The sequence below is a fragment of the Parus major genome, chromosome 2 (assembly GCF_001522545.3).
Source record: "Parus major isolate Abel chromosome 2, Parus_major1.1, whole genome shotgun sequence".
NCBI classification, from domain to species: Eukaryota; Metazoa; Chordata; class Aves; order Passeriformes; family Paridae; genus Parus; species Parus major.
Window position 1 is genome coordinate 120,264,062 of NC_031769.1, and position 72,089 is coordinate 120,336,150.

Consider the following 72,089-nt stretch of genomic DNA (forward strand, 5'->3'; position numbering starts at 1 on the left):
ACACGGATCAGTTTTCACAATCTTCTAAAAAAACTTTCAATTTCTGAGAATTTTCTGTGAAGTATTTACCCCAGGCATAAGGACCTTTTAAGAAAACCTCCTTAATATGCACCTTGACAACTCTGCACATAAGTGGCAGTATTTTACTGTTTTACTATTTTTCAAAGTTCTATTATGAGACTTAAAAACAGCACAAGCCCAAAACCAAACTGCTGTACACCTCTTGCAGATTATAAACCCAAGAGTACTAAAACGTCACTTTCCTAATAACAGACCTGAGACCAGAAATTTTGTGCTATTCTATTACAAGACTGACAAGCAATAACAAAGGACTCAAACACAGCAGTATTTTGATTTGCTAACTGCTATCAACAATATGTGAGGGATAACTCCTTTTTTTCTTCCATTACTGAGTCAATATGATTTGCACGGAGGAAATGAAGAAATCAAACTTTGCCCTTTTTAGCCATGTACTCACGTGTGGGCAAGTTGCAGATCTGGTGGTAACATCTGTGACACTGCCAGCTACACACCTCCATAGCACGGCCATGCTGTGACAGACACAGTCACTTTGGCATCCTATTTGATGTGTGCCAAAAGGATGGTGTGAGGAAGCCTTCCAAATCCCTGCCTCCTGCAAGACCCAGACCATGAGTCCTACCACAGTTTGAACATTTCACACCTCCTCCCTCAAATAGTACAAACTAATGAAAATAAAGCCACATCAAATTTCTTTCCCAAAGGAAACAGGCTTTGAGTAAATGTTGTTATGTTGATTCCACTTGGCTGCACTGAATTTTATAGCATCCTTTGGAGGATCATTTGCAAAAGACCATATGGCTCACAAAGTTTTTCCTCAGATAGGTCAGGTACTACTGCAAAGATGCCAAGATCCCAAAGCTCTCCTCATCAGGAAAGACCTGTCCCTTTTTCCCTTTTTTCAGGGCAAGAAGGAACTGTGGTGTGTAAATATTGCAGTCCATACCCTCTGTAACTGTCTTGTTTGCACATATGAATACTGCTTCTTTAAGAAAAACAGACACTGGCACCAGTGTAAGAATGTATGTTTTAATATTTGCACACACAGATATCGGTCTGTTCAGAGCGAAAAGGCTGAAGAACAGGCACACACAACTGGCACAAAAGGGGAGCTGACCTTTCAGTATTTACCCTGGTGGTGTTTGCAGTGGCACCTACCTGGCTGACGTTGGCGACGCCGTTTTGGAAAGCGCCAATAAGACTTTGCAAACCTGAAAGCTTCTTTGCAAAGCTTACTCTTACTGCTTGCTTGAACTTCCTCTGCTGGGGCCCCACATTCTGTAAGCAACTAATTATGTTTTATAACATAAACAGGTCAGTATTTTGATGTGTATATCCTGCACTCCCTTAAAGGTGCTATTCCTTCAAAGCAGCAACTCAAATCCTCACATACCCTCTTGCTGCTGTAGCTGTAGCAGTAGCTGTGTGGATTTGCCTTCCACTGCAGCAGCTGTGGATGCAGAATTTTCCCCAGTCCTTGGCTGTGGTGCTCTGTTTTAACAGTGGATTCAAGGAAAGAGGAAGTTTGCATTATGGGATGCAGAACATCAGAACATGGAAGACTGATGAAATGGGAGCTCCCTAGGAAAAAGCAGTTCTCTAATAAATATCCCTTTATATTTTTCAGCCACCTGTATACCCAGGCCCATACTGCTGCTGAATGTAGGATTTTTTTAATGCACAGACTTGTTATACAGGCAAAAAAGGTAGTAAATAAATGACATATTTATTTAGAAATGTGTACAGTTATTCTGAGTGGCGAGGGAGGAAGTTAAGGAGTTGTAAAGACATTGCTCCTGAGGAGTATTCATATTTCCCAATATGAGGCAGGTAAGCAAACTCAGTAACAAAGCCTAAGATAAAATAAAGGGCTGGGTCTTGCTCTGAGATATTAGAGAGTCTGGTTGCTTGTGGGTGGAAGGACACAGCAGACATGTGGAAGGAAGGGGAAGCGTGGGACTGGGATAGAAGAAAATAGAGAGGAGAACTGGCTGATTTCCTTCAATTAACATTTGGCACTGTTTAGTTTAAAGAAGAAATGAGGGAAAAATGCACCTGCACCACCTGCATTGGAGGCACAGAACTGAAAGCTGCTGCTGCTGCTGCTGCTGAGGGTGACAGCCCATCCACATCATGGTATCCTTGCACTGGTTTTAGTCTTCCATGTTAATATCTGCATCTCCTTGATATTACCAAATGTGCCACATGAATCAATTCCCAAAGCCATCATTGCCTTAAAAAAGACACTGCAGAAGAGCCCTCTTCCTGATGCTGGAAAATAATTTACCCAGCATGAGGAATGAGTATTTAGAGGTGCTAACAGTCAAGGTTACACACTGAATTGTAAATGACTGGCAAATAAGCTATTAATTAAAATAGAAATTGATTCCATCTTGTGGGATTTAAGGAGAAATAAGATTCTCACAAGGTCTCTTTTGAGTGCTCTTTTAGTACAGCTAAAGGCGGTATTTTAATTTTCAAATAATCCAACCCCATAATTAAAGTTACATTTTTGCCACAAATTTTAAAATATTAATGAAACTTGAATAAGTCTGGCTGAAGTGCTCCCGGGCAAAATATAGAAATATGCTAATAACCACCTTCTTCAAAGTTCTATTTATGAAAGAGCCATATTCCTACTGACAAAGTTCATTGCTTTCATTGTCCTTCATAATTCTAATTAAAACTTCCTTTATGAATCAATTTTTAAAACATTCCTTCCTTTCATGAGCTTGTGGAAACTTATATTTAATTACATTTATCTGGAAATTTACAGGGAATAGAATAATAACAAAAATTAATAATATTAAAATCTTTGTTTTAAATATTATGTTGATTTTTGTCATTTGCAATGAGTTGGTATTGAAAACTGAGGCCATATGTAGGATGACATAAATTAATTCTTAATAAGTTGACCATAACTGCCCATACTGGTATAATCTATAAAGACCTTGTTTTACACAACAGGGTATGAGTGCTTTATATAGAAGGAAAAAAAAAGGATTACTAACAACCCATAATAGCTTATTCATGCCAACATAAAAACAGAATTAGATATTCTTACTGATTTTTCCCACATCAAAAAGACGTGATTAACACCAAACAAGATCTGAGACTTGTAAATTATACTGTGTTTTACTGCCTGATCTGATAATGAATATTGGTACCTCCACCATGACAAACAGATTTTAAGAACCAGGATGATGTGGGAAAAAGAAGATGAATCCAAGACAGCGGCACAGACATGGCAGTGTCTCTCCCAGGGTAAAAATGTGTTCTTTAGAGATTATTCCTGACCAGTCAAAATCCTCTGATTATGTTGCAGGAAGCTGTGAGTAAAGAGTAGCAGCCTATGTAGAAGCAGTTCCATAGGTCCTTTTCAATATGTGTCTGATTTCAAACCAAACAAATGACACTTGGGGACGTGTTCCAGCGGTGGACTTGGCAGTGCAATGTTAACAGTTGGCTCGATGATCTGAAGGGTCTTCTCCAACCAGTGACTCTGTGATTCTGTAAGTAGGGACATTACGGGGACAAAACAGACCCAAGCATTTCTGTCAGCAGGAAGCATTTATGCCTTGCACCATTTCTAGCTCTGGGGCAGGGCAGTGCTATTTCCTATACTTCTCATCACCTCACCCATGCATATCTCCCAGCTTACTTACAAGAGCTCGGAACCTGCAGGGTTTGGAGCGCTGATATTTGTTCAAGGTACCTCACAGTGCTTCATTCCAGTGCTGTTTAACTGCTGCTTTTGCCAGAGACAGGGTGATAGCGCTGCTGAAATCTGGCAATTTCACGTGAAGTTACAGTTTGTAACCATCTGCCTTACTGCTACCATGAGGGACAAAGCACACAAACAATAATAGGATGCCATGTCTAACACCAATGCATCTTCACCTTCCTTACAGATAGCAAAATGCACAATTCACATGCAGTCACGCAGTAAAGGTCAACCTGGAATTTGCTGGCATGATAATATTTGGAATCCTAAGATGGTGGCTTCTAGACAGACACAGCATCTTCTTCACTGTCAGTGGGACACTCTAGTTTGCTCAGTAGTTGAAGTAGCTCAGCACAGATTGATTGTCTGTATCATTTTTCCCACATAGTAAAGATCACCAGTCATTTCTTCTCCAAGATTCCCGACCACTTTCAACACGGAGTAGAGATGAGGCCCTGCAGACATCACCATGGGTAACGTGTGAGGCTGATACTTGCAGACTGTGTGTGCCATAGCTGGGCACAGTTTGAGCTGTACAGGCCATGCTGGAATTCTCCCCAAAGAGGTCACACCTCTTCCTGTCAGCCTGCTCTTGCACAATTGTTCACTGGGTTGAGCGATATTTCTCTTCACATTTCATATAAAATATAAGAAAAATAATAAAATTTGATACTAGGTTTTGTTCCAAACTTATCCTGAAAAAACTCCTCTCTTGAAGTACAAGTTAGTTTTTGGCAAAATGCTCCAGCCCTGTCTCTGCAGCAACACTGAACAAGAACAACACTTAATTCAGTTAATTTTTTCACAGGACAAATAACTGGAGACAATAACCTCCAACAAAGTTCTCAGCTGTATTTCAAATCAATCAGTGGCAAAGGGATTTAGAGCAAAGTGTTTTGGTGCTTAAGGCTTGAATTTATTGGAGCTATCTGGGTATATCTGTCTAGGCAGAAAAAACAACATGCTCATAAGTCCCCTAATCCCCCAAAACAAAAAGCATATGTCTGTGAGCTTGAGAGTATGCACAAAGTGAGACTACATCAATAATAATATATATGGTACCATAAACCTGCCCCAATTAGTACTTTATTTCAAATACATTAAATGTAAATATTGTTTTTCAATGTGACTTCATTTTTACCAAAAGTACACTCATCACTGGGTTACAGAGGTGTTACTACACATCCTTCTGGCTCAAAGTATACTTGATTATTTTGTGAAATAGAAGTGACAGAGAGAATGTTGTTCTGACCCACTGTAATGTACAGGTTGGGGAAATTAATCATGGGCAATCTGGCCCAAATTCTTTTAGAGAGGGGTGGAAATGGAAGCCTACTCCTTCAGATGCTGGCTGATTATCTCTTGTGATACTGTATAAAGCAAAAGACAAAATGCATTTGTCTTTTGCTTTATTTTATGAATGGCCATATAGAAATCATGATTCTATGTGCTAAAATCTAATGTCAGAGACTATGTCAAAAGAGTCCCATTGTTCTTTATTTCAAGAGTTTTTGTTTGGTAAACAAAATACTTTTTATCTTGATGCACTTAAGAGGCAAGTGGAAAAAATTAACCAGTTTTCTAACAAACTGCAGTTCAGAAATCAGAACAATTTCCTGTATCTTTCTTATAAAATGTATCTTCAGAGTAATTTAAATCATGACATTTTTCTTTTTAATGATATCCTGCCTCCCATACACCCCAGCTCCCCAGTGGCCTGCTGTTCTGACATCTCCATTGGTTAAACCCTTTATTGGATTTCATACCAGTTGAAGAATGTTAATTGATGATAACTTTTGTTCATTGTTGATCTTAGACAAAATCAAACTAAAAAAATAAACTGTTCTTAGTCTCAATTAGAAGCAGAGTAGAAGCTCCCCTTAGTAGAAATAATTGTTTCCAATCCCTGTAAATACACTAGAATGCCTTTTTCAAAGTAATACAATTATATAAAATAATAGTTCTGTCCTCATGCAATCACTGTATTAACATTTTAAAATGTTAATACAGTGTTAATTAAATGTTAATTAAATAATAATAATTAAATTAAATTAATTAAATAATAATAAATGTTAATTAAATGTTTTAAAAAAACATTTAATGTTTTTGAGCTAGTAAAAAAATAGTAAAATTCCATCCATTCATAACAAGTATAAAAATCTTATGTTCAACTACTTGTTCTAGGAATCATTGCATGACTTTTACTTCATAGATTTCATGTATCTTTTTTTAGCAATTTATATTTGACTTTTACAGAACTTTATGCTTACTTTTTCTGTTACTTTTGTGAAATAGCTGGTGAGGATGGTGCAGAAAAACATTTCTGCCAATCTTGTTCTTTATCTTAGCAATGGATAGTACATGATAATAGATATGGTTAGTGAAGGCCAGGAACTGTGATGACCTACAAGAATCTGTTAAATGCTGTTCTTTTAAATATTTTCCTGAGAGACCAATGGGATAACACAATGTTTGTGAACTCTGCTGGTACAATACCAAAAGCAATGGATACAAAGTTTTCTCCATGATGCTCCAATGTCTAAAGATGATCTACACTTGAATGAACATCATGTAACACAAAATACTAGGGAATGTACAGTAACACAGAAAGGAAAAGGTATGGAAGATAAAGGAAAATGCATGGAAATGCTACCTGGTAAATGCAATATGTCCAGGCACTTGTACAACTGCTGATAGATGGTATGGGATATTAATGAATATTTTTATTCTGGTAAATCTAGCCAGAGGAAAGCTATTCCCCATTATTTTATTGTGGGTTTTTTGGAGTTTTTTTTGGTGTGTGTGTTTTTGTGTTTGTGTTTTTTTCCCCCTGAGTTCTGTCTCTGAATTACCAATATAGCTGTGCTTCTCAAGAAGAAGACAGTTCACAAAGTCCTTAACAATGGATGTGGCCAAGGTGTTTTTGGCTGAAATAATGTATCAAAAGATTTTGAAGCATCAGAATAATCTTGCATATTATTGTAAACACACCCAGAACAGCAGGGATACTGACCCCCATTATCTTTTTGCTTCATTTTTTATCCTCCCCAGAAGTTTTTGTTTGTTTGTTTGTTTGTTTTGTTTTGTTTTGTTTTTTAATCATAAAAAACCAAAAACACAGTTTGGGACAGTTTGGGTAAAAGCTTAAAGCAGTGCTTTGAGCAGAGTTCATCCATTTTATTCACCAGCCTTCACATGAATATGTTTACCTTCTCTAGTTCAATGTATATTTAATTTTGGAAAAAAAAAACCAAAAAAAACCCCAAAAAAACCACCAAAAAAACCAAAACAGATTAAACAAAAGTCACTAAAATGAAATTCAATTCAGACCATTCAGCACCATGGCAGGCATACTAGATCTCAGAAAAGGAGCATTCAAGGACCTGCTCCACATTAGGAAGAGATTAAATCTGAAAACTGGTCTCTCACCATACACACATCTCTCTTGAAATGTCTCCTTGGCCATTTTTGTGTGAGTCTGAAACAACTGCCACATTGTTAGTACAGACAGGCAGATGGGGGTCCTGATTTGTGAGTCACTGCAGTTTGTGTGTCTGACAGCAGTTTTGTGATATATGCAGTAATGTACACCTCCAGGCCTTAAACTTCAGGTGTACAGGAGGTCTTTCTGGCAAAAACACTTTTTTATTATTGATTATTAGTTGCATTTTTAGTCATCATCAGGACCAGGTAACAACTAAACACTGTTTTTGTGGGTCTAGGTTTTGGGTAAAAAATAAGATGTTCCCAAATTGCTGTAATGGATCAGACTTTTTAATGGGTATTTTAGTCAATACAGTGCTGTGATGTTATCAAGCAAAAAAATCACAAGGTGGATTAACTAAAGACACTTAAAATCAACAGAAAAATGGCCTGGATTTGGATTCTTCCTTCTGTTTTCAATTAAAAGCTCAGCTTTTAATATTCCTAGAATTCCTTCTGAATTTAGCAGATTTGTTAAAGATTCTTTATATGTATTGCAAGTCTTTCTTTGTCTTCTTTAATTGGCAGTGTAACTCTTTCTTAGCCCAATTATCAATGCATTTTTTCTATTAGGAAAACAAATTGATGATGAAGTAAAATATCTTTTTTTCATGCCCTTGTTTATTTACAATGATTGCTGGAACTTGCTCTCATCAAATGCAGGAAGATTCAGACAGCAGAAGATATCTTTTTCCCTCACACTTTAAATCTCTTTTACCCAAAGTTCAGACTAAAATCTTCCTTTCCAGGATTTTCTTAGTGGCATATTCTCTGTGTTTGTGCAGCATGTACCTGGTGACTTCTTACTAATTTATTTCAAGTGGGTTTTTGGTTGCAATTTTTGTTGTTGCTGTCACAACTATTCGGAAAACAGTTACTCAGTCTATCTGTTTGCATATGCACTGTGCCTTTGGTAAGGGAGGATATTTAGTTTTAGTTTCAGGAGATGCAATGTTGCTTAACTGTTTATTATAATAATTTTAAATTATGCATCACAGTTATATATCCAGTGGCAGAGGTTTAAACCAATCCAGAAAAACAAAAACAAATACAAAAAAAGCAGAGCTTCCCTTATTCTAATTAAGAAAAGAGATCCAGCAATGTTTAATTATATTAATACACAAAAATTAGTAGATGTGTCAAAATATTGTGAAAATCATAACACTTGTATGTGGCCACAAACCATACAGCCATAAACCAGACTTGAAGGGCACAGTCATTGGGTACACAGGGTTTATTTATTTGCTGAAAAATTATGAGAACAAAAAAAAACCCAACAATTTCAATGAGGCCTTACCTGGTTTTTTATTAGTATTTATTTTAATGAATCTAAAACTTGCATCTTAAAACAATGTCTTCAATTTGACAAAGACCAAATATAATCAAGTTCTTTCTAGAAGTATGATGAATAGTCAAAATCAAAGACAGTAAGGGATTTTTGACCTATATTCTGTTTGAAGCACAGCAACTATCCAGTGCTGATGGAAAGTTGATGTGAACCCCATAAATATCCTCACTCTTTTAACATTTTTTTAAGTTTCTTTTGTGCATTCATTACTGGGTCTATTAATCAAGCTGTTTTACAATGAAATAACACTTGTGCCAGTACACAGAATAAATGTCACATACTCTTTACTAGGTGATAATGCTAAGCTATGCCTCGATGGCACAGAATCTGCATCTTGACCTCCAGAGGCCTAAAGAGGATGGAAACGAGATATAGCAATACAAAACAATGTGAGTATTAAAAAAAAATCCAGATCTGACATATAGACCCCATCAAGTACTTTGCATTTTTTGTTTCCTTCCTATTTCATTAAACTCTTCAGCATGGCCAGTCTGCAAGTATGGCTCATTCTTCTGTATCCAAAATGACAAGTGGTAAGTTATCCTGGTGTATAAACTGAGAAAAAACTTGCATCTAGTCCGTGTATCCAGCTGCACAGTGGCATTTTATCTCACAGTTTTGTTATAAAAAAAGTTTAGTGCCCAACAGTTGAGCACAGAAATCCAGTTCCAAGATTGCAAGAAAAAAGTGATAAAGATCAACCAATACGGAGCATAAGAGTTTTTGCGTATCACGGTGTGTGAGTAAAAGAGTACCTATAGCATCCTGCACTTGATTCTAGAGTCTTTAGGGCAATTATAACTAAAACTGAAAAAGAGAGAGCTCAAGAAGCAGCAGTGTGTTACTTGCATGGCATTGTTTCTCTTGGGCCCATGAAATTTGGAAGCATTTATAGGGCTGGTCTGAAGCCAGCTGGATTCTGATGAATTTTAACCTCAGCGCCTCAGTTTCTGAAAATGAAAATACAGAAAACTTTTGGAAGCTGATACAGCAGTCCTGTGAAGACTGGAAGTTGGTCAATCCTGCCGTTAGCTCAATGTAACAAATTATACTAAGTAAATGAAACGTCAACCCCATCAGCTCGCGAAAAATTTCAGTCCAGAAGACTTCGATACAACAGAAAGTATGTATCCGATGCCTATTCTTGCTTGGCACAGAAATGAGCGGTTACAAACTTTTGAATTCTACTTTGTAAAGGGAAGTCTCATGTGGCTGGGTTTGAATCCACAATAAAATTCCTGTCCTGATACCTCCAGCCATATTCATATGTTCTGGTCTTTGGCGGAGCTCACAGCCTTTTCTCTTTGCTGCGTCTCAGCGGGAGCAGGCCGGTTTAGCATCCTCTTGCCTGCTGCCAAGGATGGAGGCTGTTGGGGACGGGGCCCCCCATGACTTTTCTGGGCGATAGCTTTTGCAGGACCGCGGCCAGCTTCTGGCTGAGGCTGCGCTCCCGGCCAGCCCTCGCTGCCCGCCGGACTGCAGGTATCGCCCCTGGAGCTGGTGCGAGTTCCGCCGCCCCCGGGTGCCGCTGCCGGGGCCGGGGCCGGGCGCGGTGCCCGGAGCGCGGCCGTCCCGCCCCGCGGGGTGCCGGGGAGGGGTGGCCGCCGCACGTCACCGCCGCCTGCCATAAATGCCCGGCGGGGCGGGAGCCGTGGGGAGAAGCGTGGAGCGACTCGGGGCGGTGGTGGCGACCCGGAGGCGGGCGGGGGAGGCGGCGGCGGCGGCGGCTGAGCTCGGCGGCAGCCCCGCTCCGCTGCTCCGCTGCTGGACACGTCCGCGCCCGCCGCGCCGCTCCCAGCGCTGCTCCACCGCAGCCGGCGGGGCGAGGCCGTGCCCGCGCCCCCCGGCCCGAGGCGGGCGTGGCGAGGAGGCGGGCGGCGGGGCGAAGCTGGCTGCGGGGAGAGCAGGCAGCCGCCGCCGGAGGGGTAAGGGCAGTGGCGGGGGGAGCATCCTCCCCGCAGCCCCCTCCCCGCGGCGGCGGGAGGACGGGCGGCCGGGCGGGCCCCACGGAGAGCGGGGCCGGGTGCGGGAGGCGGAGGCGCGCTGGGGAGCGCTCGGCGGTGCCCGAGCGCCTCTTTGTGTTTCCCTCCCAGAGGCTGGTCCGGTGTGGCGGGATTCGCGCCTGCTCACCCGGGGTGAAGGGGTGACCTCGGCTTTCCTTCCTAGAGCGCTCAGTCGTTGTTAGAGTATCGCATTCTTGGAAACGGTACTACTTTTTCTGAGTTTTCGGTGCTTGGAAAAGCCCGTCTCCCCCGCTTTCGTGTTCGAGCTCGATACGTTTAGTTTCATTAGGGTTTTGGAAATCGTCAAACAAAAGCTTTAATCAAAGTCATATTTTGAAATGCACTAAGAGGGGATACTTTGCATCAAGTTAATTGTGGATTTCAGTTCACTTTTTGGCAATGACTGTGAGCCTTTAACCTGCTTTTGTTAAGTTCCAATACTGGAAGACCTTATCTACAGTCTAATCTTCATTGATGTCTGGCTCTTTTTAAGTAGCTATGAAAAGCGTGCTTTTTGCATGCAGGCACTGAAATGTGCATGCCAATGTAATATGTAAAACCACTTGAACAAACTGAAGTTAGTAAGGCTGAAGATAAGCTCACTTCCCAAATCAACAGTGTGCACTTTTAGAGTAAAAAATGCAGCATCCTGCTTTCTCTCCCTAGAACAACAGTTACAAAATCTGTATGAACTAGAGATTCTGTTGCTTCATAAGGACAGGCCAGTCCTTCAGTCTACAAATTACATTACTCTCTCTTATGCATTTGCAGCCAGCAAACCTGGAAGAAAGACTTTGTCTTGGAGCTAACTCCTGAACATTTTGAGATCATTCATCATGAAGTATGTAGTACAGGAATGGCTCAGAGTAACTACCTTGCTATTCATAGCTCAAGCAGTTTCTGCAATGGTTCTTCCCAATGCCACGCTCTTAGAGGAACTTTTGGAAAAGTACATGGATGAAGATGGTGAGTGGTGGATCGCCAAGCAGAGAGGGAAAAGGGCTATCACAGACAGTGATATGCAAAGTATCTTGGATCTTCATAATAAATTACGGGGTCAGGTGTATCCACCAGCTTCCAATATGGAATATATGGTAAGGAAAAACGGATAGTGACATGCAGAAAAAATGTTTTTAGAATAGTTGCTATCACTTTATAAAACAGCATACTTTCAGTCTTAGTTTGCTTGTTTCCTCATTTAAAGAACTTGTCACTGTTTGTTGTTTGTTTTTTTTTGTACAGGTATGAACTGTGAGATAAAGATGCTTGTTTGTGGATCAAGTGTCATACTCTACCTATATTAATGTGCTTAATCTCTCATAGGTCTCCTAAATTTAAGTGACAGTTCCTCAGTATTAAGGGCCAATTTCCAAAATTGCAGTACTCAATAAAGTTGATTATAATTGTGACCTAAAAAGTTACCATCTGAGAAGAGTACTGAGCTATGAAGTTTCACAATAGCATGCATGTGTATTTTTCCCATCCTTCTAGGTTGGATGGAATTTATGAGCAAAATGAGAGTTTTACAACAAGAAAGTCTTCTATTTAAGTTGGCATGTGTTACTGGAGGGCTGCATATTTCTGTGTTCAGATTAATAATGTAATGCATAATATCTGTTTATTTTTTTTTCCTTAAGAAGCATCTGTGTTTGGACTATTATTAATGGCATTAAGTTCTATGTTTCTGAACTTTGTTTTTATGCCATAGTTCAAGGCTATTTCTATCTCTCCTTGCTAAGTAGATCAAATCAGATCATTAGAGCTTTTAAGAAGTCCAGAGGTTTGACAAAAATGGGCAACTTCTATTTTTCAGCACCTTTTTCCTGTATCCACATGGTATATTGTTGACTTATCTATCCATGCACCAGAGAAATAGCATTGTATAGGTTGCATAGGTATAGGTTGAGTTGTTCATATCAAATATTATACAGGTTTTTTTGACGCTTTCCATGACAGAAGTTTATATTAACACATTTCCAGATCAAAATATCTTTCCTAGACTGGAATGGTTTCAACTCTTTCAGGTTGGATATTTGGTTGAACTGAGCATGTATATGTCCTGGAAAAATCATGCTTGCTTAAAACATCAGTAGAATCATAAGATGGTTTAGGTTGGAGGGGACCTTTACAGGTACTCTATTCCACCCCCATTACAGGCAGTTTAACTTAAGTTTACTTATATGAGTGTCACTGTATTATACTTATATAATTACAATATATATTATAGACTAAGAGCCATCAGAAAATTAGTTCATGGAATCACAGGATATGTTGCCACACATCATCTCCAAATAAAGGCATAATAATACCTGAAACCCCTTTAACCCATTCAGTTACAATTGTCTGCAGTATTTGTAAACTTTGTTTTCTCTTGTGACTTTTTCAGACCTTGTTATAATAGAGGTTAACATTTTGTTCCCAGTCACTCAGGTTGATTTTTTTTCTGGAAAGCTCAAGAAAAAGCTATTAAGTCTTTTTGTAAAAGAAGAATTAGGAAAACTGTTGCTTTCCTGTGTTAAAATACTGCAAGCCTTTTTCTTGAGATTCTGTGAAAGCGTAGCTGATTTGTAGTTATGTGCCTTTTTCCATTCCTAATGCCATACTACATTTGCCTGTCTTATATATCTTGGAAAGGAGAATTTGGATATATTCACAGAAGTAAGGTTTTTAACAGCTATATTCAAAGATTCCTCCAGCACTGCACACACTTGGGCTTAGTCTCTGTGTTAGGTCTACATCTGGAACAAGTTTTTTGGTTTTGTTGTTTTTTCTGTGCTCTCCAATGATGCCTGAGCCAGAGAGTACAAGTAGCATGGAAAAACAATTACCCAATTTTAACAGCAAGGATGTTACTCAGAACGGGGCAGCAGCTTTCAAGGGGGTGGGATTCAATTTTGGCATAATACCCAAGGGAACGAGGGATTATGATAGGCAAGGATTTGAGACCTGTGAAGGCAAAGGTAAAGTGTGTGGGAAGAGAGATAGATACCTGTGGAGGGACAGGGACCCATGAGAAGGGTCTGGAGAGAGCCTGAGTGGTCAAGAAGGTGTTGAGAAATCGTTGTGATGGAGAGAAAGAACATTTGAATAATAAATATGGTTAAGCTAAGACCAGTGACTGTGATTTGGATCAGAAGTTTATGGTAGGAGGTTAAGAGCACAGAAATTTGCTGAGTGGCTATTTGAAAAGTCTAAACCTGTTAGTAAGTGGGGAGGAAGATTGTATCTGGAGGAAGCAGGTGGGAGTCAATACTGGGAATGGAGACAGGAGAGTTTAGAAGCCAATGGGAACTGCATGCTGCTTGAACAGAGCAAGGAAAGGACAGGATTTCTGAGTGTATGCACATATATTTTTATGGTACTCTTAGAGATTTTCCTTTCAGTGTCTTACCAAAGATAATTATTAGTGCTCCAGAAGAGGGAAACCATCCCTCTAAATGCTTGCCTGATATTTAGTGAGATAGATGAGTGCAGCTGAAATGCTTTTGTCTACTTTTGATGTGGTTTATTAATATACTCATGCTGGCAAACAGGTCTCCTGCTACTGGCGCAGTCATGACCCTGTATTCATGATGAGACTGATCCAAGTACTTAAAGAATCAGATTTTGTTTTAAAAAATATAATTTCAGTGGTTTTTTTCATTCTGAGTCATAACACTGTCTCCCTGCATGGCAGAATCAGATAAGTACCAGTGCTGATAAAAGAACATTGGAATGCATAACTAAGGAATGGGGTGGGATGGAGAACCATGCTGGGTAGGACCTATTGGCTTGATTAATTACTCACTTACAAAGTCCAGACTTACCTTTGAGATAAGGCCTGCAGCCTAAGATCTTGGTTCTATTAAAGACAAACAAAAACCAACCAAACAACAACAACAAAAAAAAACAACCCAAGGAAAGCTAAAAATTTGCATGACTGAGCTGCACACTCTTGCCATATGCTTTGGAAAAGCAAGCATTACTTGGCTGTCATAGTTCAGAGACCTAAAGTTACAGTGCAGTAAGGTTCACAGTCGCTAGGTCTAATGAACAAAGCGTTCTCATGGTTGTCTGGCTGAACTTACTGGATGAAAAGTTCATCTTCCCAAGTACTGTGACTCTGGTGGTGAGCAGTAATGGATTCCTAAGATAAGAGGATAAGAATACAGCATGTGAAAAGAGAAACTTCTGCAATGAAGCACTCCAGCTTCCAGCAAACAGCAGCTTAGGGACTTCCTTAATCTGCTGTTGTTCTTTTTGCATCAGATGGAATACTCTCACATGGAATTTTCTTTATGAGTTTGAAAGTTTCTGCATCCATTTGTATTTTTTAAATCCATGGCATCAATTTGCAGAGCTCTATAAATTTAATTATGCAATGGGTGAAAAAATACATTTGTTTTCCTTTAAACTTGCTCTTCTATTTGATGCCTTATTTTTATGGTGAGAAATAGTAATTTCCTCAGTGATGACAAGGTTTTCAGCTGAAGAATCCCATTTCCTTTACTTGAAAACTGTTCTATCTGAAAAGCTGTTCCATTTTGCTATGATTCTCCTGTTTTCCTTTTAATGCAAAGAGAACAAACTAAACTGTGGATAGTCATGGCATACTGTAAATTGTTATCTCTGTATTTATTTGCTTCACTTCCTAATAGTTTCTAACATTCTTTTACTTTTTGATTTAGTGTCCTACAGCTGACATGTTTTATAGAGCTATTCACAATGACTTCAAGATCTTTCTAATGTGCTAGAGGTCATTTACAACACTACTGTGTATGTAGAGTTGGCTGTTATCTCCAGCAATGTTCTTATTACTTTGTATTCATTCACATTGAATGCTATAAATAATCTTGTCTTCCAATCACTTAGCATTAATGAGTCTCCTGTCTTTATATTTTATTTTTCCTATCCAGTTTTCACCTATCTTAAACAGTGAATACTATACTATATTATCTTTTCTTGGGCTGTTGTGGAGAAGGTATGCTGCAGAGACCATGAACACATCTTGCAGGGAATCTGAAAAATTATTTTGTATCCTTAGATCCCTTTAAAGTCATTTATCACTTCTTTCTTTACCTTATGATAGCCTGATTTTGTTTTTTTGTTTGTTAATTTTTAAGTAACTTGGGAATTCTGTGGAAAAATTAACTGCACTTAACACTCTTCCACATGTTGACACTTTCAAGGTGTAATATATATAGGACTAATTATCTGTATATTTCATTTTTTTTTGGCTTACCCTATAAAGTCATCCCAATGGAAGTCGGTTTTAAGTCTGTGGTTTCTCAGGATCTTTTGAAGCTTTTAAAAATATTTTTGACCGTGTGCTGGTTTTTGTTAATGCAATAACAAGAGAGATAGTGTACTGCACAGTAATTAGAAGTTCATTTAGCAAGTTCTTCTGTGTTCTTGAAGGATATTGTTTGGTCCTGGCAATTTGCTACTGTCAGTATTTTCAGTTTTGACTACTGTTTCTTAAGGCTGATTTGGATCCTCCACCTGGTCTTCTGTCTCTTTTCCTGTATGGAAGGATTCTGGTGTGAGAACGTGCATAAGCTCCTCTGTAGGAAACAGTATTAGAAAAATTCATTAAACTCCTTTGCAGTGGCCTTACACAACCTTATGACTTCATGTTAGATCATTCTTTCCTAGACCTCCTCGTTCAAAACTGAGAGAGTTTTTGGGCTGTTGACTTAAATAGAAAAAGAAAAATCTTTTTCTGAGGTTATGATGAACAGTGTGTTATGAAAATGCATGACAAATGTATGTTGTGTATTTTTTTTATCTGGATTGCTTCCTTTTAAAGAAAGATGCAAGGAGCATTTCCTTTTTGCTGCGCACATGAATTTAACAGCACTGGAAAGAGAGGAGAGAGGAATGAGCTTTCCCTGCTCCCCTTCTAAAGCACCTGAACAGAGCTTAGAGCAACTCCTAATTTTTTTTAAAATTTTTTTTTTTTGGAATGAACAGAAATTGCAAACTTTTTTCCTAATAATTTCATTAGTAACATTGCACCTTAGTAAATCTCAATATATTAATGAAAACTGATTTTCTTCATGATTATTGCAGTCAAGACTTTAAAAATCTTCATTATTATCTGGATAGTGGGAGTTGTTAATTCCTCTATATTTCAAAGAGTTGTAGTTTGCAAAATAGAACGGTTCACCAAGAAGAAGATTCACAGAAGTAATTTTGTTTAATGAATTTATAATGCACTCTACCTTGAACTTTTCTTTTAGTATTTGTTCCTTGATTTCATACATATTTTCCCAAACAAATAAGTCAAATGATTCATGTGAGATCCTCATTCCATGCATGTGCCTTTGCTGTACTAAAGAGTATTCAGGTTTCAGCTTGATAGATTGCAGAGCATTTTAACCTGGTATTTCTTGGCCCCAAGCCATGCACTGCATTTTATAATTACTGAAATTGGAGACACCGGTGTCTTCTAGGGCAAGGAAGTCTTTGCTTATTTCGTTATCTCTAGTCTTTTGGCCAGACCCTGCCAATAAATACCAGGGATGTCAATGCAAACCCATAACTTTCTTCTATAAAGTATTACATTGGAAAACTTGTGAGGAAAACACAGAGTTCTAGAGGTGCTTTTAAAACAGTTCAGATTTGAACATTTCTTTGGTATAGTTGTGTAGTTCTTCAGGAAAATTCTGGATGCGTATCTGGCAGCAGTATTGGACTCATATTTTATTCACAGAAAGGGGAAAACCATTTTTTTTCCTTAGTTTGTTATAATTTTGGTATAATACCTCTGAAGGCCTTAGTTTGAAAACCTTGATAGTGATGTGTTGGAAGTGCTGACACCATATAATTCCTTTCAAAACCACAACTAATTCAAAAATTCTGTGAAGGCCCTTATATTTTGGGAGGCTTGAAGATTTGCCTCTCCATTTCAGTAGCTTCAGGAAGACTTCAAAAGAAAAAATTAAGAAATATAGCTTATTTAGATTTTTTTTAAATTTTCCTGTAGGCAGTCTTCTGTTATAGTTATATAGAAACCATTGGACTTTGGATTGTATGAACCCAGTAGTAGATAGAGCTCTTGCATGATAATAAAAGGTTATTCATGGCATCATAGGGACTGAATAGGGATCAAAATAAATTTTATTGCTGTCTTGTGTTGCATTTGGTTTCCATGGTCAGTTCAAGTCAGGGAGCAGCAGCTCCTCTGTATATGTATCTGTAAGTTCCCAGCTGAGATTTTTTTTTATTTTTGTAGTATTCCTAGGAGAATTGAAACAGCATTAGGAAAGATAAAGGAAGACCTTGTAGTGGACATACATGTTTTGGTGAATTCTTCTGTTCTGACATGCCCTGTTAAATATCCTAGACCTTTCTGACAAAATATTTTGATGTCTCTTTTTAGTGTGTCTTACCCATCTTGCCAAAACTCTTTAGGGATGCTTGATTAAAAACAATTCTTATTCCTTTTGAGCAGAGGGCTTTGGTTTGTGGAATTCCCTAAGTGGCTGAAGAGCACTTTTGGGTGCCAAGAACAGAGCAGCTCTATTCAGAGTGGACCTGCCTGCTTTCCCTCTGGTTTTCCACTTTTCTGCTTCACTTCAAAGATTGGTAGAAGTTCTTCAGCTTCTTTGCCTGTGCTCAAAGGCTACTGACTCTGCATCAAAGAGCACAGTGACGTTGACTTATCCTCTTATTCTCCCTGGCAGTTTTAGCAAAGGATTGTGCAATGTGAAGTGGCCAAGAAAAAAAGTGGCATGACTTCTATTGATGTAATGCCAACAACAACTAAGCAACTCCAAGTAAAGAAACTGAAAGTGGAAAGCAGCAAAAAGGCTCACTGTCTCAAAGTTTAAGGGAGCCTTCTCAAAATAAAATAATTAGCAACACAGGACAGGCACTGTTCATCTTTTATTTTTTCTGTCAGAGAACTCCTTTGTCCCGAAATTAAAGAAGATCATTATTTTTTATAATATATATTATATATTAAAAATTTTAATATTAATCAGTCATATCAGAATCTAAGCTTAAGTACAAAATATGAACAGAACACATAAAACAATCAATGAGATTTATAAATGTAGCTCCCTGTTGCCTGTCATCTTCATAATATTTGTCTCGGAATCTTCCTTAACTAATTTTTTTCTTTTTAAGTGAGAAAAAAACCTCAACTTATTTCTTAACATTATTTCAATGAAATGCTAGATATGAAGTTATCCTGTTCTATGTCAATATAATCGGCCTTAAATTTGGCATCAGTGACCATGATAGAAAAAGGATGATTCATTCAAAAAATATCCTCTGATAATACAAAGATGGACAAATTTCACCTTATTATGGAAGAAGATCAGAGATTCTTAAAATGAGGCTGTTAAATCCAGAATTTGGCTGCCTGATACATATCACAGTAGATTTTTCCTGAATTTCCTGTTGGTCAGGGATTCCTTTAATACATTTTCCAATGTTTTTTTTAAGATTTTATATGAAAATATTTCTTGTCAGTAGTGCCAGGTCACATCATATGATAAATGGATGCTTTTTGGCAGTAAGTTATATTCACTTATGTCAAAACACAGTGGTCATCTTTTAAAAGCATTTACTTTGACACGTATTTGAGATACCACGGCTAATTCAGGTTCAAAGTCCAGGAAATTCTGTAACATCTCTAAAACTGTTGTATGAAAGCAATCAGTTACAGTGAGTTTAACCTGGTAATCACTCCTAGGATTTGAGGTGAGGACCTGTGCTCTGGTCAGTTTGTGATTAGCTATAAATATTCATGAATACTATTTGCAATGAATGCGTGCAATTCATAATTTGACAATGGACAAACTAGAGAAGTCAAGATCACCTTTCATGCTGTTGCTTCTCTTCCATTCCTGTTAGAATATAGAAGTAAATAGATGATTTTTAGTCATGTTTAATAGGCAGTCTTAATGCACTGCTTTTAAAAAGTAGCAAAGTAAATGCAGTGTTTCAGAACACCTTGGAAAGCTGAATATTCCAGCAAGGTTTTTTAACATGCTTAAAGTACACAGAGAATTAAACGTGATTACTCATGTCTGCTGGTTCCTATTCCTGGTTTTACTTCTTCAACACAAAAAGCTCAAACACATGAAGCTGTAATAAAGAGATACTTCTAAATATTGGTGCAATTTTTTCAGTGTTTGGGAACAATATTTTTGGCGTTATACCACTTTCCTGTTTCCAGGCAAAAGCCACAGTTTTCCTGCTTTTTGCTCTTTTCCAAGAGAGTCGCTGAAACCTCAAGGTCTATTCAGGGATCTCTGCCCAGTTTAAAGCTCTATAAACTCCAGTCTGCCACATGGTAACATGTAAGTTCCTTACCATTTCACTTCTAGCCAGGTAGTAGTTTTCCAGCAGAAAATGCCTGTTTTAACTTTCTTGGCAGAGGAAAGTTTTAGCTATTCTTTCTTTGTGCTTAAAGAATGTGTGGGTACTAGTTAGTATTGTTGGGTGTTTTATTTTCAAGGGAATTTTGCCTGGTGTTGTAGTACTCCTGAGTTTTTGTGGTCACTGCTGCATAAGGGATCTCAGGCTGTGGGGAGGCCACATTTTTTCTGACTTAAATGACTGGAGGTAAGCATCTCAGCTGAGTGCAAGTTATTTACTTTTCAGATGTGCTAATTATCATTAGTTTTCATGGACTTCCTTCAGCTTCTTTGATGAAATTGCCTCACTGAAGCATGACTGAAAGACAAGCTAATGAAAACTGCCAATGCCTGTAAATCAAGGAGAGATCATGTCAAATCAATCCATTTTATTTTTTAATGACCCCGCAATTTAAGGAAGTATTAGGTGCCATATTTTGACTGGAAAGTTCTTGATTCTCTCTACCCTAGTGTTTTTGTGAGAGAAAATTGTCAGAACCTCCTTTTAAATAGGTGGAAGATTGCAGGTGTTGGAGCCTTATTGGTTTTGGTTTCTGACTTGTGTCAGCAAAGAGTACACCTGAAAACTTCAGTATGTGTATATATATATATATATATATATACACACACACACACACACACACACACATATATATAAAATGTGGGCACAGGATAGGGTTGTTTTAAAGAACATGATCAAAATTAGAACTTGAGAAGTAGAAGTAATGGCCAGGGATCAACATGATGAAACTTAACTGCAACGCATGGAATGATGAAGAAATTAAAGAGGTGAAATACAAGAGATAAAGTGTAGAGGTAAAACTGCAATATAAAGATGCAGGAGTTGCACTGACTTAGAAAATAATATGTGGCACCAATCTGTAAAAGTAGTTGTGTGTGAAACTGATGAGAATTTACCTGAAATGCAAATGTCCATTTTTGGTAATTTTAAAGGAATGGTCTACCCATTCTAGAAAGTTTGAAAGTAATAAGATTGAGTATCAAGACAGAATATGTGATTTATGAGATGATTCAAGGAATGAAATAGCTTATTTGGTTAATCTGGGAAATAAATAAAGGCAGTTTCAGGAAAGAGAGAGATTTATTTTTATAAATAAACAATAAAACATCAGCTATTATTGCAGGGCAGGAGGTTTAGGTTGCATACCAAGGGGACCCTCTTTATTCTTATAATCATTAAATCGAGACGAAAATGAAAGTAAATAGGTTTTCTGAAAATAATGTTACTATTTTAAATTATAAAAATGTGGATAATAGACATATATTTGCCTCAGTGGAAAAGGCTACACTACAGTCAGGATCAGCGTCTGGAAGTAATTTTTAACTGTACCTTTCTGTTTCTCTGTGTTGATACCATGCTGGTGATTTCTAGTTTTCAGCTGTATTTCTGTCAAATTTGCTCATGGCATTTCTCATTCTATGTTTCATCTTTCCTTTTTTTTCCTTCTCAGTGTCATTAGTCTTAATACAGTGGATTCTTTTAAAAAGTAAATAAATACCCATACTGTACCGTGGTATTTACTTTACCACTCTTTCCCTATATTTAGAATGTATACAGCAATGAGGTATTTATACTATGCCATGGTAAATGTTTGCTTTCAGTGGTGCCCACTGTACTTACTTTTCCATCTTTGCTGAGCTTAAATTTTAGCTCTTCTTTAATTTTCATATAGTCCCAGTCCATATGATTTTTTCTCCCTTCCAACATATGTGAAAATATCTCTCTCCAATTAAAATGTTACCTCTGTTGAGGGTTTTTTTTTTTTTTAAATTGCTTTTACTGGAAAATGTTTTTTGAGCTAGTGTCCTTTGCAGCTCTGTTGCAATACCTTTTGGTGTAATAGATGGACTCATGCTGGTGTGGATTGTATGAGAATGCACATTTTTGATTTAACACTTGCTCAACACAAATGGTGGGATTTATCTCACAAAACTTTTGTTGTCTGTGGTGTAGATGTCTGAATTTAGCCAACCTCCTTTAATTAATACAGAAAAATGAGAATCTCCAACACACAGTTTTTCTCAGTTAAAGGTGGGTGGCTAAAATTATCTCCCTCTATAGATGCCTATTTGTCTATGTAACTGCAAAAGTTATTTAGATAATTCGCTCAGATATAGTTATCTGCTTTGAAGCTGTTTAAATTCAGGTGAAGTTAATTCCACCCCATTGATGTTGATGGCTGTTGATGAATTTTAATTTAAGATGTTGTAGCCTCACTGAAACAGCAGCTCCTCCAATAAGCAGAACATTGGTTTAGGTCTACATTCTACCTGAACCCTGTGTTGACAGAGGTTAAATTCCAAAATTTGTCTGTAATGCTAAACTGGCATTAGTTTTGGTTTTAGTGTGATAATTTGTAAACCTGAATCAGGCAGAGGATCTGTATTGTCTGCAATATCCCTGCTGCAGAATGCAGTGAAATCTTTTGGGGTAGAGGAAGAGTCAGCAGCTGGAGGCAGTAACTGCTGCTACCATTCAGTCTAACCTGCTCAGCTGGGTTTTGGCTTCAGCCAGGGTAGTGTTTGAGAACATTGGTGAACACTGAGTGTCCCATATCTGTGTGTTTTTGATGGTGCACTAGTTTTAACGGGATGCTGATGAAAGAAGTGTCTGTGTTGACAAGTGCTGTGGTGCCATTCAGATTTGTAGAGCAAAATAATTGATGCTGAGAACCTGACATTCATACTAATTCCATTTGAGGGTTTGTTTTTTTTTTATGCTGTGTCTTTCTGTGTGGAATGAATACCCATGAACAACTTCAAAGTGCACTCTAGCAGTGTTCTGCAAAACAAAAGGAATAGTTTCAAGGAGGATCATACCACTGAGCAGTTTGTGATATTTTCGATGTGTGCCTTGTCTCAGTGTAGAAAGCCAACTCTGATGATACCCTTTCCAAAAGATAGATTTCATGTCGTTTTCAGACAATGGGAGCTATACTTATTCTTGATAAACAAGTTGAATTACCTTGTATGTAGTACCAAATGATTCCCAGTCAAATGCTTGTCAGACCTGGGAATCAGCTGCCTTGTTGCACTTTCATCTTGTGCTCACTTCAATACCCTGTATTTACCAAGGAAATCTGATAGGGCAAAGTCATTGAAACCTGGTCACATCAGAGCATGGATGAGGAAACTAATGGATGAGAAATCAGGAGCTATGCACACCTATATTTCAAAACACTATAGTCTCCCTTTTTATGAAATTTCCAATATTTTTAAGTAAAGGTGTTTGAAGATTTAATTCATCCTTTGGCAAACAAAAAGAACGTTGCCTACAGCTATGCAGAGATTTCTTTTCAACTTTACCATTTCTTTCAAAGAGTTGTTTTAAAAGTGTCCTTAGTTTAAATCTGTAAAATACCAACTTTTTCTGAGTAGTGTGGAAGAACTTCTTGAATTAAGCTTAAAGCTTAATTCAGGCCAGCTCAATATATATTTCAACAGTCAGATTTAATTATCACTGATGACTTTGTGGTTAAAATTTGAGAAATGCTTAGTTCTGGTAGGATGTAAAATAAATAGTTTGCTGTGACTCTTCATATTCTTCCGTTTTTATTCTGGCTTCCTTTAAAATGCCAAGCTTTTTGGCATTTTAAAGATCACTAATTAATTTTGTATTTCTTTGAAGTTCTTCATTGTTATTTGATCTGAATGAACATGAAAACTTAGGTGTTTATCTTTCTTTGTATATGGAGATGCTTTCATTGTTTGAAGCACAAAAATTGCTATCAGTGAAACAAGGGAATGCTATTAAAAGCACAAGAATAAAATTCCTGTTGCAGTAAAGAGGTATGTTTTAAATACTTAGGCAGATTATTGTACATGTTTGTTTCATTTAGCCTGCTTTGTGAGTGAAATGCATTATATTTAGAACTAATCTGACACCATTAGTATGAAAAAGCTTTAAAATAAATAGTCTTTTATCCTGTGTAGTAAGATACACAGTTTTTCTTCATATAACTTCAATTAGAATAATTTAGGAGAGAAATTTGGATCTCCTGTTTTAATTGCTGAAAGAGAAGAACAAAATTCAAGATGCTATCAAAAATGTAAAGCAACTTCTTTCTGTTCTTATTCTCATCTCTGATGCAATGATTAGGCGTGTTGATAATCTAGTAGAAAATCTTCTGAATTCTTCAAATTCCACCTACGTGTAGACTTGGCCTTTAAAAATACCTTTAAGTCAATTTTCTTGGAGTAAGCTGTGATATAGCATTGCAATCTTACAGATTTCTTGTACAAGTTTTTAATTTATATTTAGAAATTTCACACATATTCATGTTACTAACACCTGTGTATAATTTTTTGCATTATTGGAGTAGTCAGATACAAATTGAAGATCGTTTTCCTGGTGGTTGCACCAGGGATTGTGATACCATTTACAGAATCACAGTGTGGGTCAGGTTGGAAAGGACCACAGTGGGTCATCTGGTCCAACCTCCCTGCTCAGGCAGGGTCATCCTAGAGCACATGGTATAAAATAGCATCCAGATGATTGTTGAATATCTCCAATGAAGGGGACTGTGCAACTTCTCTGGGCTATCTGTTCCAATGTTCAGTCACCCACACAGGAAAGTTCTTCCTCATGTTCAGGTGCAACTTCCAGTGCATCAGTTTCTGCTCATTGCCTTTTGTCCTGAGACTACCCAGAAGAGCTTGGCTCCAGTCTCTTGGCACCCTTGAACCTGGGGTCATTATTCCCAGGTAATCTGCATTTGCCTTTCCTGCATTTCAGTGGTTCTTCTCTCCACCCTGTCTAAGCCCTTCTGAAGGGCTGCACAGCTCTCTGGGGTATTGCCCACTGCTCCCAGCTTTGTGTCTTCAATGAACCTCCTGAGAAGACATCTGCCCCTTCATCCAAGTCATTGATAAAAAAAAAACAAAACAGTATTGGGTCCACTATTAAATCCTGGGGGACACTATGTGTGACAAGCCTCTATCTAGAACCTGTGGCACTGATTACAGCCCTCTGGGATCTGCTGTTCAGCCAGGTCTCAGCCCACCTCACTGTTCACTCATCCAATCCACAGTTTCTGAGTTGGCCTATGGGATTGTTGTGCAAGACAGTGCAAAGAACCTTGCTGAAGTCAAGGTAGATGATATCCACTGCTCTCCCCTCATGCCTGATAGTTGGCTTATCATAGTTGGAAATCAGGTTGGTCAAGCATGATTTACATTTAAAGAATCTGTGCTTACTATGCCTGGTCACCTCGTCCCTCACATTGGTAGAGATGGCCTCCAGAATGGGGTGCTCCATTGCCTTTCAAGGGATTGAGGTGAGGCTGACTGGTAAGTTCCTGGGTCCTCACTTGTGTTTTTTGAAGACTGGGGTGACATGTGATTTTTTGCAGTCCTCAAGCACCACTCTGACATCCACAAGCTTTCAGTCATGATTGTGAGCAGCCCCACTGTTGTGTCTGCCAGGTTTCTCAGCACTTGTCAATGCATCCTGGTAGGGCCATAGACTTGTTGATGTCAAGTTTGGCTAGATGTTCTCCAGCCCAGTCCTCCTTGACAGAGGGAAAGTCTTGATTCCGTTACTCTGGTCTCCTAGATCAGAGATCCCTGGTCTTGTCAGTGAAGCCCAATGCAGAGGTGTTCAGTACTGTCTTCTCTGGGTCCTGCTACCAGGGCCCCCTCCATCTAGTAACAGTTATTGATATATTTGAATAAGTCCTTCATTTTGTCCTTGTTGTCCTTGACCACATTCTTGAAGGGCCTTGGCATTCTTTCTCTCATTTTTGTTTACTCTGGCAACCTCTCTATATTCTTTCCAAGTGGCCTGGCCCTGTTTCCATCTCCTGTGTATTTCCTGGCTATGGCTGAGTAGTAACAGGAGCTCTTTATTCATCCACACAGGTCTCTTTCCCCTTTTGCCTGGTTTCTTGCTCATCAGGATGCCTCATCCTTGAGCCTGGAAAATCATCCTTGGTCCTCGGATATCTTTTTCCGCTTTTTATTGAATGTCTTTATAGACATCCTGGAGATTGGGAGGCCTTTTCATTTCTACATGAGTTTGATTTGTGATTTATGGCTTCTGTCTTGGTAGGTCTTGGAGACACAAGTAACTGGGTCTTCTAGCACTTTTATCTCTTTTTAGTCTGTTGGATGTAGGAGATTAGTGATGCTTTATTCACATTTTTTTCTTTGAAGCCTCTGATAATTAAGAAAGTGACTAATCTCTAGAAAATTCTTTGTAACTGGGACATTTGGACATTATTCCAGAATGTTTTATAAAATTTTCATTCCTTAGTAGAGTTTGTTGTTTGTTTTTTTTAAAAAAATATAACTTCTATTTAAGACATTTCAAGAAGTGGAGGTTTTGATGAGAAAATAAGCCCACTTAAGCACTGCACTTAAGGAGTTTTTTTTCTCTATAGTGCAGTTTACACTTGACTGATTTTTTTACACCTGAATACATAACACTTTTGATATTTATTCCAAGTGATTAAAATGAGAAAGAAATTAAGTTGTGTCTCGGTAATCAGAAATAAAGCTGCTTCAAGGAAAGTGCATTATGATGAGGTCTAGAAAGAGGGAAGTGTACTTATCTGGCTAGGTAAGGTAAAGGGAGTAAAGACAATATTTTATACTGTGGATGAAGGCAGGGAAACAGTTAAAGAAGATGCAATTTTTTTTGAAGACCATATCCAATTTCAACAGTACTTAGAGTGTGTTCATCTGTTGGGAGGATTAATGATGAATTTAAGTTTTTCATCAAAAAGCTGTTCTTTCAGAGTTCTGGATGGCTCTGTCATGCACAGCTTTCATCACTCTTTAAGGAAAATTTTGTTAAAGGTAACTATTTCACAAGATTGAAGAGTTGATTCAAGGAGCTACTGATTGCCTAGCTCTAAACATTCAAAAAAAACCCAGTATTCTTATTTCAGTTAAAATTGCTCCATAAAATATTTTTTAAAGTGGTGAGGTGAGAAAAATAGAACAATAGTACAATTCCTTTAACCATGACTTCTGTTTTAAGAGTGGAAAATGTAGGGGGATGCCTTACAAGAGATTATCTTCTGGCTTTCTGAAGGTCATAAGAGCAATAAGAAATTGTAGCTAGCCTTGGAGGTAGGAAGCTCTAAAACTGAGCAAGTGCCAAAATTTTGTTCTATTTTTAAGTCTAAATTATTTTAAATTTTTGTTTTGGAGTCCAGTTGGCAAAATCATTCTTAATGGCAGTTATTTGGGAAATATATTAACTTTATGGCTGGCTCATCCTAAGAGCTAAATTTTCACATTATAAGATTTTTAGGTGACTTAATATCATACAATATATGCCACAAAGACAAATTTTAGTGGCTTTTATATTAAAATATTGTGGTCTTTTGATTTTATGGTAGAAGATGAAGCAACTCTACTACATCCTATATGAACAAAGTATACATGTGGAGGAACTGTGTTAATCTTCCTGTGTTTTTACAATGGGTACAATAGGGAGAAGAACATTTTATGGTGGTGTGACAACTAATGGGAAGAGGAAAAGAATTATACAAATTATCATATAAAAAAACTTCATGATTTAAAATTAGAATATTTTCTTCTGGAGACTACAAAAAAAAAAGTAAATATGGTTTATGACACAGAATTAATGGCGCAGGAGAGTGAATGGAAAATTCATGCAGTTTTCTAAAGTCAGTGGTCTTTATATCCATAGGTGGGTTAAAAGATTTATTCTGTCATTATTATATGTTAGAGTATTTCTTTCAAAATTAAGGTTGTATTTTGAGAGTCAAAATATACCCTGTAAATTGTTTACTTGCTGATAATATTAATAATAATAGACAAAATGCTTTCCAATACTTTAGAGACTTCTGAAGAAGAGAAGCAAGAACAGATATTCTAGGATTAAACTGAATGATAATAAAGTCTTTACATAATTAATGGTCTTGCATAACCAAGGACATACTTGTTTTTAATGAGTTATCCGATTAATAATTTGAAAACTGCATGTCAAAATCCATAGAAAAATAAATTTTACCGCATGGAATTTGTCTGTTATATTTGTGTAATCTTTGGCTGTGTTGAGGAGTTTTCTACCTTTCATCTGTGCCAAAAATTAGTAGACATGATCTCCAGTGTCTGCATGGGAATTTGGATCTGGAAATATTGAATTACTGTTATTTAAACAGCATAGTCTCACTTTTTGACATTTGGTCTGAATGTATGACGAAATACTCCAAGTTGCATCAAGATGTGTTTGTTTCCTGGAAATATTCTAGTTTCCTAACCTGAGTGTTGGTATTAGAGAGTCAGGAATCTGGAAACTGTTTCTGCAGCTATCAGGAAATTGCAAAAGCCAAGAAAAAAGAAGGATATTTTGGACTAGAGTGATGGACCGCTTTGAGCAAACCCCAGTTTAATGCAGTAAAAACTATGCATTCACAGTATGGTATGACTTTTTTCAAAAGAAGTATGTCTTAGTATGCTTTTGAAAAAAAGAATCTTGGATTTGCCTTTCAGCTGCAAGCCTATTCTTCCATCTCCCTTAAAAAATAAGAATTAAGGATAAACAACAATTCATAAGCTTTTTTTGAACTTCTAAGCATGCCTATTTGCTATCATGGATGCCAACCTATCCATAAAATCAATGAACCTTAATCTAGTTCTCATATTTTGTGTTTTAATTGTGTATTATTCCAACAAAAGGTGGTTATAGAAAAGGAAGAGGAAGTCTCATTCATTCCACATAAACTATTAGTTTAGACGAAATAAAGCCTTGTTTGAAAGCAGGTTGGATAATACCCTTTTGGTTAAGAAAAATGCCCATTACTGAAACAATCTCACAAGACAGAAAATGCACTCAATTTAGCTTGGAAAGTTGAACTAAGCCTTTCAGTTTCATATTTGTGCTTTATTCACTGCAGTGTGGCTGCACGTGGTTTCTAAAGGGAATGCTGTGAAGGGATTAAAACTTTTTTTCTCCTGGTGAAAACATTTTTCTTTTTTATGTAACACAAATGCAGCACACATTTTTCAATTCTTACTTTTCAGTCTTCTTCCTCAGTAAAAAAAAAACTTCAAAAATTAAAAAAATTGATTTTTTTTTTATTTTTAAAAGAATAAGATACACACCAAATATCTCTAAGAGTATTTCCCTTTCTTTTCTTTTAAATTTCAGACATGGGACACAGAACTGGAGAGATCTGCAGAGTCATGGGCTGAAGCCTGTCTGTGGGAGCATGGACCAGCAAGCCTTCTTCCATCAATTGGACAGAATCTGGGGGCACACTGGGGAAGGTAGAAGATTTTTAAAAATCTGACAAAATTAGCTTGTTATTGAAAGGAAAAATGGTAGAAGCTTCAACTTTTGAATGATCTAATACACTGCTACTGGCTTTCCTAGGTACAGACCTCCAACATTTCATGTCCAAGCATGGTATGATGAAGTGAGAGATTTCACTTATCCCCATCCTCATGAATGCAATCCATATTGTCCATATAGATGCTCTGGTCCTGTTTGTACACATTACACACAGGTATGTAGGTGTGCTTGGTTTTGATCACCTATGGAAAAGAGTGGCAGAGACTTCCATCTAGGTTGCTGTCTGACACTTAGAGCACACTAAACTCGCAGGAAATTCCACAGCACAAAAGCCCAAAAAGGGCTTGTTTAGGCTCCATAGTTACAAGCAATGGGTATTACAAATATTTAGATTTCATCTTCATAAATATCAGCAGGATTGAGGAAAAAGCTCACAAACCCTAGTGTTAAACTGAGTGTTACTGCTCAGTGTACTTTGCATAATATGGACAACCCTTCCCATAATATGTTGAAGAAACAGCTCATTTAAAAAAAACCCAAAACTTTACTTAGGTGAATCCCTCAGATCAAACACTAGTTTTTAAGACCTTGTTTTTACTTCAGGAAGTTTTTAAAATTACATGGTGATCACTTACTTCATACTTCTGAAATCTGTGTATCTAGCCTGAATTTTTGTTGAGGGGTACCACTCCTGCTTTCAGTGAATGGGAAATACATGATCTTCAGATTATACTATGGTTCACATATAATTTTTGATATAACACTGGAAAACTTAAAAATTATTAATTTTCAAACTTATTTTCTGTTTACTAGCATAATTTACAGTCATAATTAATTTTAAAATAAAGTTACCTCTATATTCTTATTTACCATGTCTATAACCTGTAATTACATTTACTATTACATGCAAGATCAATACATATACGCAGTTTTTTGTGGTACTAGTTCATCACAGTACTTATCTCTTTCAACTCTTAAATCTTGCTAGATCTACAAATTTGGCTTACCTTGAAGGAGTAGATTTTCAACACCTGTCATATTTTTATCATTTGAACATTACAGACTTTGTAATTTTGATTATTTTTGAGATCTGCAATAAAAGGTGAATAAAAGAGTACAGCCACCTTAGATTGCAGTGCATGAAAGCATATTCATTTAAAATCCATTACTTGGGTCTATTCAGTATATTAGTATTTTTGTTAATGTTTTTATCTGTTGTTACCTCCTTTTACTGCTGAAAAATAATTTATTGTCTAAGTCCAACCTCTTGGTCCTTAGGTTGTACTAGGATCTCCAGCACACAGGACCATAACTTCTAACTCACAATTATCAAGTAATTGTGGTTCCAAGAATCAGCTCTTCAGATCATGTTTTGTAAATGTTTTGAGACACAGATATATGCTTAGAGCATTTGTATAAATTGAGAGCCATATCTTTTCCATCAAGGTGAAACTTTTCTCTCTAATAAGGGCATAACTGAATGGCTTTTTGACAGTTGTATTTAGGCCACTTCAAGGCATTTATAACAGAGGGGAATACGTCACTTTGGTAATTTGAGTTTTGTATATTGGTGATAATTTTGATTTTAAGTTGATCATCTTTGATTTTCATGTTTTCCTCCTTTCTTTTCCATAGGTTGTTTGGGCTACAAGTAGCAGAATTGGCTGTGCAATTAATTTGTGTCATAACATGAACATCTGGGGGCAGATTTGGCCAAAAGCAGTTTATCTTGTATGCAATTATTCTCCTAAGTAAGTATATTGACACCCAAAAATACCTTGAGGGGGTAAGATACTTTATAATAGCCCAGGAAATAATCTGCAAGGAAATCAGTCTGGATTTTTTGGTTTTTGTACTGTTGTTACAAAATAGAGCATTGTTCCCAAACAGCCTTCAGCTGCACAAATACTCTTGTGAGATCTCTGGTGCTTCAGTTTTCTGGCCTGTGTTTTAGTGCATATCCAGCGTCAGAGACCCTTATTGTAGTGTGATATTTTTCTGAAAAATAAAGGTATCTCCTTACTGTGACTTAAAGGAAGGTGTAACAGGAAGCCCATGGTTAAGATAAAATTTGATAGAATATTTCATCTGGGAGAGAGTGGTGCCTGTTCTCATGAAGTGGAGGAATTTGGTCTTATGCTGCTATGCAAGTCTGAAAAGATCTTACAGCAATTTATGTTAGTTTTTAATTTTTTTGCTTCATGGACTTCTCAGTGAGATCCTGTGTATTTGGTATAGAATCCTAGAACCATTTAGATTGTAAAAGACCATTAACACCATTGACTCCAGCCAGTTACCTAACGCTGGCAAGTTCACCATTAAGCCATGTCCTTGAGTTCCACATCTACACACCTTTTAAATACCTCTAGGGATGGTGACTCCACCAATTCCCTGGGCAGCCTGTTCCAGTGCTTGGCAACACTTTCAGTGAAAAATGCTTCCTAATATCCAATCTCAACCTCCCCTAGCACAACTTCAGGCCATTTCCTCTCATCCTATTGCTTGCAACTTGGAAATATCAGAACAATGTTATGGTCTATGTGCCTGCTGCTTTTCATAATTTATTCCTCAATATATTAAGTGCTGTTTAATATTAATACATTAATACACTCATTTATTAATGCATTTTTTGCTATTTTTTTCTGTAAAGGGGTAACTGGTGGGGTCATGCTCCTTATAAACCCGGCCGTCCCTGTTCTGCATGTCCCCCTAGTTTTGGAGGAGGTTGTAGAGAAAACCTTTGTTATAGAGGTATGTACTATTTCACCATTACAAGTATAAACAGGAATAGACATGTAACTTTTCTTTTGATTTCTTTCCTTATTGAGCTTTAACATAGTGGAATAAAATATATTATGTGTGTGCCCAAGGACCAGTTAGGCCCTACTTTACTGTGATGAATGGGAATACGTGCTTGTGATACGTGGGGCTGAGCTCTGCCAGAGGGAATGGAGTGTGCTGAACTCCTGCTGATAAGTGCTGATTCAAGGGTTTTCAATTTGTTCTCACAAATTTGGAGACTCATTGTGTGCTCTTTATATGCCTTTCTGTAATTGCACTGGAAGTCTATGCAGTCATTTGTTTATAGGGAAACATTATCTCAGTGACATGGTCCTGTGGTGTGTGTGAAAAATCAGGAACAAAGCTAGAAGACATTAGTAATTAAAGAAAATGTCAGCTAGGATGATTATTAACTTACAGTTTTTGGAATAGCATTTGTAGCATTGAAACACAGCGTATTATGAATCTGCTACTTCTTTTTGTTCTACTCTGTGAACAACTCATTTAGCAATTTTAATTAATAAAGCTGCATGTGTGTGCCCAAATAGCTTCCTTATGCTTCTAAGTAAGAAATGTAGATAGAGTGATGAGTGTTTCAGAATTATTTTCACTATATATGAATAGAAGGGTCTCATTTTCATGTGTTTGTTACTATGAAATAAGCTTTAATTGCATGATATCTGTGAACTTGGTAAAATTTTGCCCATGTGTAACAGAGATTTTCTTTGTCCAATTGATTTTCTGATGGCATAAAAATATTAAAACAGGAATGTTAAGAGAAGTTTTGTACTTCAATTGTGCTCCATTTGCTGGGAAAAAAAAGTATAACTTTTCTCACTATCAGAAACATGCTTGAGGTGTTTCATTCATCTTGAGTTCTCCATCTTATCAAGTAGTGGAGAGTTTTCCTTGCTTTCTTCCTTTTGTCCACCATCTTATGAGAACAAAGCCATTTTACTGAAACATGGTAAGGGATTTACATTCCAAACTGATAGTTTTTTTTTTCTTTTCCTGAGAGATTGTATTTTTTTTTTTTAACCCATTTTCTGACACAGAGGATTCAGAAAGACCTTATTCCCCCCATGAACCAGAAGAGGAAACCAATGAGATTGAACGTCAGCGATCCAAAGTCCAGGATGAAACTGTGCAAAGCCGGCCAAGAACACATCAACCTTCAGCCTCCACAGGCACTGATGACAGTGAGAAAAATGAAGTGATAAGCACACAGCAAATGTGTAAGGAATTTACCTGATGTGCAAGTGGTCAACAAAATTGAATTATCTAGTATTAAATTCATTGCAGTGAATTTGCTTTTTGCTTGTTTTAGCTCAGATTGTTTCATGTGAAGTAAGGCTAAGAGATCAGTGCAAAGGAACAACTTGCAATAGGTATGGTAAATTTTACAGTTGTCATTTTGAGACTTTTCTGAAAGGCTGTATTTGTACGTGAGCTGGAATATTTCCACTTTTTGTAATCCCAGGATTTAAAACCAAGTTGTATTTAATTCTCTTAGGTATGAGTGTCCTGCTGGCTGTTTGGATAGCAAAGCCAAAGTTATTGGAAGTGTACATTATGAAATGGTAAATACTTTTAAATTGGATTTTGTACCAATACAGTGTTTAATGAAATGTCTTTTCTGTAGGCATACTAGTTAAAATCGTATTAAAAATAGATTTTGAGGATGTCAGCATTCACCAAAAGCAAAAGCTTGCACCAAATGTTTTAGAAAGCATAGATGACCTAAATATGCATCTGCTATTCTGTGTGTACTGTACAAATGTACTCCATATTTTTACATACACAGAAGTGGAATTTTTTCTGTCCACATATTTACATGCAAATACGTGAAGGTGCAACTAAAGGAGGAGTACAGCAATTTGTGAGTGTGCTTGTAAAAATTGTTTCAGTAAGATAGGCCTACTTGTGTATAAGCTTAATACTAGCTGAGAGTATTCCATTTACAAATGGGAAAACAGCATAGGAAATGACAGCTATTGTGACCAAGTATACTGAAAATGAGAATAGTTTATCTCTGAGTAAGGCAAAGTGGTGGTTTATTTGCTTGAAGTAACACCTACATGAACCAAATCAAACATAGGAGACTCTCTACCAAGTTTTTAACGATACATTGTTATTAAAACCTGCTTTTTTGGCTGACATGGATCTGCTTTTCCTGCTCTGTTTTTCAGCAATCCAGTATTTGTAAAGCTGCCATACATTATGGCATTCTAGACAATGAAGGTGGTTGGGTTGATGTCACTAGACAAGGGAGGAAAAATTACTTTATCAAGTCTTTCAGAAATGGTGTTCAGTCAATTGGGTAAGTTTTTCCATAAAATTAAAAATGTAAAATGTAAAAAAAAATTAAAATGTATTATGTTAATCTGTTTATTTTTATTTCATACAAAATAGATCACATTTTTAATAACATTTTGGTCTGCTTTTTTGTCATAATGAATATGAAAGTGCTATAAATAGGCATGTGGATATAGAGATATTGTATTCATTCTGAAACTTTAGCCAGCGTTTAATGTTGGACAGAGAGTTGGCACAATAATAATGGGAAAGAAGGTTAAGTAATTTACAGGAGGACTTGGGCAGTAAGTTACCGTTTGTTGTTGAATAATGTTGGGAGTATTCAGTTAATTAATTGGTAAGAGTATATATTTATTGGCAAAAGCTAGCACATACTGGCAGAATATTTTATGTGTTTTGGACATGGACAGAGCAATCTATGACAGTTAAGCAATAATATTAAAAGGCTGTGTTTGTAAATGGCCCTCTTGTAGTGTGTGTATGGAAGAAGAAGAAAATACACCTCTTCCTGTACGGTTCGGTAATATCATTACAGTTCCAAAGTTTACATATGACATTTTGCACAAATATTTTACACAATTTCTACATTGGCTGGTGATGGAATAATATTCCATACTGTGGAAACTTAATTTGGAGGTGTACTGCACTTCTGAGGTGCCTTCCCTAAGACTGATAAGTGAAAGCAGCTCCAAATATTTGTAGACATGCTAAAGAAAAACTGAGTAAAGCAACACACAGAAATGGAGAATGCTTAGTTCTTTCATATGCAATTATCCAATGATAGATAAACATCAATATTAATATATTTGAATCTATGATATTGTTGGTATTTGCAAATTAAACTTCACTATATCATAATGTATTCTTTAGAGCTTTATATTACTGTATTTATTGTATGTATGTGTATTATGCTGTATTTAAAAATTTATATATGTATTTATTTCTGTCTAGAGTTAGTACATGTGTAATAGTGGCATGTGTGTAGCTCATAGGGGTAATATTGAGCTGAAAGAAAACAAAATTTTTCTGAATGATACATTTAGCTCCCATGTAAACCCAAGAGTCAAGGAGATAGGTAATCATCAGAGGCTGTGCTCTCACTCTGTGCTGTGCAAACAAATGACACAGCCTATGACACCTGTCATCATTTCTCTTTTCAACAGATATGTCTAACCCAGCATAGAGAGGAGCATTGACACGGCAGACTAAATTCAGTGGCCTATAATTTGGTCTACCTGGGTAGCACTTAAGGCATTGATATCAATCAGTTTCTTTGGATCATCTGATGACCTGACTCTGGTTTGATTTACCTGCCTAAAAATGAAGATAGAGACAAACATTTCTCTTTTTTTTTTTTTTTTTTTTTTTCTTGATACTTGCTCTGATACAGGGAGAGAAGTAAATATTGATTATAACAATGCTAACGTATGAGAAGCCAGCTTACCTACAAATATAGGAGTAGATAAGCTATAAAATCTCTGTGAACTGGAACCAATTGATTTCCCATCAGCTGAAATCTTTGTGTTTCTATGCTATATGGAACAAAACTGTATGATTGTCCAGCCTGCATAGTGTATTTAGCACCTGTCCTCTGAGAACTGGAACTTAGTTATTTTGGCTATGGGATAAATAAAGATTATTTGCCAAAGTTTCAAGCCTTCAAAAGACTTCAATAAGGCAGGGCATATCTTGCAGCTCCCTGACTCTCACCAGTGTCTGCTGATGGAGCCTTGCATAAACTACTATTTAATCTACTCAAGAATAAATAAAGTGAATCTCATCTCTACTGCAAAACAGAATAGAGAATACAGAAAAGTGTCCAGTGCAGCATACAGCAAATGTCAGCTCCTTTGATTTCTTATCAGGATTGGTAATACCAATGTTTTTTCAGCAGTTGAAATTTCTTAGGATAGAGTACTGTTCTGAATGTCTCAACAAGTTAGTCATATTCCTGCATCACTTTTTGACACTGCTAGGGCCACAGAACTCTGAGCTACATCAGTGAAAACAAATTGGAATCCAATAAATGAGCAGTGTGAAACTGATGGTTCATACAAGTAAATAAACCAATGCAGGCAAAAAGTGGACTCCACAGGAACAATTTGCTCCAAAGGTGAATAGGGAATAATTTCCTTGGTTTGTTGTTTTTTTTTTAAATTTTTAATAAGTAACTTTATGGATGCCAAAGGCACCATCAGCTTCTTTGTTATAGATGAAATATATCACAATCAGAGACATATTCCAGGAGATAAAAGAGGAAGAAAATAGAAGATGAGGGGAATAACATAAAAACATTCATCAATTTGTAATGAAACAACATAATCTATGTACCTGACCTTTTTATACCAACAGGAAGCAGATACATCTGAGTGTCCTATATTTACAGGGAAAAAAAGAACTCTTACATGTTATCCTGGGTTTTTAATGATGCTGATGATAACAGGAGATGCAAGATCCAAAAATAAAATTTAATGAAATGTTTCAGAAAGGCTGTGAGGAAAAACTCTTCTCAGTGTTGCAGTTGTTTATAGGAATGGACCTTTAGCAAAAGGTGAATGAGTTCTTCTGGCAGATGAAAGCTTCTGAGCAACCATGTGCTATTTTATGAGGGACCAATATATTGCTTAATTGGTTCCTATCATGAATTCTCTTAGCAAACTAAACTCCTGAAAGAGATTAATACACATTCTTATTTTTGAAACAGATTCACTGGGAGTACAAAGTAAATGTGTCATTGCAATAAATATATTCTTATCTGGGGAGAAGGGGGTGTAATAAGTAAAAACTGACTGGGGGCCTTCTCTTGGGTTTATTTCCATATTTTCTAATACAAATTATTCTAGCTAAAAGAAATCACTGAAATATGTTATTTACTGATAATTTCTAATATTTCTTCTTCAGAAAATACCAATCTGCTAACTCCTTCACTGTCTCTAAAGTAACAGGTTAGTATTTATTCCTTACAAGCCCAACACTACTCTGTTTTTTCTAAATATCACACATTTACTTGTTTTTGTTTTATTTTCTTCAGTTCAGGCTATCACCTGTGAAACCACAGTGGAACAACTGTGCCCATTTAAAAAGCCAGCCTCACACTGTCCAAGGTAAAGTTCATAAAATGTTAATAAAATGTTGATCTGTTTTTTGCCACTTACCAATTATTTTAAGTTACATTAAGTTGTTGAGAAAGGAGTCAACAGTAGCTGTAAAAATGAAGTCAGAAATGTTCAAGTGATATTTTAGTCTTTGGACTCAGTAGAAGGCAAAGTAGGTAAAGACGATCTGCAGGCTTTTTCATTAGAAAAATCTCTTTTTTTCATTAAGATCCTGTTGCTAATCTTAGTGAAATTATTACACTAAAGACTGTTAATGAAAGTGCATTTGCATTTTTCATTGTCTGTTACATATACACCTTGGACAAAGTACGCTTTATTTCAATTTATTTACCTGTTAGATAAAATAGAAGGATAAAATTCAGATAATTATCATAGAAGTTACCAATTTGCATGGCAGTTCTGGAGAAACTGGATAAAAAACATTAATACATCTGGTTTAGGTAAGGTCTGGTCTGCAGGTTGATTTTAAATATCTGTGCCATTTCTTTGAAGCCTGTGTTTTAACTCTTCGAAAGGTGCCTCTACCGCAATATTTTGACAAAGGAATTTGGTAACAGTCCTTAAAACCATAGATGAGTCAAAGGTAAATACACTGTAGCATGATTGACCACAAATTAAGCTGAAGATATCCACAGGATTACTTTCATAGCAATCCTACAGCCAACACAGGAAACAAGTACAAAGCCAAAACTGCTAGGAAAACATCCCTTCATGTGTAGCACTTGGGTCCATGGACTCACTTGCAGTTTGGCTATGACTCCTGGCTTTCTAGCTGGAAGATGTGGAGAGGGAAGCTAAGGAGTGGAATACAGGAATGGATGGGTACAATCTCCATGTTCCATCTTTCTCTTTTTTTTTTTTCATTATTAAAAACTAGAGCTAGTTTCATTAAGAGAAAAATAGGTTATGTTTTTAGGAAAATGAAAAAATAAATACAAAGTTAAAAATTCTGATGTGTCAGCTTAGGGAACTTCATAATGGTAGTGATTCATTCAAGATTCTGTGCATGCTCTTAATTCTGAAAATTAAATTCTTGGGAATTACAAGCAGTAATCAGCCATGGCATTGATTACACAAACTCATTTTTCCCTCTTACTTCCAACTCATAAATCAGCAGGTCTTCAACAGGCTTCAACTTCTTGATTCCTTCTGACAAAAATATATTTCCTGACTCTTATCAGCACGTTTTAGTTACCCATCTGGCAAGACTCTAGCATGCCCGAGTGATTTGACTTCCCAGATATTGATTGGAGCCTGGATAACATTTTAGAGAAGAACACTTGCCCAGGGCTATCCCATGTAGGGTGGCACTGTTATTCAAATTAAATAGCTCAGAGTAGACCTAGAGTCAACTGATGGTTCTTCCTTGTAGCATATCACGGTTAGAAAATAAGATGCTGACACCTTCTGTATTACTCTCAGGTTCCCACATGGTTTTCCAGTGCATTTTGAAGCTACAGAAGACATGAATCACAGAGAAAGTTTTCCTCAAATGTTAACAAAATGCAATTAATAAAGACAGGGTTTGTTTTAGAAGGTTTCTGACCTCCCAGAATCAGCTAGGAGTCTGACTACTTTCCGATGTTTTATATTCTAGCCACGTATGTAATGCTCAGCTTCATGATAAATTGCTAAATTGGTTTGTGTCACCAGGTTATCAGTATCAAAGCATCAAAACAGGTCCTCAGTCAAATCTGCCTCTTTTGAGAAGGTATCTGACTATACATTTTGTATAGGGCACTTAGAATCAGGTAAATTATAGAATAATGAACAGACTCTCTTCTCACTGACTTTACTACTTACCTCACCTATGCTGAACAAGAACACCATCTGCTCATCCAAAGGAAGGAAGACTAGACTTGTTAAAGTATGATTTTAAGCACTTCATTATGAACCTCAACACATCAGCAATGCTTTCACCTGTATGGTCAAAGCCTCAGGAACTGAAAGCCTTTAAATATCATTATGGACCCATATGTACAGACAATCAACTTGATTTATACTTAATAATGCTATCATTGAACATGATATATTAATCCTCTGATACTCTTCTTAACTGTGTGATGGTTGTTGTTGATCTTTCAGGGTGTATTGTCCTCACAACTGTATGCAGGCAAATCCACACTACGCTCGTGTGGTTGGCACACGAGTTTATTCTGATGTAAGTATAGGGATTTATATTGTGCTAAAATATGAGATACAAAATTCCATGAAAACAATTATAATGTGACTATAAGACAGAATATTGATATACATATTTCCTGCATATGATGGTTTTACACAATGTTTTCAAAAGTTCTTTTTCAGAGGCTCCCATTTAAGTTAGTGGTCGTCAGATGCTGAAGATATGGAAAGTTATTTGGAAACTCATTATAGGCATCACCAGTCTCTGGACCCATACTTTAAATTTTTTATCAAATTCCCACTGTTCAATATTTGTTCAACATTAGCAGTGTATACTCATTTAAACCCTTGCACTTTAGATCCTGATGCAACCATAACTTTTGTCAGACTATACAAAAAAATATTGCTCTTAAAATAAATGTCCACAGTGACATTATTTTGAATATTTCTTATCTGTGTGGATAGCTAAGTATTTGCAACAGTATTTTGATATATTTGTGTAAAATATTTCACACTGTCATATTATTTTAACAGACTTTTTTTTTTCCTGTTTGTTAGTCAACTTTTTCCCCGTCTTTTCTGCAGGATGTTTAGTTCTGAGGTGGGTAGAAAGTCTGAAAAGAGATTTCTAATTTATGCCCTCCTTTGTCGTATCTCTGTGGAGAAGCCAGGCTAACAGAGAAAGCAGTTCATATTTTTGGCAGTAAATTCTGGGGTTTAACATTTTAACAGTCTTATGGATGTCATAAAAGTGTAGTATGGCAAATAGCAGAGTCAAATAATGATTTTTCAATTCTTTCCAGTTCTTTGAAATGTGTGTAAATAATATGCAAATATTTACTCCTCAGCATTTTGAAACTAAGTGATGTCCATTAGATTACAGGAGTAATCTTGTCTTGTCCTGAAAATACTCTTGTCCATAAGTAGTATCATGGGTGTGAATAGTATTTCCAGTTTAGAAAGATAACTGATTTGTGAACTGGACCCTTAAGGTGTATAAAAGGGGCAGTGAAAATAGATTCAATGCAAGTCCAGTTTGTGGAAGATGATTTTCTTTCAGCTCTGTCGTTGCGGTTATGGGCTACAAAGTTTCCCAGTGAGTTAAAAGAGACTGTTGTAGGAGAAAGAAGATGTGCTTGTGTTTAACCTTGACAGAAGGAAATCTCAAAATACGTATTTTCTTTGGCTGAAGTCCCAGGTGACTTCAATTAGTGTTATAGAGGTATACTTTAAAATTATTTTAGGTGTACTATCTATTCATTGCCAATAATGTGCCAATTGCACACATTGTATAGGAATGTGTGAAGCCATACTGCTTTTAGGAAAAAATGGACAAAAATACAGGACAAAAACAGAGATGGGAATCTTCTTATCAACTTCAGATGCTGTCAGGGTAGATATTTACACTGAATGTTCTTGATTATGTTTTTAGTAGTTTGTAGTACAGAGAGTATAGTGGTAAAGGAGATAAATAGGTATATGCTGAGCAGAATTCATTTGAATTTTTCAGTGTGTCTACCTTAGTTCTTCCAGGATCTAGAGACCAACAAATATCTTTTATCTAAAGAGTTTGATGTAGTTATATAATTTTATACCATTTGAGGACCTTGGTCATACTTATTTTTGTTTCAATAACCGTATATAGAAATATTCCCTGAAACTTTTTGTAAAAATATTCATAATTTTCTGCTATGGTAAAATATAGAGAATATGATGTAGGAAGCTATTAATTATCTCCATATTTTTATGATGATATGTTAAAGACACTTGTCGTTTAAATGCCTTTGTAGACTAATGCTGTGCTGTGGTAGATACTGGTATTTGTTGAATATCTGAAGAAGGAAAATAATTGACTTGATATTCAGATCCTATGACCTGCTAAAAGTAGTAACAAGTTTAGGAGTGTTCACACTCCTAATAAATAAATAAAGCAGGTAATAAAGCAGGTCTGTATAATGCTGTATGAAGGGTTCATAGTACCTTAAAAATACTGCCTTATATATCCTTTGGAATTTCTTCATCAAAATTAAAGAAGCAACCCCAAATCTTTGAAGTTTTCCAGAAAGTGACACAAGGATACTGATATAAACTGCAAATAATATGGTGAAATTTGTGATAGACTTAGTGAAATCCTGTTTTGCTTAAATCAACAGGAGGCCAGCCTTAGTGGTTCAAGTAAGTGTGATCTGGATGACATAATATTGAGCATAGGAAATACTGTTGCATCACTGCTGGAATCTGATGCCATTTAGATGCATGTCTAATAGTCTTATTTCAAGACAATGAGAAGTTCTTGAGAGATAAGGATAGATAATACTTTGTAAAAAAGAAAATTCTGTATATGTTTATAAAACTATATACATTTATTTGTAGTTATTCCTAAAAACTAGTTGATAATTATGAATATATACTCACTTAATTGTTCATTTATTCAAAAACTATGTGCATTTATTCTACAGTCTCATCTGGAATTTAGCATTAGAATATCAGTTTATTTTTCATCTGAAAATAGCCTCTGAGCTGGCTTCATGAAGCCAAGTTTTCTGACATCTCCTTTTTCACATATTCTATTTAAGTGTCTTGTCTTCACCTTTGGAGTGCTGTGCATTGGCCCAGCCATACTTGAGTGGTCCAGTTGTGGTGCCAGCCCTAACAATGGCCCCGTGCTTTGCTGGAGATAGTTTCCAACAAGTAGTCAGCCTCTCTGACAAAATCTCCATCCTCTGAATTTTCCTTTCCTTTTTTACTTGACTAGAAACTTCCAAACAATGTTTGGAACAGCCAGTATCTTTGCCATGCTCAAATGTGATTATGAAGGTATATCCCTATCTCGTGATGTAAAGGGTGTAGCATTTTGGTTTCTATTACAGAGGTGAAAAAGCTGATCTTTCTTTTCCCCAATTGTACCTCTAGCCTTTTTTTATATCTCCAGTGGAAACTGAAAACAAAGTTACTGCTGTGTTATTGTATTAGGAATTAATAGAATGACTAGTATTCTAGTTCTACAGTGTAGTTAATTCCTTGTAAATATATTTTATGTCTTCTGACTGTAATCCTGTATTGCAGAGCCCATTTTTTCCCCTGGGTATTTAAAACTGCTCATGACCAGTCTACTCTTTAGCTGCTCCACAGTATGGATAAATAAAGGGTCCTATAATCTTAACAATAAGGCATCTATTGGTGATCAGGGTATAAAAAAAGTTTTGCAACCTTGGGAGGAAGAAAAGAACAGCAAAAATAGTATCCTTTCTGACATATTCACAAACTGCGCCCATCAGTGTGGAAAGAAAAACTTTAAAGCATCTTTGCAAAAGGTCATTTGCATAAATTATTTCAGATCTTTACTGCTTTAAATATTGTAACATTAAAAGACAAATGATGTATAAGTGCACCTGGCAAGTCCTGTGCTTAGAATGAAAGTAGGAAAAGCATTGCTGATTTAAATTCCTGAATTTGTATAGCAAAATGAGATTGAAAATGGTTATGATAACATATATAAATTATTCCAATTACAACTGGAAAAAAATCAGTTTTTGTTTAAGTCATGACCTGTTTGACCAGTTATTTATATTTACATTGGCTTAATTTTTTAAGGTTGCTTGTGGAGTAACCTATTGCATTGAAAACTTTTCCCACCAAAAAATCTTGTCTCTAAGTGGAGATACACTGAAGCTGGAACTGCACTTTGCTATGCTATGTTTTAGAGATTGGGACCTACCTTCTGCAGTATCTAAGAAGTTTCATTCTTCTGACAATCAATAAAATGCTGAAAGAGTAATAGAGTACTGCAAGTTTAAATTAATTATTTAAATTACCGTTACCAAGACTGTCACTGAGAATTCCTTCTGTGGATATTGTTTATTCCTCATGGGTTCATGAGGGGAATTCGTGCCCAGAAAATAGAAGTTTCAAGCAGCTATAAGTGCTGTTAACTTCACAGACAACTTTCATGTTAGACCTCTATCTTCTGTCTGATGCTCACATTATACCCTTCATTTAATTAGCTTTTAGTGTTTACCCATGCCTGGATAGAAAACTGTGATGCTCCCTTTAATTATGGATCATTTCACTGATATTTCCAGTTTTGGTTGATAGATCCTTTCATTTTGAAAGACTGAAGAATCAAACATCTTCCTGATCCTTGAAGTGAAATAGCCTGAAATAAATGATTTTCACATCATGGTGAAAGTGATCTGAAATCTCTTTTTGAATTCCTATAAAATGGCCTAACTTCCTAACGAAGCTGCTTTTAAATACTGTTTAATAAAATTAGTCATGCAATAAATATTTTATGTTTCCTAGACTTGGTTTAAATGCCTCTACTTGTCTTCTTCTTAAAAATGATGAAACAAAAGGATGATTGCAAAGCTGATCTTTCTCTTCACTCCTCCTCAGATCTCCAGTATCTGCCGGGCAGCAGTGCACGCTGGTGTGGTCCGAAACCAGGGCGGTTATGTTGATGTGATGCCAGTAGACAAAAGAAAAGTCTATGTTGCTTCCTTTCAAAATGGGATCTATTCAGAAAGGTACTGGGTCCATTTGCAAAGATTGCACTTTACTCTTGACCTCCATAAGGTTCACAGTCTTCACTGTGTCTGTTTGTCCCTGGGGCAGTGCCAGAAGCCAAACAGGCCACAAGGGGTGATTTACAGAGCTTGTGTAACAGCAGCTGCAGTGACTTTGGAGAAGCCCTGGTAGTGGAGGTGCCTGCCTCCTCTAAGCTCATACATTACCCTGAAAAGCTGCTTATGAAATAAAGTAAACCTCTTGTTTGCTCTGCTGGTTCTGTTGCAACTAATGCAATATTTAATAAGAAAATTGCATTTTCTTCCTTCGGGAGCTTTAAAAAATTTACATCCATGATGCAGGTTCATTGGTTCCTGATGAACTGCTCATTAGTGATTTACATGGTATCAAACCAGTGATCCTGAATCATACTTAATACTCACAAACATTAAAATTCACAGTCATTTAAACATATTTTTGACATCCTTTTTTTTTAATAATTGGTTGTTAACAGTGTTTTTCTGAAAGACATGAAGATGCTGTGAAATTTCACTAGCTGTATTGAGTGTGTTTTTGCTTTGTGTGATGATAACACATGGCTAGATGTTGCAGATTAAATTTAACCCTCAAAAGGGTTCTCCAGGTTCTAAAGGAAGAAAGAGAAATAATTTTAAAAATATTGTACCACTCTTTTTGTCCTGTAAGCTAAGATTGTTTCTTAGACTAAAAAAGATTGTTATCTAACAAGACTATAGTTTTTTCAAGAAATTTGAGTAGGAAAAAAACTCAAAAGGTTTCTGCAGAAAACTCAGAAGTAGGAAAATATTGAGCATTTTTGTCTTGTTCTTAATTGTGGGTAGGAGAATCTCTTCTCTCTCTCAGACCATTCAAATCTGGAAGCTTGTAAAATACAGATTTTCTTTGCTCAATGGATAACTTATTTTACATATTTTTTTACTTTCCTCTGTGATCATTTAATTCCCTTAGAGTGCTTCCTTACTGACATTTTTGCTCTCCATATAAATCTTCTTGAGTAGAGAGGCAGACAGGAAGAATGTTGCAAATTTGATCATTATTTATGCTTTGTATCTAATATACATCTTATATACTATCAATAAATACAAATTTTAAAGTATTTATTAATACACATACATTTGCATATAAATCATCTTAGTAAAGTTTTGGAAGTCAGCAGTTTGGAAAAGAGTCCCATGCAAGTTTTCTGTCAAGCAGGAGACGATGAATTCTAATGCTGTTGTAACCAACCTGGTCTGTTGTGCCTTTCCTTGCTTCCACCTCCATTTCCCTTTCCTTCCCAGATAATCTTCAGACAGGGTTTGCTAAGGAAAAGACAATGGACCATTAAATAGGATGTGCTGGTCCAACTTTCAAGACAGAAATACTTATTCTAACAACATTTCTTTGGAATTGGGTGTTTTTCTTTATTTTCTTTTGAAGCCAGATATTTATCCATTCAGAAAGCTTTGTTTTTTTTAGGCATTAGGTCTCTGTAGAAATCTATTCTTCATTGTATAGGCAGCTAACAAACAAGTGATCTCCTGGGTCTGCAAGTTCTCTCCAAATACAGTTGCTAGAATAGTAAGCATAAGATGTGTGTTTTCTCTATTTTCAAAACACTTTTTGTATTTTGCTTCAATTCTTTAAACCAGAACCCCTCATCACAAAAGATTACTTAATTTTTTATTTATGCTGTATTTTGTTCCTATTAAGCTGTTTGGGAAAAAAAAAATTGAAATTTAGGTATTTTTTTATTTGTAGCAGTTTTAAAGAAATCCTAGATAGATAAATTTATGAGTTGTAACAAGAAGTGCTGCAAGATACTAGAATCAACAATTAAAAATTTTAAAAAAGTTGTTATTGGAGTTTTATGGTCTTAAAAATAACATAAGAAATGTTTTTATGTTTCAGTTTACAGAATCCTCCAGGAAGCAAGGCTTTCAGAGTTTTTGCCGTTGTTTGAATCTAGCAAGTAAAACATAAAACAGGCAAGTGAAACCAGAGCACTTGGAAAAGATGAATACAGGCCATTTCTTGTGATTCCTAAAATTTGTATAAAGCTGTAACATTATTGTACAGAAGATGTATACTGCTTTCCACCAAAAAGTTTAAATTACATATAAATCTTAATGAAAAAAACCTGTAAAAATAAACATGGGAGAAAAATTAATTTGAAAATCTATAATGATATATAACAATACTTTGAATCCTGTGTTAAATATTGCTATATTTTCTTAGCAGTTACTCCTTTACAGTTAATTCAAAGCTCATAAATGTTCTTTGTTTTCTTCATCTGAATATATTATTATATGGTGCTTTATATATGCCACTAACAGTAACCTTGAAACTATACCAGAGGGAGGCCTGAGTTTTTATTTTCAATGTTCATAAAAGAAGTCATCCCAATATTTTGATAGCATCAATCATGCCTTAAAGTAAAATAAAAACATATATAACTTTTTGATGAACTAAAGTAGCATTAGCCATGAAAGCATAAATTAAGAGCTAGATTGTTCTCAATTTCACACTAATCACAACAAGCACAAATACCTATTTTGAAATAAAATGTGAAATATGAAATATAGGAAGAAGCCCCGGGTCATGCTAGCATGCTTTCCTCTACGAAATATTCTTAAGAGACTGGGCCATTCCTGTCTCTTATTTTTAAAATAGATTAATAAAATATTTATTGGATGCTGCTAAGGTCTTTATTTCAAATAACCATAATTCATTATGGCACAGTCCTTCACAGATACTCCACTGCCTTGGGATGGGCGTGTGAAACAGACATAGATAACCTTGAAGGATCTCATAAAACCTTTGTATTGAGAAGTGCAGAAACCTGAAATTAAGGAATAAGCCTGCAGTTCTGCCCAATCTCATGCTTTATTTTTGCCATGTGATTCCTTCAATTTACCTGTTTGGGTTCAGAAAAAACGTAGAACTGTACACATACAAAAAATTTTGCAAGCTTATAGCCTTGAGCTATACATGTTATCAATATGCTAAACATTAATATGGGAGTAAATATTCAAAAAAACCAAAGAAAATGGTAACAAAGGCTAACCTTGCTCCTTGTGACCTGGCAAATACTCCTGCAGGCCAGGAAGTATAGTGGTACGAAGCCAAGTGGCAATTATGTCATTTGTTGCTTCACAGTTTTAAAGAATTCATTATGGCGAACAGCTTGGTACATTAATTTTACCATATTCTGGTACATGAAGAACATGTAGTGGTGATACATATGTTTCTTTCTATGAAAAGTGTATTGGTGCTTTAAGACTGAAAAGCTGTTAAACTTTATTTTTGGTATATTTTGTTTCTGTTGTTGAATTTATTTCACTCCAACTTGTAAACTTATTCATATTCTTCATATTTCAGAATACTATATTCTGCCTTCTCTTTTGCTACATGTACTACCTCATGTAGTTAGGCAAGCTTTGTTAGTTTTTTTAATCTGTTTTGAATAAAATTAATTTACATTGTAAGAATACCTTTCTTAGCTTTTTTTGTTGTTGTTTTTTTTTTTTTTGGTCCTGATTCAAGAGAAAGAAATTAATATCCACCCTAAATATATATCTTTGTTTTTCTGACCTAAATTTTGCAAGCAGCCATAGTCTGAGTAAACTGTAAACTATAAAATGTACTCAACTGTAAAGGCAGTTTAGACTCAAAACTTCCACTAATTGCATCACAAGTCTTATGGAAAAATCTCATTTTTTCAAGTGTTTTTTCAAGTTTTGACCAGGGTCAAATTGATGAGGGAGACAAAGAGTCTTTTATGTATAATTCTATTTTTTTCTGCAAGTGGTGGCCATTAAAAGAAGCTTTTATATAGATTTTGCAATACTGGCATTAACCATTTTTCAGGATTGAAACCAAAGTGCAAGTAGACTTTGACTGTGATGAATCTCCAAGTCAGTCAAAGGCTTGAGACAGACTTGCACCACCTTTTTTAAAAAGCACCAAAGCAGTAACACAAGAACAAAGATACTGCATACCTGCAGCTAGGATTATCAGAACATAGAATGCAGTAAAGCCACCCTTGAAATTAAGGACACACAAGGGAAGCTTCCAAAGCACAACATTTCCAAACAGGCAGGATGTGCTTCCTTGCAGCCTGGCCTTGCCATCCAGCAGCTCTCCATGTCCCCTGCCTGGTCTATGGTCCCCAGCAGCCTCCTCAGAACCCCTGGAAAGCCTGAGGGGTGGAACGTGGGTGCTGAGCCTGGTCCAGTGCAGAGCCTGGTCCAGCACTGAGCCTGGTCCAGCACTGAGCCTGGTCCAGTGCAGAGGTTGGTCCAGCACTGAGCCTGGTCCAGCACTGAGCCTGGTCCAGTGCAGAGGTTGGTCCAGCGCTGAGCCTGGTCCAGTGCAGAGCCTGGTCCAGCACTGAACCTGGTCCAGTGCAGAGGTTGGTCCAGCACTGAACCTGGTCCAGTGCAGAGGTTGGTCCAGCACTGAACCTGGTCCAGTGCAGAGCCTGGTCCAGCACTGAGCCTCGTCCAGTGCAGAGCCTGGTCCAGCACTAAGCCTGGTCCAGTGCAGAGCCTGGTCCAGTGCAGAGCCTGGTCCAGCACTGAGCCTGGTCCAGACACCGGGCAGCAGAGCTCATCCCTTCCTGTGGGCAGAGCAGAGCCAGCAGGGAGGGAAAGAGCAGGCAGCCAACCTTCTGTCATAGCCACAACTTCCTTATTTTGAGTAGGTGGGTGAATGTTGTCCTGCATGGAAACACAATTGCCACACCAAGTTTCTGCCCTTTTCCTCCATTTTTTTTTTCCCAGCGCCTTTGTTTCTTCTTTGGTGTATCTTTGCTTTCTCTTTTCTGTCAAGTCCAGTCTGCACTTCCTGGAAGTTCCTGTGCAATGGGGCAGAGGTGGACCCTTGAGGCCAAAACAATAAAATTAGTTCTTGGTGGGAGGAGAAAGAGAGATATCTCCAACATTCCATGTATGAATAATTGCTGTGAGCAGCTCTACTAATCAAGAGTGACAAGAAGAAAGTTACTCCCCATCCTTTCTCCACACATATTCTGTTGCCCAAATTTTTTCAGTTCTCTTGCTTTCCCACATGCAATGACTAATTTTTTCTTATCTAAATATTCCAGGTCACACTGGAGTTTTGAGAAATTTTCTTCTGTATTTACTGCAAGCAATAAGTCAATGAGTAGACATTTCCAGGAAGTTGTAGAGTGGGAGCTGCACTTTGGTATTTCTTTCTGCAGCAGGAGCAACTGTAGGCCAGATGCTCTCAATTAATTCACACAAAGCCTGGAGAATAACTAACAGTATTGGAAAACTTGTAAAACCTGGCTGATGAAAAAAAAAATACAGAAAGGTCAATTTTTAAATTCTGAAGTGTGTTTGGTTAGTTAACCAGCAGTTTAAAAATTGAGTTCTGAAATTGAAATAAAAAAAAAAAATAAATGGATAACCAGTAAGAGAGTAAACCTTAGTTAATATTTAGCTTTCTTCTCAGGGAAGACCTAGAAGCAGCCAACAAGAATTATTACAACTTATACATAACAAAAATGCATTAATATGTCAATACTGTTAATATATTAATACACTAATAGTGTTCTAATATTTGTCATTTTTAATTTTTTAAAGGGCTCAAATTCCAAGAAATATAAGCCTGCTAAATACAGTAGGCCCTTAAAAGCATATATGAAGCAGCAAAGGGTACATATGAAACTTCACCTGCAATCTTGTGGTATTTCCCATTAAGACTTGCTTCATGAGCAATCTTTTCCAAAGAAGTGAATAGAAATTATTTGGAGAGGAGCCAAGCATAGGTTATTTGCCTGGTGAGCTGTTCAGTAAGGACCAGTTGATGCATTGCTCTGTTGTGCTGCATCCCATCCAGACAATGTAGCTGATTTCATAACTAAAGTGGTCAGACCCAAACAGATGATTCTTTTAACAGTTTCTCACCATTTTGGAAGCTATGAGAGGATAATTTGGCTTTAGAGAACTTGGGACATATTGTACTAGCTGGACATGAGCTAAGGAAACTTCAAAAACATTTCCTAAAATGTGGATGCTGGGGAATTTTTATTAAAGGGTTCAGAGACTTTGTGTTATCTTGATTTCAGTGTAGAGGACAGTCTGATCTAAAAACTTTAGATAAAGTGATTTTGAAACCAAACCTGAAACACAAGTTGGGATAACCAGTGTGTAAGTTCACAGTTTTTTAACTGAAGAAATAGGTTCAAATTTCATGTAAGTGTCAAGTGTCAGCTGGCTATGGATTCTCAGTGGATTTGAAAGAGAAAAAAAATCAGCTTTTTTTGCATGTTTTGATAGATATGTTCAGGACAACGTATGACACTTCATGTGGCAGACATGTAACCAAGTTACTCACATTAACAGTGTCTGCTGTGTGGCAATTGCTTTGAAGTATGTTTTGAATTTGGTTTAAAAGCCAGATAACCCAGATTCCTGTGAATACACAAGGGAGTGTTTATTTCCTGCAATTTCTGTAGTCATACAAAGGGCAAGATTTAGAAACATAAATATTTGGAAGTTACAAAGATTATTCATACAGTGCAATATTCTGTTCAGAAATGTATATAAATACTGTATGAAATACTCTCCTGTCACACTTCTATGGCTTAAGGGTTTTTATAGCATCTGTGGAACTCTAGGGAATTATACAAGGAGTGAAAAGCCTGAAGATTTTTGTTTCATTCAGTGTATAATATGCATCCTAGAGAGCTTTAGATATACAAATGACAGCACACTTTAACACTCAGAAAATTGCATATGATTTTTAAAAACATGCACTGTGAATATTGGAAAGGAAGCCATGCTGTCAGTCTTCACTTTAGCCTGTCTTTGCTGTCAGAAATAAATGATGGAAATAGTATTTTATATCTGGTCATAATTTATAATATTGATATTATTGTTAGTAAGGCAGGAGTCCTTGACATGACAAGTGAAAATACAATAAAGTGTAATTGCTGCTCCATGTTAGCATAGGATGATAATGTGACACCTGAAATTTGCCATCAGCTGTTCAATGATCTATGCTGACTTGTTCATCTTAGACTTTTTGCTGGGAGACAGATGCCTACATCATTAAACCATCGTAGCAATTTTTAAAAAGTGCTAATAATGAATGTTAAATATTCAGAAGCTAGCAAAGCCCCCCAGTCGGACCAGCTTGGTATGATAAGGCACAGGAAAATATAAGAGATGGAAGGAGGTGAGTCAAGAACATGCAACCAAAATGGCCAAGGCCCTCATATGTGTTACTATCTGCATTAATTACTGCAGTAATCACCCCAGTTATTCAATTCAATATCTGCCCCCGTGCTCTATCCAATATTGGTTTTGTGTTTGCTAACAATAGGGCTGGTCTCTGAGGGCTGGCAGTGAAGCTGTTGGTTAAAAACTGAGATATGCTGGCCAAAAAACATTATGTCTTAGTAGGCACACAAAAAAACTCCAGTTGCCAATATCAGTAACTCTTGGGCTTTTAAATCTCAAAATTTAATTTAAAGCATAAGCATTTATAGCAATATTAGCAATAATCTTGAAATTTAATTTAAAGTCTGGTAAGTCTGGTTCTGCAGTTTAAAAAACTTTATTTGATGTGTTTGCAGTTATTTCTGAATGAATTATTTTCTATGACAATATCCGTTTTAAGAGCATGATCTTAGAATAAATACAAGAACTTGCATTTAGATTTTCTCACATATAGGCAAGCTGAGAAACATATGACTTCATAGTAATACTAATTATTTTTAGGATCCTCAAGAAATTAAAAGTGCTAGGAGGTAGTAGGGCTTCAAACAACCTACACAGTTTGAAAAAACAAGTACTTCAGTGGTCTAATTATTCACTTAGACTTGTTTATATGCAATGTAAATAGCAAGCTGGCTCTGACTTCTTATAAATTGCTGCTACTGTACACCCCAAAGATAAATTGGAAACAGTTGCTAAATAAATCTCCCTGTAGTCAGTTCAATCTTCATTCTGTATTTATCAGTTGAAATCCATCTGTTTCTTGTTGGTGGTTGTTTGCCTACTGAAGATCATGTCCTCTGAATAAGAATTTCTTTCATTGTGTCAGAGCAACTCCAAGACCTTTGGGCTGCAGGCTGCACTGAACACAGAAACAGAGTGATCATTTTATGCAAAAGGACTTAGTCTCAGATTTTGGATTTAGCTCAGTTCAGTACACAAAGAAGTGCATTGTATGAATTGATTTAGTGCTCACTGTACAGGAGGTGATAGTCCTATTCCAGCACAGCTATAAAACTGAGCCAAGGAATAATTTTGTGAAATACTCTGAGCCCTTCTCTCTTATCCAATAAGAACTGTGGGGTAAAGTAGATCGGTTTGCATTTTTAAGTAACAAGAATAGCTAGAGAGATGGGTTTGGTGGCTTATTAATAAAGACATACCCTTCTGCCAGTGATTGAGGGTTTATGCATGTTATACAAGACATGTTTGGTGATGTGCAGATGCTGTGATTTTTTTGCTTTCCATTAATATTAAAAGGATTTAAATTTAGAGTATTGTTCTTTATTTTCTGCTAATGCTCCAATTCAATTTGTAGTTTTCACTGCAAGTCCTGGTGAAGTATAGTCCAATCAAAACACCTAAATATACTTGAGGAAAATCATCATCTCTACCAAAGCCTCTGAGAAGACATTGAGCTCTTATTTATCTCACATCAGTACAGCACCCAAACAGCAACTCAGAACCACTCCTACAGGAATGTCAGTCTGTGACTCCTGAGAAGGCTGAGGCTCCAATCTAGCTCCTTATTTAACATAAGTCAAAGACATGGAAAAAGGTTTAACAAGAAAGGGAAACAAAATTGCAGTAAAAGCTAGAATAGCTGAGATATCAGAGATTATGAGAAATGCCACTTAAGGAAAACAGGGCACTAGGAGATGAACTGATGTGCTTGTATCACCTGATCCATAAGTAGAGCTGGTAGATGCTACTATAAAGAAAAGAGTAAATATTAATAAAGATTGATCTCAATACCTTAAAACTGTTTGTTCCCAGACCGAATAATTTTTAACTATCATCTCAAAGCTCATTGTTTGTTTTGTATTTTTTGTTTGTAAAATTAAGCAAATACTGAGGTCTGGGAGGCTGAGAATGAGAATTTTTTTGACTTTGAATGGTAGGGGGTAAGAACTTGATGAGATATACTGATGCAAAAAATCTGATGTAAATTGTCAAGTTCACTCACAACTCTCAGACAACAGTTTCCCTGTGAGCTGTATTTTTCTGCCAACAAAACACTTAAATAGGTATCCATTTGAGTTGCATTTCCCTGTTTTGCAGGACTGGAAGAAGAAATTGATTTGCAATTAGTTTTAACAAATGTGGGTCTGAAGCCATTTAGCGATAGCTGTAAGATGAAATAAGAAATATCCCTCAGATATACCTCCTAAGAAGTATTTCAGAAATACTTCTTTATGCCTTGAAACTGCTCATAAATACAGAGATAGAGTTGTCAGTGTTCTCTGATGAAATAAGACTATTGTGGATATTCCACCTTTAAGAACTATTCGGAGTTAGGAGGCGACAGATGCCAAAGATGGGGTGGAGAGTTGTTTTATAATTTTGCCATAACAGGTTTCCCTGATTGCTTAGATAAGTTAGCAAGTATATCTTCATGTCTTCTAAATGGAACAGTCTCTTAATTTATAGAGTCAGATATGCAATTATTTAAATTTGTAGATGCAGAAGTGCCAACCTGTAATTTTATTTTAAATAATCTACAAAAACTTAAAACTGAATTTATATTCCTGTAGTTTTTTCAACTCTTCTCATTGCTTCTTCTTTCCAATCTTTAATTCACTATGTATCTCTGCCAGTTTGGTCAGTAATACTCTCCTGATATATGTATTTCTAGGCAGCAATGTGTTAGGAGTGAAAATCCAGAGAATATGCATTGGTAAAAAGTTATAAAAGTTAATAATATGTGGGTTATCTTCACAGTGCAAAGAAAGTCATCTGCTTGTGTGAAATGCAGTTTGTTTCTCCCAAAAGCCAGTGTAAAGGAAATAGCATCTTTCAACCTACTGACTAACTGATATGTGATAGTGAAGGTCTTGTTATTCAGTAAAACTTCTGGGCTTGACCCCAGAGTTACAAAAAGTGTCTGCACAGTTGAAGTTTCTACCCAACTCTCATAACTCATGCCTAGTGACAGAAGTGACTGTGAAACAGAGGCAGTGTCTCTCCTCCCACCTAACCCAGCTGCTTTGTGTCTCAGCAAGAGCATAAATGCCTCTTTTCCTTCCTAGTCAAAGGTGGGAGTTTCAAAAGAAGAGAAAATCTTGAGAGGATGTCTGTGGTGATATTGCTCTGCACAGCAGGGCTAGAGGGATGGCAGACTCCTTGCAGGGCTCTGCTGCTGGAAATGCTCGTGTGAAATCACAGAGAGAGAGGGAGGGAGGGAGGGAAGGAGTCCTGCCACAGCAAGCAAGCACAAGGAAGCATGATAGCAAAGGCATCTTCAGTATTGTAATAATAATGACAACAGACAGTTTTTTAACACTAGGCAATTTAGCAAAAAGTATTATGAAGAGATCAAGCTCTTTATTGCTAGATATAATGGTGCAAATTTGATAAATGAGAGATTGGATTATATTCTTAGTTAAACTGGTGTAAGTCATTTGACAGAATAATCACACCAATATCTGTTATGATCCTCAAAAACTGGAATAAGGGAAACTTTTCTTTCCCTAATAAAAGTAATACTTCAGCTGTTAAAAAATCATGAGATCTAAAATTTTGGCTATGTTTCTGTTTCAAATGTTTTTAGTGGAAGAAGGATCAGCATTTCCTGTTCTGAATGATGTCTTATGTACCAGGTGCTTTAATATGAAGAGACCTTTATAAAAAGGTAGCTAATCTACTTCACTGGGACATTTAGGTGGAGCATGATCATGGAATCACTGAATGGCTGAGGTAGGAAGGTACATCTTGAGATCATCCTGTTCAGGCCCCCTGCTCAAGCAGGGCCACCTGCTTTGTGAGTTGCCCAAAACCATGTCCAGAAGTTTCTGAGTGTCCCTTAGGATGGGGACTCCACAGCCTTCCCGGGCAGCCTGTGCCAGTGCTGTCGTCCTCACAGTAAAAATATGTGTCCTGATGTTCAGAGGAAATCTCTTGTGTTTCAGTGAGTTAACTCTGATGCTGTCATGGGCATCACTGAAAATAGCCTGGCTCTGTCCTCTTTTCATGCTCCCTTCAGGTATTTATAGACATTAACAAGATCCTTCCGAGGCTTCTCTTTTCCAGGCTGAACAGTCCCAGGTATCTCAGCTATTCCTCATTGGAGAGAAGCTCCAGTGCCTTAATTATCTGTGTGGCCTCTTGCTGGACTCTCTTTAGTATGTCCATGTCTCTTTGATGATGAGTAGCCCAGACCTGGACCCATCACTCCAGGTGGGGCTTCTCCAGGGCTGACTAGAGGGGCCAGGAACACCTCCCTCCATCTGCTGGTAGCACTCCTCCTGCAGCCTAGGAAAACACCATTGGCCTTCTTTGCTACCAGGGCACACTGCTGGCTCATGTTCCACTTGGTGTCCCCCAAAACCCCCTGGTTCTCTTCAAAGCTGCTTTCCAACAGTGCCCCCCAGTACATACTGGAGCACAGAGTTGTTCCACTTCAGTTGTAGGACTATGAAGTACAACCCGGCACTTCAACCACTCCTCTCAGTTTGTGTCATAAGGAAACTCACTGAGAATATGCTGTCCCCCTTAATCTAGGTTATTAGTGAAGATGTTAAGCAGGCTTGGACGCAGTACAGATGCCTGGAGAGCACTGGCCCCCAGTGAGACTTTGTGCCATTGATCATGACTCCCTGGATGCTGCTTTTCATCCAGTTTTTAATCCACCTTACTCTCTGCTCATCAAGGCTGTAATTAATTAAGCTTCTCTGCAAGGGTCTTAAGGGAAACAGTGTTGATCTATTGACAGAAAATATCCTCTTTATGCCTTGCCTCTAGTGTTTTTTACTAGTCTGCGATTAATCTGCTCAACCAGTGGCTGTAGGATCAGGAAGTTTAATGCAGGGATTAGTAGGGATTAGTTGATGCTTTTCATTCCTAAGGTGGGGGCAGTCTACAGACACTGGCAAACACTATTCTTAATGTTCAATATATATATATATATAAATAGATATATATGCATGTAGTCACAGTTTCATATTATTTTCCATAAAAAACCCCCGGCCTTTTTAGTCTTGTCATATGTCTCTTCAAGCTGGATGTATGTCTGCGACCTTCATCTGGTTCTGAACAGTGTCCCAGATTTCACTGTCAGGAACCTGAAATACCCACCTCAGACAATGTCCTTTACAAAATGGAACAGTAGGCTGAAAGTGATGACAAGTTTTGCTATTTCAGGTGGCTGTTATTGAGTCTTACAATCACTGACAGACATATTGAAACTTTTGTCATTGTGAAACTTGTGTCAGTCTATGCATACCTATTTGCATCAGCTCAGGCACAACTCAGAAGACAACGTAAAAGTGGGAGGTGTTGCAGGACCATGAGCTGAGACAAAACTAAAAAAAAAAAAAAAAGAAAATGTTTTTTTCTACATTATATCCATAAACTAAGTAGAGAGATTTGAGTGTGATAAATGAACTGATTTCAAAAAAATGTTATTTGTCTGATTTCACCAGTACAGCTCTATGGGGAACAGAGGAAGTGAAGCACCTTGGTTTAGCAATGTTTGAGGAAGTAGCATGAACGATAGACTATTCAAAACAGTATGAAATCATTTCAGAGGGAAAAAATACTAACAAAGAAGTGTACAGATTATTTGACATACTTTACTTCTTGATTGCATAAGAGTGACTGACTCTCATTTTATTTCAAACAGCCTGAGTAGAAAAGTTTATAATTCCATGAGGAGGCTTAATCTTAGATCTCACTTCTTTCTCTCCACTACACACATTTCCTCAACAGTCTTATCCCTGTATGTCTTTTTGGGGTGTTTTGCTATGATCCAGTTGGGTGTATCTCTCTGTATGCCAGCTTTTTTTCACAGCAAGGCGACTAATCTGGTACCCTTCTACACTGTGAATAAGAACAGTACAAAAAGGCACAGGAAGATCTTCTTCCAAGCAAGGTACAATTTGCTCCATCCAGAGGAATGAAGCAGGGGAATGGTCTCACTGCAAGAGGCCTTTCTGCCCTGGATAAGCCATGACCTTCCTTCACTTCTCTTATGTGGGCTGGTCCCAATCTTGGCATGCCAAGTTTGGAGATGAAGTTACAGTTCTTTTGGCTTTCAGACAATCTCTGTGCTTGACACAGCTGACAGCTCCCTTGCTCTCTTTCTGCCAGGGCATAAATGAACAGGATTTATTGGTTTAAAGGACACAGATTTAGTAAAAAAAATAGGATCGGCTAACTTTACTATGGAAGAAGCAACTGCCTGTAATGGCCCATTGTCCCAGCTGTCTTTGAGCTGCATAGCTGAAACTCTTCTAGCCCTGAAGCTTTTGCTTCATTTTCCACTTTGGCAAACACTCTTAGTCAAGAAAAACAGCACCAACATTTTTTCACAGTGATTTTTCAAATCTCAAGCCAAATTTTCAGCTGGTGTCAATCAGGCCAGCGATCTTGACTTCAAGGAAAATGTGCTAATTTACATGAGCTGATGGTATAGTTTAGAATTCTAAAGCTACAGTCTTGAAAAACACATGGAAAATAAACATTGGCAAAGCTTTTTAAAAAGACATCTAAATTGGTTTCATAGTCTGTCACTTCCATAAATTTATACAACAGTGCATGCATGCATGATTTCCTCTTCCCAGGCTCATTTCCTGATCAACAACAGAAAATGGTAATGCAGGAAAGAAACAAAACTCTCTTTAAATTGATGGTATTTTCAAAAAGTTTCTGCTATTGAAATAAATGTTTCATAAATAACTGGTTATACAATGGAGCATATCTCTTCCAGCATGAAGGTTTCAGGAAATAAAGCAGGAGAGAATTGGATTTGCTGCATGGATGGGACAGAAACTCTAGCTTGCACCATGAAATAATTTTACTGTCATTAATTTTCTTTGACTGAGAGAAAAGCTCTTTTGGTAACCCCTGCAGAGCCCCCAGCACAAAACCTATTTATGCAAGCTGAGCTCAGAGTCAGAGTTTAAGCTAAGCACAGTGAAAATAATGGATAATGTAAAAAGCCAGTTGTTTAGAGCAGTCTCATACAAACTAACAGGTACTTGTTTTTATAGGTGTGTCCTGGTGAGCCAGTTCTAGATTATATTTTTCCAGGCCCCCAAAATGTGCTGGATCCCATGAGAGTGCTCTGGTTTTCCTCTGCATCTAGTGAATATTTAGGGAGACTGAACAGGAACCTCTTTACATTAGTTTTGTGAATTTGGTCTTTGCTATTATTTGGTGAAATATAGATTACATCCTATGAATATGTATAGTATTACATAACCCAAACCTCTCCTCCTTAACATTGCTTCAGGAAAACTCAGAGAGAAAAATACGCACACATTCTTGTTTTCTATTAATCAGGGCAAAAATCTAATGATGCAAAGGGTCCTAATTGAACCTGAGTGTAGTAACAATGGTGGGTTTTTATTTAATTTATTTATTTAATTTATTTAATTTATTTAATTTATTTAATTTAATTATATGGGGACTTATATATATTTGTTGGTACATAACCTGTACACTTACAGACAAATTTTCTAAAAAATCTGCTTTCTGGAGTACAGGGTTAGAAACTACAAGTAGGTACATAAAATCAGAGTAAAAAAATTCTTAATGCATGTAGTTCTTTGAAAAATGCCATGTAGAAGGCATTAGATAAGATCAGAGGTATTTTGACCTAATCATTTTTGCACGTGATTCTTGGGAAAAAAGCTAGTAAATCATGAACACATTTAAACTGAATTGTGATTGTCATATTTTCTCTTGTTTGTTTCCATCAGCCTTTTAGCAAACCAGTGTGCATATATGTATATATGTATGTATGTAAATATGCAGAGAATAGCAAGGAGGAGGAAAAGGGAGAGAATAAGAGAAAAAGAAAAAAAAAAAGGAAATATCTATTTTATAGACTGGCAGAATGATTTCTATATTAAAATATGTGTGACAGTTTTTGCATTCTGTTGGAATGGATAAGCAGAGCCATTTTCCAAACAGATAGTAAGTAAAATGTGCTAACAATTGGCCTGACATTTGCTTGTTTGAAATCAAACCGTTTGAACAATAGAAAAATATTATACTCTTATCTGCCCAGATGGTTGTCAAATTTCAGTAAAAACTTTTTACATGGAATACTATAATTCATATAAACACAGTTAACATTGCATTTCATAGAACCACAGGAAGCTGAGCTCAGAAGGAGTCTCTGCAGGTGTTCTGGTCCCCTGCTCAAGCAGGGCCATCTAGGACCTGTTGCCCAGGACCATGAGAGGTTTTGAGTATTTCCAAAGATGGAGGCTTCACAACCTCTCAGGGGACCCTGTGCCACTGCTCCATCATTTAACACAGACATATGCTGGAAAATGCAGCACAGCACCACTTTCAAGTGGTGAAATCAAAAATTGTCCTGCTTGAGAAATAAGTAGGAGCTCATGATCAGTTTTGAAATAAAAATTACTTATTTCCTTTCCCATTACTGTCTATACTCCCAAGCCAACATTTACTTTTTCTAAAATGTCATCACTCACACAGTCTTTTGTCCACATATTATTGGTTAACATCCTCTATATTTGGAGGGTCCTGAAGGGGTAGTTTAAATTGCAGATGATTATTTCTACCCCCACAGGCAGTGTTTCCTTTCTATTTGAATGTATAAGCAATCCAATATAATCTTGATTTTGTTGTTGCCAGGATCAGTAAAAATAAAATCAGAGCTATAAAGTTTGTCTGTACAACAAAACCAGATGTAATAATATGAGCGGTAAAAGTGAATAGGCAAATTTGAATGAAAGAAAAATCATTTGTCAAAGGGGTAAGATGAGTCTCTAACAATGTTTGAGGGGGAAAAAGTATGCTAGCCTTTATAATAATCTCTTGTTTAAAGAGATTATACCCCTTAAATTTTACACAGAAGAAAAATCTGCAGTTCCTATTGAAGAAGAAAAGTTATTGAAATGAAAATTGACATTTCACTGGAACTTGGCTGTGCAAAGTTCTATGGGCTACAACAAAACATTTATCTTGATATATTTGAATTACTAGTATCTTAATGTATTTCTCCCACTCTTATCTGAGAATGAGATTCCTGAATTTGGCATAATTAAAAGTACCTTCAAAAACAATACCTTTAAAGAAGCTTGGGCAATAGTAAGTATGTCCATCAGGTGTGTCATTTATAAGGAACACCTTCCCTTATATGAGCAAAACTCCTCCAGTTAGAAAAAGCATCATACTCTGGTGGTGGGTCAAAAGATTGCCCCTGGTGTTCACCACTCCCCTTTATCTGACCTGGAATCACCAACTTCTGGACTTTCCGACTCTTGGCCACCCATGGGCCAGAAGATCCCTTGATCCAGGGGGCTGAGGACAGCAGAGGCTCTCTGGGTGTCAGGGCAGGGCCAGGAAACACACCCAGGAGCAGGGCATTATTAGGCTGGGCATGGTGACAGTGGGGCTGCAAAGTTTCTTGCACCACGCTGGATTTCATCCCCTATGGTCCAACCACAGGTGTGATGATTCTGAAGCTGTCTACAAAGGGATCTCAGCTGCTCCCCAGAGGCTGTGCTAAGATGGAGGACCACAATAAGGCAACAATCTCATGGGTAGCTGCAGCAGTTTCAAGACAAATCAGTTCTAAAACTGAATTTTTTTTTTCCTGACATAAGGAATTTCCTAATAAAGATTACTCAATAAAAGTAAGTGCTTTGCTTTTGCAGATTGACTTTTCCCATTTTATCTGCTACAACTTCTGCAGGATAACATTTTCCAACAGGGTTCCTTGAAAAGTGCTTTTGTTCTCAAACTGAATCAAATGTGTTATTAATATTTACTTTCTACTATCTTCTTGTGCTTCATTCAACAATAGAAAAATTGTTCCATATATAAATCCACACTTACTTCATTTCTCTCTTCTTCATTCTATCAACACTCTAGCCTCCTATGACTTATGACATAAAAAAAAGGAGGATATATAGAACACAGAGTCAAGTTTTGTAGAATGCATTATGAGAGATGCAGTTACTTGTTGGAATGTAAAAATGTTATGTGTTCAACCTTCTCCAAGGCCCTTCTCCAAGAGAACCACTAACTTTAAATGTCATGTTCAGCTAGCAGAAGAAGTGGAGTTTTTTAAACACTTGTTGAGTTCTCACTGAATTTAAAGTTTCTCAAAAAAATTTGATGTTCTGGTCCTTAAAACCCCCTAATACTGATGAAACTCTAATAAATAAATAAAACAAACTATCAAATTGCACTGAAGTGGTGAAGTAACTGGGAAATTAGACACTACTGCTAGTTTTTCTTTTCCCCTCTTTGGCACTTCAACCCATAAGGTTAAAATCCCAAACTGAGCAGGCACTCAGATGTTTTCAGCTCCATTGCTTTGCACTTCTGAATAAGCCAGCTACTGAAAAATCATTGAAATTCCTGTCCATAGGAATGAGATCCATAGCCCTTTACAGATACAGGGCTGTACACCAAGCATTTAACATGGTCTTTTCAATGGAAGAGTCAATAATATTGCCATATACATTCATTTAGTTGTAGTAGAGTTGGCTATAACCCATGAAACATGTAATTAAGAACCATTTTTCATAAGTCTCCTTGCTGCCCAGAAAATAAGAAGGATACTTACTGACTACTGTGCTCAGTGCCTGTTCAGAGATCTTTTAGAGACAAATGCCAAGCATGCAATACCTTCTAGTAAGAGCCATCTGTGATGTAATTTTAGAAGTCATGAACAGGTTTCTTGTTTAATAGACAAGGTCTTCAGAGTTAGTTAATAGTGCAATATTTGCCACCTTTAGTTCAAGTATTTTTGTGAGGTCTGAGGTAGGAGTCACATTAATAAATTGGGCTTTTAAACACTAATGTGAGTACTTGGGTTGGGGGAAGTTGTGGGGAGTTGCTTCTCTTAGAGGTTTGAGTTAGCACTAGTTAATGGAAAAACACCAGCTGATCCTTGTTTTGAGCAAGACATTGACCTCACTTTAAACTCTTAAGGCAAGATACAGAATCTTACATTTTCTAAAAGAAATGTCAAAAATTACCTATTTGGATCCACAGGTGGGCAATTGAATGATTTATTAAACATTCACTGCTGTTGAACACTGGGGGTTCTTTGTGAATTTAATTTTTTATGGGAACACAAGAGTGAGTGCATCTAAATAAACATTTATTTTTCTGATTTTTGTAATTTGTAAATTACAAAATTTGTTTTGTGTATGTTATGTTTAACTCCAGTAGGCAGCTAAAGCACACAGCCACTTACTCACTCCCCTGCAGTGGAATAAGGGACACAATCAGAAAAACAAAAGTGAGACAGCTTGAGGGTTGAGATAAAAACAGTTTACTAAGGACAGCAAAAGCCACAAAAGCAAGCAAACCAAAACAAGGAATTCATTCACCACTTTGGGCTCCATCAGTTATGTTGATCATTCAGGACAGGAGAGGTGATGTGTTGCTCTAAAGTTGATGGGCAGCAAAACCAGCTCTGGTCAGGTCACTGTTGCTCTTGCACTGCTTCACCTGAGGCACATTCTCCAGTGGTGCCCACTGTTCAGGCCACCCAAACAGTAAGCACTAGCATTTCACAAAAAAAACCCAAAATTCCTGGCCAGGAGACCACAATAGATATTTTCTTTATCCATTCAAAAAAAGCAAATATTTACTCAATCTCTAAAAACTCCTTTTCACACTTAATTACAGAGTTGATTATAGAAGAGTGCTGGCTCTTCAGAAGCAGAGTGAATTGTTTGACAATGTATTATGATAAATTGAGCTTTCATAAAAGAGTGTTCACAAAGGGCACACCTATATTAGTGACAGAGTGCAGAGAAGGGTTATTTCTGGTGTGAATTTTCCTTATAGCTCCACTTGGGCTCTTTCTGTATATTCTGAAGTATATTACTGGAGCTCTGAAGATGCACATTTTTATGGAAACAAGGTTGAAATCATTCACCTAAGTGCTATCTAGAGTGCCTGGCTTCCAGTGTGTACATAAAGTTTTTTATCAATTTTCTCATTATTATTATTATATGGTATGAAACAGAACTGTGAACTGACAGAAACTTCCCTGCAGGCAAAATTGTGATATAGACATTTGATCTTGAAACCATAACAGATCACAGGAAATCAAACCTGTTGTCTGCACCATTTGCAAAGGGAGGCAACCAAGGAGTACCAGTGGGGAATTTCTCCCTTTGGTTCAATTGGTCACGAGCTACTGGTACAAAGTTCCATCATATTGGACTGCTATACTACAATAAAGTGAACACTTGCAAGGATAAAATCAATTTTGACATTAAATTATCAACCAACAAGCATGACAGAATTAAGATGAAAGGCGGGTATGCTCAGATTATTTCTTTTTGAGTGGGCAATTCTTTGTCACCTGGTAAAACAGGACTCAGTTTCCCATTACTGCAGCTCTGAAAGGTATTACAGAATCCAGGAAAATAAACTTCAGGTATAAAGGCTTTAGGATTTGGAAAACTCCAGTTATTGTGAATGCTGCTATGTATAAATCATTGAAGAACAGAGAAGGTACATTGTACTAATCCTCTTCCTATACTGTTTGCTGTGCTTTTCATCCATTTTACAGAACATCATATTTAAATGTTTGTCTGTAAACTGAGAAACTTTCCATTGGAAAGTGAAAGACACTTACAAAGCACACCAAAACAAAAATTGCTTCTGTAGCAACCTCTATTTCTCTTTCTGGGGAGAATCACAAAACTGTAGAATCATTAAAGTTGGTTAAGATGCCAAAGATCATCAAGTCCAACCCTTAATAAAAGAACAGATGACACAAACCAGAAGTTACTGAAAGCAGATACTAATTGTATCACTTAATGCTCAACTGGAAGATACTCAGATACAGTGAGCAGGACATCATTATAGAACCTGCTTGAAACAGAACAGAAATATAAATTAATTAGGTAGAATTCTTCTTCTCTTAGATGCATAGAGGAGATTAGAAAAATTTATTATTTTGTGAATTTTGTGCAATTTTATCCAGAAACTACCCTTGAACACTAATCATCATTGCTTATGACTCACACTTTTCCATGTAATTTTTAATAGCCTCTGTTCTTGTCCACAGCTTCATTTAGTAGCTGCCTCATTACTTTTCAAATTAAAGGAGAAAGTAATTCAATTTAATGAAAGCTACTAGCACTTTGAAGTCAATATTGATGTAAAGCTGCAGGGGAAAAGTAGCTAAATTTAATAAAAGCAGCAGTTTCTAAATTAATCTCTGTGGCATCTATTCTTTTAAATTGTGTTATTCTTATTGTAGATGTAAAATCAAAGATATTTTTCAAGTACACACCTGGATGCCAGCTCTGGAATAGAAAAATTCTGAACAAGGCACAGCAGTGCTGGTTTTTCTGGGTGAAGATTCTAGATGGGATTTAGTTAATTTGTAAAACTCATATTTTACAATAATATAATTGCCAGTACAAAAGGCCAAGGTTGCCTGCAGGTGGAATTCACCCCTGTTTAGACACCAAGCATAAAGACTGCATTGCTTGCACTACTGGTCTTAATAAGCAATACAATCATCTCTGGTCTTTTTATTGTCCCATGAACAAAGGTGAACAGTGTTAGCAGAATTCACCTCATTGCAGTCATTGAACATTTTGATTGGAGAGGACAATCAAACCGTGAAACTTTGACTTTGCCTCCTGCCCTTTTTATATTAATGAAATATATACTAAAACATCACTGAAATCTTATTCACTCCATAAGAGGAATGAAAGGATGGTTATAAAAATCTCCCTCCATGAATCTACTTTGCCTTTTCACGTGCTGTGGTTAAGGTTAAAAGACATAACAAATATTATGATTCAATACCCAACACTGGGCAATTTCACAAAAGTAATCTTTCACACCATTTTATGTATTTCTTTGGCTATAACTCAACAGATTCCAGGGTAGGAAAGAAAAGTTATAATAAATATATTTTTAAAACTTGTTTAAGTGTCCTCTGTGAGGCTTACATTTATTATTCTTCATACCTCTCAGCATAAATCCTTACCTAGTGATTACTTTGCATGCCTGTTTGTATGCCTTGATATAAACAAAAAAAAAGCAAAAACAAAACAAAGCTAAAACAGGTTTTTATTTCAATTTTTTTTTGTTTTTGTGTGAGAGACAAGAAAGAATCATTTATATAATTTCATTTGTTTATTTCTGGAATTTTTATACTATCTGTTCTCTTGGAGTGCGCCTCTGCCTCTTATTTTGTATTGCTGATAAAGACTGATAAGTGCCATTCTTAAACCACCACAGTTGTTTTCTTTTCTGTATCCTCTAAAGATGATTTATTATACATTTTAAATGACTGTGTGGCAAAATCAATGTATATTTAGATTTGTGCATGAAATTCACCTTTATCTACAAAAATATGAGTGTCCAAAGCCTTGTATTACCTGTTTTTAGGCTGGGCTTAAATATATTTATTGGTCTTAGACTAATTTAGTACAATGATAAATTTTGACATAATTCTAAATAATCAATTCCTTTTGTGTATCTACACCCTCATGCATATTCTCTATACAGAGGGATAATGATATTGCCGTAAATTTCATTCTTAAATAGCCTTCTGTGAGGAATATTTATATAGTAAACCATTTGCCAGTTTTAACCATGTAATTAAAAAATACTGCAATTAAAAAAAAAAAAAGTGTTTAAGGATCTGGTGAATGACACAGATATTGTTCTTTTCATATTGGAACTGTCTCCACATACATATAATAAAGATATAATGCAGAGACTTGTAGTTAATTATTAACTTTTTAAGCATGTTCTCGTTTATCTTTTAATTGTCTTAAAATAGTTTTTTATTCTGGGCATAAAATAATTTAAAAACTCCAAAACTAACGTGTATAGCAAACTGTACTCATACCATGTTTGTAAACATGGTCAGTATCCTGAGTAAGAGAAATAATTACCATGTCTGTTTAAACTCTTGCAGTTACCCATATGGCAACCTTTTCATCTTTACATAATTGGTTTGGGATTGGTATTCATCAGATTTCACCTCACACAAGGTATAGAATTTCTGTTGTCCAAAAAGATGTATTGGGTTGTATCACTTTATTTCTTTAGACACTCAGAATGATTATGTGAGGAAAATACCCCAAATTTAACCTGACAACACCTAGACTAATTGAGGAAAGTTGTACATTCACATAATCAACTGAAAAGTCACCTGGACAACTGCAAATATGTGTTCTTAGAACATCTTTACTAATGTTTAATAAATATGAAACTTTGCCAGGACCAGATGCACGTAGCCAAGACGTTGAACCACATTTGAATTGCAAAAGGTCTGTAAGCAAAAAGGGTTGAAGAGGTTTATATAATGTTTGAAGTCTCTTTTACAATTGCCAATTAAAATTTCCTCTGCCATATAACTGGTGTTTTAAATCAGTCATCAGTATCAGTCACTTGGATGTCCCCATTCCTGGAACTGTTCAAGGCCAGGCTGGATGGCATTTGAGTAACCTGGTGTCCTTGCCCATGGCAATGGGGGTTGGAACTGGATGATCTCTTGGGCCCCTCCCAATCCAAACCATTCTATGATTGTATTTTTCTATCTTTTCTATTACATTTAGCCTATACCTTAAACAGCCACTTTTAGAAGATCTGTCTGGATGTTTTTCCTCTTATTCTTCTTTATTTCAGCTAACAGAAGACAATATCTATGTACTGTTCATCATCTCTATGAGACATTCCATTTAGAATCAATAATTTCAAAAATTTAAAAACCCAAACAGTTTGCAGTTTGGTTGTTTTAAGAATTGATTCACTTTTATATTTGTGTATTGGATGGAAAGACACAACAAGAAGAAAAAAGAAGGAAATAAACAACAGAAAAAAGAAGGGAAAAACGTAGGATCAGTGACTATGTGAAAAATTGCTTGGTATTACTAAATCTGAATTTCCTCAAACTTTCCTGCGTATTACTTTCTGTGTCATACTTTAAAAATATCTAGAATGTATACTTCTCTAAAGTATTTTAATAATCATGCCTGAGAATATCAGTAATGCTACCAAGATTTTATTTTATTTTTTTTTGATGGCCGGGACGACAACTTTGAGATTCAGAGAAATCAAAAGGTTCTGCAAATTAGATTATTAGCAAATTGTTCATATTACTGTGTGTCACAGGTGGAAAGCAGTGCAGTTAGTACTAAAACTGCATGTCTCCCAGTCCATTATGCTGAACAATTCTCCAAATGCTATTATCCACATCTTGGCCAGTTTTGCATGGTAGTATGAGACTCGACACCTCTTGCCAGTCACATTTCATAGTGCCCATGCAGCAATTTCAAGGACCAGAAAAGTGTCATAGTAAGGAAGGGTTTCCTTTCAGTCCATCTTTTTCCTACGTCCAATTGATCTGAGAATATATTAAATCTTTTCTAATACTTTCTACATAGCTAATACTGTTTGAAAGGTTTATTAAAATTTTTGAAAGATTTTTTCCAATCAAGTCTTTTAGAAGTTGTTTATGTTTTCAAGCGTATCTTCTTTCACTTTCTTAATACCTTACATGGCATTGTTGCTATAGAGTTAAAGCAATGAAGCTGATTAATTTCAATGGATTAGTTTATTTAATTCTCCATGGCAGGTGTGGGAAAGGTATGTGACTAGGGGAGACACAGATTCCTCCCACTTCCTTTCTTGATCCAGCAGCCGAGTAGTTCAGCCAGAAATTTTCCCAGATGGGTGTTCTGCCAAATGCTTCCCCTCTTCAGAAGAATATGTTGGCAAATCTTGGCTTCCTCTATACTAATATGTTCCTGCTTGTTTTACTTCATGGAAAGATCTCTCTTTCTTCATGAAAAGGTATTTGATGTATACCATAAGATAGTGCTCTACACCCTGCCCAGAGTGTGACTGATTAGAATTTTTCCAGCTCCCTTACCCCAGAACACCATCTTTTTGAAATGTGTCTCATTAAAAAAATTCCATTAATGCCCCAGACCTACAGAAAGGCTTTTCTGGCATAAAAAGTGAGTTGCATCTAATTGTGGTGGAAGGAACTGGAGAGTCAGATAGGACAGGACAAAAACTTCCCAAAGCTGGCATGATTAAAAAAAGCTGGCATCTGTCAAAGACTAAGGACATAATGACACCTGGAATTACTCAGGAATGTTAAGATAGAAACCTTAGCCTTGTGCATTTATTTTCATGCTAACAGAGGTGTCAGTTACTTGGAAGTTTCAGGACTTACTAAACTTTAGTTTAGTTCTAGTAATTTTCAGTATTATTCCCTAAATTTTAAAACAAAAATAGGACTCTTTGTTAGCTTTTTTTTCCTTATTTTTGCCTTTTCCTAAGTAATAAAGTAGAACCAAAAGTCAGTAAAATGGAAAAGGTCTTCATCCGTGAATCAAGCAGCACTGTCATACAATAGAGCATTTAAAATTTGTCTGTTGATCCTTCTATTCAATAAGGTCATTCACTGATAGAAGGAAAGATAGTCTGGATGATATTTGAAATAGAGCTTTTGCTATTCTCTCAGTTGATCAGTCTTGGGAACTAGCAGATCTAAAGTAACTGCAGACTGCCTTTGCTTTTCACATCTATATATGCAGGGAGAACCAGTGGTTGTGCCATTGAAACCATTGTTTGTCTTCTTCAGTCATCTGGCACATTCCCTCCTAAACTGAGTTGATACAGTGGCTTCAGTCTATCCCATTGTCTGCATTTTTCCATTCAGCATCTCCTGTAATTTATGACACCATTTAATAACCAGTCTCTGTTATGAACAATAATCTTACTGTGTGCTGCCAGCTGTACACAGTCTTACACAAGCTGAGGGCTGTTATCACTACATAGCTACATGCCTTCCATTAGTCATTCTATTCACATTCAGGGAATAATCAACAATAATAAAAATTTTCACCTTTTAGACCAGATCATCAATAGTTTTCACTGCTTAATTTCTTGATCACTTTATCCTGCCAGATATGTGAAAATATGTGCTACACAAAAATGCTGGACTAAAGCTGTGTACTCCATCAGGTTTAGATAGGTGTGGTGCCTTATGCCACCAAGGATCTTGTTCTTATGCTTAAAGTGTCTAGCACCTCCAGCTTACAGAAACAGGGTCAAACACAGCACTTCTATAATTTAAAGAAATTGCAAAAGTCAGTAAAATTATGATAGTTTATTACCTCTGAATATATTGCACAATTTGTCTCATTAAAAGAATTGGGGCACATCTAGATCAGTGTTGCTTTCTTCCATATAATATACTATTGCACATTATATATGATATATCATGAATCATATTTTATATACATATAATTTTCAAGTAAATATTAATTTAAAAAATATCCAAAGTTAGAAAATAAGCCAAAGCTAGAAACTCAATGATAGTTGAAAAAAATATGGATGCTCCCTTGAGAAAAATATTTTTTTGTGTTGAATGCTTGCAGGTTGCTTCCACATCCAGACCTGTCCAGTTGAATGTGAAGAGCTGGAAAAAGCAGAGCATTCCCTATTTTCATTAAGAATGACATGAAACAGCAACAGGAATCTGTATAATTCTGTTTGTCCTTTATGAAGGAAGACCCCAGGTCTGATGTCTTAGGCACACACCAGATAATCCTTATACTAATTGTGGACTGCATTAAATGAAACTGACACAAATTAGGAGATATGGAGACTTCTGCCTACCTTCCAGGTCCCACTAAGAGCAATAGAGAACTCATCAACATGTTTAATAAGGCCACAAAAGAGATGTAGTTCACCCCACATGCATACCCACCGCCTTATTCCTAAGGCGTGTGGTCATTCATTTTTGGTGACACTTGGGATACTTTGGGCTTCCTGGGCATCCTGAAGAGGAGCTGTAGAGTCTTCCACAACTCCTGTGTGTAACCTATCACTAAATCTACCACTATTTTTATTGTAACATATTATATAAACTACAGAAGTATTTTATGCTATTTATATACCAAATGGTACCTGTTACTAAAAGGCTGTACTATTTTGTAGCAGCTGTAGCTACTCTGTGGCCAATTAAGATATTCAGGCATTTTGACCAAGGACTTCCATCAATCCAAGCTTCACCCTTCACACTCTTGCTCATGAATTATCATACAATCAAAATTTTAGCTAAAAATGCAGTAAATATAATATGGATTTTGGTTGTTTACTTGTATCTTATTTCCTTAGATTAACCTTCACAGCCTTCATAAATTCACCATATAGATAGCTATATGAAGCTGTTTTTCTGTTGCCATTTTATAGGCATGATATTGGGGGTATTGTGCTGTACTTCCAGTAGAAAATCTTACTGGCATTTGGGAATATTTCATGACTGTCTCAGAGAAGCTGGCTTTCCACAAACCTACACTAATCTCTTTTAGGAACTTTTAATTATCCCTCTGCCAATAAATTGGATAAATTAGTTATTTGCAATAATATTTAAATAGTTGTAGTGAAATATTACAATTTCTAGCAAGTAATTGAAATGTGCCCCAGGTCTAGGTAATCTTACAAGAGAATAGGAATAAAGCTGAAACAGATAGAGTTTTAGTCAGTTCCTTTGAACTGGCCAAAAAAGGTACACATCCTGAATGAAATTCCAGCATTACAAATAGATAGATCATATCTAATTATTAATTCAATGAATGAGTTAGGTGTATTACTGTCTGGAGCTGATCTGTGAAAAAAGTTTGTGCTTTTGCTGGAAGTTTTTGTTTTGTAACCTGTGATGTAGTGCCAGGCCTTGGCACAGAAGCGTGGCCCTGCTGCAGGCATGCTGATGTGTTTGTATACCTATGAGAGCAGATAGTCCCAGACAGAGACAGCTCTAACTCTGTGAATGCATTTTAATAAGGGTTTATTTCATATTAACTCTGGTCAGTGACTTCAGCAATGACAAGTATGTGTGTAATTCAATGCCCATACTTCACTGTTTTGTCTTTATTTAAATAAATAAATACAATTCTTGCTAGACTTTATAAATCTTCTACCTAAAGCAGGAAGATATAAATATACTTGTCTGTGGTTTGTAAATAAAAAGCCTGAGCATCACAGTTTGTTTTACATCACTTCAGAGAATAATGATTTTCCTTTCAAAGAAATGAGATATTCTATTTATATGCATTACATATTCTATTTCCTGTTCCATTCCTCAAAATATTAATATTCGCTGCCTATCAGGAAGCTTCACTAAGAAATTAACTATTTCTACTTCAAGACTGTGCTAAGGATTAGTTTCTTGGAAATATTTGTATGACTGGTCCTTAGGTCAGTTTTTGACTTCTATTGTTTCAGTTAGAGATAGGAACTGCTTGTAGGTGTTAGATCTCTAAACATCATTGAGGTTGAAGGCCTTGTCTAGTTTATCTAGTTAGCTCATTGCACAGACATGTATTTTATTCCTAGTATATGAGTTAATCACTGTAACTGCTTTCCAGAGAAAATACTGAAAAACAGCTGCATGTAAAAAACCCCACATGCATCCCTAGAGCATATGATGTGTGCATCATGCTTTCTCACAGATATTTTAAGAGGATCATTCTCAAATGGCTTTTCCATTCCATTGAAAATTTCTTATTAAAGTCCAGATCCCATCCTAGAAAACTACTGCCAGCATGATTTTCTGGTGTCAATAAATTAATGATCATTTTCCAGGACACACAAGAAATTTCATTTTGGTGGAATCATTTGGGAGCAGCATTTGTAATGTGCTGTGTGTGTAGCAATTAAGGGCCCTGAGGCAATCAAGGGGAGGAAACCCAAATAACACAACCCTGAAAATGAGAAAAAAAAAACTTGCTGAGAAGACTGTGCGCAGTA

General features: G+C 36.6%; 1 protein-coding gene across 3 annotated transcripts; it reads left to right on the forward strand.

The window, feature by feature from the left end:
• Positions 1-10,393: 10,393 nt before the first annotated feature.
• On the forward strand, positions 10,394-47,375 carry CRISPLD1 (cysteine rich secretory protein LCCL domain containing 1). Of its 3 annotated transcripts, XM_015620147.3 has the most exons (15): positions 10,402-10,519; positions 11,369-11,691; positions 29,093-29,211; positions 29,318-29,450; positions 30,872-30,987; positions 31,887-31,987; positions 33,073-33,252; positions 33,345-33,405; positions 33,531-33,597; positions 34,207-34,337; positions 37,235-37,278; positions 37,365-37,437; positions 39,535-39,610; positions 43,969-44,099; positions 46,009-47,375. In XM_015620147.3, the coding sequence occupies exons 2-15, from the start codon at positions 11,434-11,436 to the stop codon at positions 46,058-46,060; spliced, it is 1,542 nt and encodes a 513-aa protein (XP_015475633.1). In that variant the 5' UTR covers positions 10,402-10,519; positions 11,369-11,433; the 3' UTR covers positions 46,061-47,375. The 3 variants fall into 3 exon arrangements, with proteins under 3 accessions (XP_018861355.1, XP_015475633.1, XP_018861357.1); XM_019005810.2 differs by lacking the exon at positions 46,009-47,375 and having other exon boundaries at positions 10,394-10,519; positions 43,969-44,347; XM_019005812.1 differs by lacking the exons at positions 10,402-10,519; positions 46,009-47,375 and having other exon boundaries at positions 11,470-11,563; positions 43,969-44,347.
• The last annotated feature ends 24,714 nt before the right edge of the window (positions 47,376-72,089 follow it).

What these genes read in the sequence shown, in the direction of transcription:
- CRISPLD1 (XM_019005810.2), top strand. Translation starts at nt 11,434, where the DNA reads ATGAAGTATGTAGTACAGGAATGGCTCAGAGTAACTACCTTGCTATTC. An exon ending in CTGGGGGCACACTGGGGAAG is followed by an intron (nt 29,212 to 29,317) that starts GTAGAAGATTTT and finishes TGGCTTTCCTAG; the next exon opens with GTACAGACCTCCAACATTTC. An exon ending in GCACACGAGTTTATTCTGAT is followed by an intron (nt 39,611 to 43,968) that starts GTAAGTATAGGG and finishes ACTCCTCCTCAG; the next exon opens with ATCTCCAGTATCTGCCGGGC.